The sequence below is a fragment of the Sphaerodactylus townsendi genome, linkage group LG03 (assembly GCF_021028975.2).
Source record: "Sphaerodactylus townsendi isolate TG3544 linkage group LG03, MPM_Stown_v2.3, whole genome shotgun sequence".
In the NCBI taxonomy this organism is placed as follows: Eukaryota; Metazoa; Chordata; class Lepidosauria; order Squamata; family Sphaerodactylidae; genus Sphaerodactylus; species Sphaerodactylus townsendi.
This window is the reverse complement of record NC_059427.1, coordinates 162,558,419-162,613,011: the sequence shown is the minus strand read 5'-3', so window position 1 is coordinate 162,613,011 and position 54,593 is coordinate 162,558,419. Positions and strand designations below refer to the sequence as shown.

The 54,593-nt window shown below is 48.3% G+C and overlaps 2 protein-coding genes across 3 annotated transcripts in view; one reads left to right on the top strand and one right to left on the bottom strand.

Moving 5' to 3' along the window:
• LOC125429554 (complement factor properdin) overlaps positions 1 to 13,270 on the top strand; it is a 28,859-nt gene extending 15,589 nt beyond the window's left edge. Inside the window, exons 4-10 of the mRNA XM_048490764.1 lie at positions 1,264 to 1,434; positions 6,343 to 6,540; positions 7,411 to 7,584; positions 8,288 to 8,482; positions 8,831 to 8,942; positions 12,479 to 12,624; positions 13,057 to 13,270. Coding sequence (XP_048346721.1) covers positions 1,264 to 1,434; positions 6,343 to 6,540; positions 7,411 to 7,584; positions 8,288 to 8,482; positions 8,831 to 8,942; positions 12,479 to 12,624; positions 13,057 to 13,061 — 1,001 coding nt within the window. The 3' untranslated portion in view covers positions 13,062 to 13,270. The remainder of the gene's footprint in view (positions 1 to 1,263; positions 1,435 to 6,342; positions 6,541 to 7,410; positions 7,585 to 8,287; positions 8,483 to 8,830; positions 8,943 to 12,478; positions 12,625 to 13,056) is intronic.
• A 7,162-nt stretch (positions 13,271 to 20,432) lies between these two features.
• Positions 20,433 to 51,300, bottom strand: LOC125429654. Of its 2 annotated transcripts, none has more exons than XM_048490955.1 (5): positions 50,971 to 51,300; positions 44,140 to 44,284; positions 35,994 to 36,180; positions 34,795 to 34,866; positions 20,433 to 21,141 (listed from the first exon to the last, which is right to left on the bottom strand). In XM_048490955.1, the coding sequence occupies exons 1-5, from the start codon at positions 51,035 to 51,037 to the stop codon at positions 20,968 to 20,970; spliced, it is 645 nt and encodes a 214-aa protein (XP_048346912.1). In that variant the 5' UTR covers positions 51,038 to 51,300; the 3' UTR covers positions 20,433 to 20,967. The 2 variants fall into 2 exon arrangements, with proteins under 2 accessions (XP_048346912.1, XP_048346913.1); XM_048490956.1 differs by having other exon boundaries at positions 20,433 to 21,138.
• Positions 51,301 to 54,593: the final 3,293 nt, after the last annotated feature.

The following is a 54,593-nucleotide window of genomic DNA, read 5'->3' as shown; positions in this document are numbered from 1 at the left end:
CAAGCCCCTTTTAAAGCTATCCAGGTTAGTGGCCATCACCACCTCCTGTGGCAGCATATTCCAAACACCAATCACACGTTGTGTGAAGAAGTGTTTCCTTTTATTAGTCCTAATTCTTCCCCCCATATGATGTCATATGGGCTGCACCACAGTTTTGGCAGGTGTAAGTTTGCACTGGCAAAAGTGGATGTTCCCACTTTTGGGCTCAAGGAGCTGGCAAACATTGGTCCTGCCCCTAGGCTTGTCCCCTTTGATGGTGGCCCAGGCCGCTGCACTGAGGCTGCACAAGCACCCCTCTGTCGTGCTCCCACATTGCTCCATGGCACCACTGTAAGTGCCCATGCGTTGGCGTGAATGCCCCTTATGCTGGCACACGCGGCATTTGCACCCTGGGGTTATGACACCTTCGGAGACGTTTTGGCACCCCATTCAGAACTGCGCTGTCAAAGTTTCACAGGATGTGAAAAAGAGAGGAGGACTAGCAGTGCCTAATATTAAATTGTATTATCAAGCAGCTGGCCTTGTTTGGATTGTGAACCCACCTACCTTACAAGGTGTCTGTTGGGAGGAGAGGAAGGGAAGGGAGTTCATAAGCCAGTGATGGCGAACCTTTTCGAGACCAAGTGCCCAAATTGCAACCCAAAACCCACTTATTTATTACGAAGTGCCAACATGGCAGTTTAACCTGAATACTGAGGTTTTAGTTTAGAAAAAAAGGTTGGCTCCGAGGCGTGTGTTACTCGGGAGTAAGTTTGATGGTAGTTGGTGGCTTTGCTTTGAAGCAACCGTGCAACTCTTCCAATGGGTGAATCACAACCCTAGAAGCGTTTACTCAGAACAAGCCCCATTGCCAGCAACCGAGCTTACTCCCAGGTAAAGGATCATGCTTTAGTTCTTTGCATGCAAATCAGTGGGGTTTAACAGCACTTAACAGGGTTACCTACACTGCCTCCCCAAAACTAGGTCTTAGGTTTAATGCTAATAATTGAGCCCAGCAGTTCCAGGCCAGCCTAGATGTGTGTCTGGGGGGTGGGGGCGACTCTGTTTGCCCGTGCCCACAGAGAGGGCTCTGAGTGCCACCTCTGGCACTCATGCCATAGGTTCGCCACCACTGTCATAAGCCATCTTGAATCTCCTGACAGGAGCAGGTTATACATCCAAACTCTTCTTCTTCTTCTTCTGACGGGATGGAGAATAGTTCATCCCACAGCCATGGGTAGCTTCCCAGCTTGTTCCTTGACGTAAGCTTTTTTCCCCATGCAGTGATGGGTGGCTGGTCCGACTGGGGGGCTTGGAGCCCTTGCTCGGTGACCTGTCTCAAAGGCGTCCAGACCAGGCAGAGGACCTGCACCAATCCTGCCCCTGAGTGTGGAGGCACGTGCCCAGGAAACAACATCGAGACACGTTCTTGTGACACCAGGCAGATCTGTCCAAGTAAGTTTTGGCAACAGGAGAAACGAAGAGAGACTGAAGGGCGGTAGGGTGGGGATGTGGATGGAACCAGAGCCGTAGCGAGGGGGAACTGCACTCGGGGCACTTGTGTGCCCTGCACCCCGCCACGCCCCTGTCCACCCCACCACACCCTGGAATGCCCCTGCCCTGGCGCTATGCCACTGGATGGAACAGATTGGGGGAACAATTCATAGAAATCTGAGGAGAGGGCAGAGGAGGGGAACTGGATTACCAGAGTTCACTAGAAGATCCATCAATTTTAGTTAGTTGATCCTCTGAAGTCCTATTTTGACCAATTAAGGGCTCCCTTATTTGTATCTGGGATTGTATTTTGCACCTGGCATGTTAGTGTTTAGTTTCTTTTCTTAGCTTATTTATGCAGGGTTTTTTTTAGCCAGGATACAATAAATGATTAAAAAAACCCCTGCAGTAATCATACAAAAGAAACACTAAAAATTATACACGTTAAATATTGGTTGGAAATTTTGTATTAAATGGTTAATATCTGAAACATTTAACATTTAAAAACTGATTTACGTATGTAACTGTATATCGCTGCCTGCGTTAAAATGTTGACGTACTTTGGTCACATAGTTGCAAATCTTCACAGTCTGTATAGAAATATGAATCTCACCATTGGCATGTTAGTGTGATAAAGGATGGATGAAGAAGAAACTATAGAACATAAATGACAAGCCATAGCTTTTGTTTGTTTGTTAATAATCGGTCTGTTTGCGCACTCCTTTCCCCACTGCAACCCAGTAGAAGCACTCCAATTGGGAGCTGATTAGAGGCTGTATAAAAACCTAAAAAATAAATATAAATATAAATAATAATAAATATAAATAAATAAATAAATAATAAATATAAATCAGTATATAAATATAAATCAGTATATATACTCCACTTGCTTTCCATTCCTACCATCAGATCCTCTGAAGATGCCAGCCACAGATGCAGGCGAAACGTCAGGAGAGAATGCTGCTAGAACACGGCCATACAGCCCGGAAACCACACAGCACCCCAGTGATTCCGGCCGTGAAAGCCATCAACAATACATTAAATATAAATAAATAATGTATCATCGCAGGCTTTCACGGCTGGCAGCACTGGGGTGTTGTGTGGTTTCCGGGCTGTATGGCTGTGTTCTAGTAGCATTTTCTCCTGAGGTTTTGCCTGCATCTGTGGCTGGCATCTTCAGAGGATCTTCAGAGGATCATTCTGCCCATGCAGAACAATGCACTTTCAATCCACTTTCCCAATTGTTTGCAAGTGGATTTTGCTATTTTGCACAGTAAAATCCAGCTGCAAAGAGCATTGAAAGTGGATTGAAAGTGCATTATTCTGGATGTGCGGATGGGACCTGCGTTCAAACCTTTAACATTCAATGATCCTCTGAATGATCCTTTCACACATGACTAGATAATGCGTTGTCACGTCACTGTAGCAACTGTTTGCAACTGGGTTTTCCTGTGTGGGGCAATGGGTGTGGAAGCAACCAATCCCCCACCATACCCCCGACCACTGCCCAAAGTGGATCAGCTTGTTGATTTATTTATTTAATTTATATCCCGTCCTATCCCTACAAGGCTCAGATCCTTGTCAAGATCCTCCAGGAATTTACATTAACAAGGGATTTCTCAGGGATTTCTTCTGTGTTGCTGTTGCCACATTCTTTACATTCGAGAATCTTGGCCCATCTTTCGAGCTAACTGGTTTCATTTCAGCTATGCCCGCTCCTGGTTTCTGTTGTTTGACTCTTCCCCACTGATGCTTAGCCATACTCTCCATAATCTAAAGTGGTGGCTGGAGATCTCCAGGGTTTACAACTGTTGTCCAGGTGACAGATCAGTGAATCTGGTAGAAATGGCCACTTGAGAAAGTGGACTCTATGGCATTATCCCTCACCGAAGTTTCTCCTCTCCTTAAACGCTGCCCATCTCAGACTCTGCCCCCCGCCCCCAATCTCCAGGTTGGGAATTCTTATCCAAGATAATGGGCAATTACCCATCGGTGCTCTGGTGCTCAGTGGGACCGGAAGTATGATGCGGCTGGCCTCCACAAGGGCCAGGGCCTTTACGGCTCTGGCCCTGGCCTGGTGGAACGCTCTCCCACCAGCCGTCCGGGCCCTGCGGGATCTTGGTGAGTTCCGCAGGGCCTGCAAGACGGAGTTGTTCTGCCGGGCCTTTGGAGGGACCAGCCGCTGATGGTGCCCCCCCTTTTGGCTCCTACACCTGGGCCTTGTATCAGCTGATGGGACCTGCCGTCCCTCCCTTGGGGAAAGGATTTAATATTAGGTTACCGGGCACCACCTATACCTATACTTATACTTATAAGTATTAATGCTATAGTTAGTTTTTCGCTGCTTTTATAGGTTTTAGCTAATTTATGATGGTTTTATCATTGTATTTTATTATATGCTGTACACCGCCCGGAGCCCTTTGGGTACGGGGCTGTATAAAAGCCTAAAGTATAAATAAATAAGTGAGTGAGTGAGTAAGTAAGTAAGTGTGTTGGGGGAAGAAATCTTGTCCTGACGCGCTTCCTCTTTGTGGCATTCTGAGAGAGGAAGCACAACAGGGCAAGATTTCTAGTCCCAACATGCTTCCTCTTGCCCCGTGTGTGCTTCTCACTTTCTACGGGGAAAGCGAGAGCATTTCTGGTGTGACTTTTTGCACCAGAGCGAGGCGAGAGCAGGGGACAGCCTGCAGAAGGTAATTGGCCAATGTCACCTCTAGAGAGGGACCCCTTTGTTCTTTCAGACCATCCCACAGTTGTCCATCTTTGAATCCACCTCCCCTCATGCTCCCAAGCCCCCAAACAAGAGTCTGTCCTAATCTATAACTGTCTAAAACCTGGTTATAGCAATTCCAGTAACTTTGGAATTCCAGTTCAGCTATTATTTATGTCGTAATAAGTCAGTCAGATTTTGAGGCACCATAACATGTGTATAAAGAAGGAGAGCGATTGTAACGCTCCACTGGAAACACATTGCAACACGTAGCCTGTGAGCCTTTGCAATGAATTAAGAAGAAGTATGTTTTCAATGTTTCAAACATATTAAAAATAAAAGAAAGCGCTATCCCAGGAAACAGCATGTTATTTCCCGTGAATCCATTTTGCGCTGCTCAGAAATTAATAGGGCCAAGGGGACCGAAATGGATAAATAGCATTATATTATCTCTTTTGCAAGAGGCTGCCTTCATCTCTTTGGTATAAAATGAATACAAGGATGACGAACGGAATAATGATGGGACTATAAAGAGAAAAACAGTGAGTCAATGAATTGATGGGAAAATGGATGGAGGAAGAAAGGCATGAGAGGGGGCAAGAGACGGAAAAAGGAAACCGATCAATAGGGTCGCCAACCTCCAGGTGGTGGCTGGAGATTTCCCGCCATTACAGCTGACCTCCAGGCAATAGAGATCCATTCATCTGGAGACAATGGTGGCTATGGAAGGTGGACTCTGTGGCATTATACTCTGTTAAAGCCCCTCCCCTTCCTAAACCCTGCCCATCTCAGGCTCCGCCCCCAAAATCTCCACGTATTTGCCAAGTCAGAGTTGGCAACTCTACTGATCAAGAATGCATTGAAAGAAGTATGCTCAATGGAAGGGATGCTTTCTTCTCATACCTGTAAGGAACCTCAAAGGACTCGAAACAAAGGAACTGAGTTCAGTACGTTTATTTCATAAACTTCAACGGTCGCAATACACGGGATGCGGATTCTGACTTTCCCGGGCTTCAGGCATCGCTTTTACGGATCCTTCAGCCACCTCCCCCAAACGTCCCAGCAGTTTTCCCACGACAGAACAGAAACAAGCTTCAAACACACAAGCTAATCACAGCAAGGTTAAGGCCATAACCACCCTGGGCATGAAGCCCAGAATGAGGAATGCGCCAAGGCCAGGCAGAAAGAGCAGAAACTAACCCCCACCCTTACAATACCTTTGTAACGGTGGGCCGCTAGCTTCTGTTGTAGGAACCTTCCTATTAATTAATATGTTTTTCGCTGCCACCAATCTGTTTCGCTGCCACCAATCTGTACTATAGCCCATAAACTGATAAATGGACACCACACTCTCTAGGAACACACACAGACAAAAATAGACTGGAGTGGCTGTAACTTAAACAAACTGGAAAAAGTTTATTACTGGCTTAGATGTAGGCTTCTCAGGTAACCTGAGAGGATTTTAAAGCTTGTTGGTTTCAAAAGCTTATTGGTTTCAGAGATGTTGTTGGCACTTCAGTTTCAAACATTCACAGACACACGCAGGTGTCACTTCAGAAAAGATGTTACTTCAGAAAAAGGTTTGACTTTAGAGTTTCACACTCCCTTTTCTGTCAGACACTAGTCCCTCTGTACCTAACCACACTAAAACAACACACCCCAGTCTATGCCCTGTGGGATTCTGGCACACAAGCCTCCCTCTCCCACCATCCAAACTGGCCACACTGCCACTGGACTGGGCCTCCTAAGACTGGTGTTGTACTGTGTAGGACAGGCTTTAGTCTGGACAGAGGTTTTCTGTCAAAACACCTGAGTGGCGGGTCACTCTCCACCAAACTCAGGGCTTCCTGATGTCTCTGGTAAGCTTCCTCAGCTTACAGAGTACACTGTCTGACTCCTGTCAGACCAACAGCAGTGATAGATCTCTGCTTGATCTGCTCACTCTGCCAAAACGTACCAAAAGGCACAAAGAACCAAACAAGAACCAAAAGAACCCTCAGCACTCTGGCTGACTCTTTTTATATTCTCCCCATTTCCCTCTAGCCAATCAGGGCTGGCCAGGGCTTAACCCCTTCAGGGCAGACTCTCACCCTGGAAACTGAATGCCTTATAAGGGCATTCGTCACACCTTCCTAATTCTCTGCCATCTTCTTTTGCAGCCCATGGGAGCTGGGGGAATTGGGAGCCCTGGGGTGCCTGCTCTGCCACTTGCGCCCATGAAGGTTCAGCCCTGAAGCCCACACAACAGCGGCACCATCGGTGCAACAACCCTGCACCTTCCAACAGCCCTCCTGGAGACCCTTGTCCAGGAAACAGCCAAGAGTCACGGACGTGTGATGGACTGCCCTTTTGTCCACGTAAGAGGAAAAATGCCCCCTAATCCACACCTCACTGTCAAATTCTATGTGATGATATTGTCTACCTTTTTTTGAGGATATGTGGGGGAGGGATATTTCACTTGCCCCATTGACTGCTTTGTCTTCCTTCTCCCCTCATTGTTGCCCTTTTCAGTGTTTTTTCTAGGCCAAAAGCCTCCCTTTCTGCTGGGGTTGCTAAGCAACCACACAATGCCAACCGCAATCTCATGAGATTTTTTTTCATATCTTTAGTTGAATTTTCTGTCTTGTGGCAGAATTTAAAACCCCTATTTTTTTTTTAAAAAAAGATATTTCTGGATTTTTCTCCAAATCTAGGGTTTTCCAAGGTTTGTAGAAATGTTTTCCCTTATCTGTGCTTACTCAATGTGTAGATTTTTTGATCTGCACACTAGCTGAGAGGGTAAGAATTGTATGCACGGATGATCCTAGTTTCCATGCCATGCTCATAATCGGTAAGATGGTGATTTACGGAACAAACGGTCCAGCAGCAACGTGCTACTGATGTCCTGTGTCACTTAGTTTCAGAGTGATTTTATCTGGTATCCTCCAAGCACATTAGTTCCATATCGTATAGGGCCGTGGTGGCGAACCTTTGGCACTCCAGATGTTATGGACTACAATTCCCATCAGCCCCTGCCAGCACCCATGCTGGCAGGGGCTGATGGGGATTGTAGTCCATAACATCTGGAGTGCCAAAGGTTCGCCACCACTGGTATAGGGAATGGCACATTTTTAGAGGCGTGGAAAGTCTAGATGTGATTCTGTGATGCCCTTGCTCGTGCCAGTCACTCTTAGGGGCCTTTGTAGTTTCACCAGTGTAATGTCATCTCTGTCTGCATTGCCCCTCAGAGGATGGCAACTGGGGCAGCTGGACACCTTCTGGAGTCTGCTCTGTGACCTGTGCAGTTGGCCGGCAACTGGAGACACGTCAGTGTGACAGCCCTGAGCCGAAGTACGGCGGGAGAAACTGCCCTGGGCCACACGTTCGCAGTCATGCCTGCAATACCCAGGTGCCTTGTCCAGGTAAAGAGGAATCAGCTGGAAGGGAGAAGGGAGCTCATCATGAGTGGGGGCCAAGTGTCGAGGGTCCAGAGGGTCTTGCTTGGGTCAGCTCCTCCAGCCACTGCCGCAACCCGAATCGTTCCCAGAAAGAGAGCTAGTTTCTATTACCAGTTCTGCGCTTCCTTCCAGGGCTAACATTGCCCCTTGTTCTAGCGCAGTGATGGCGAACCTTTTAGAGACCGCGTGCCAGGGGCAGAGCGAAGGGAAACTGTGCCCAGGGCACACGTGCGCCCTGAGCCCCTGCCACGCCCCCGTCCACCCCCGCCGTGCCCTGGAACACCCTTGGAACTAACCCTGAAATACCCCTGCCACACACCCCGGAATGCCCTGGCCCACCACAGGGGCACATGTCCAGTGCATCATGCACCCCTCGCCCCCTTGATGCTATGCCACTGCCAAGTGTCAAACTGGGGTGACGGCACGCGTGCCCACAAAGAGGGCTCTGAGTGCCACCTCTGGCACGCCTGCCATAGGTTCACCACCACTGTTCTAGCGGGTTTTTGAACACCTTTGTGATCATTTACATGTAGGTTCTGATTGATTCACATACTACTGCCTCCTTCCAAAGGGATCTGTCCATTGAGCTTTTCCGTAGACCTGACCACCGTTGTCCTTCGGCGTCCCAGTCATTGAATCTGATCCTCGTTTTTTGCACTCTGAACAGTGGACGGACATTGGGCCGAGTGGAGCGACTGGGCCCCCTGCACCAGGCACACCTTCACTGGGAGGATCGAGTGCCGTGAGATCCTTGGGTATCAAAAGAGGACCAGACGATGTGTTGGACGAGCCCATGAGGGGAACCGCTGCCCAGGGCACTATGCTGAAAGTAGAAACTGCTACAGTGTAAATTTTTGCACCTGTGAGTGTTGGGAGCGGGTGTGTGTGTGTGTGTGTGTGTGAGTGAAAAAATAAAAAGGCCAGGGTATGAAAACAGTGTTTTAGCCCTGAAGCATGTTTGGAAAACAGAACTTCCCAAAGGGCTTTAAGCGAGACGTCTTTGCCCTACGGGTAGTGATGGGATTCAGCCTATTTGCACCAGTTCGGTAGAACCGGTAGCTAATTTTTTGTCTGGTTCAGATAACTGGTTGAAATCCCACCACAAAGTCATTTCGGAACCAGTTGTTAAATAATTTGAATCCCGCCACTGGCGGGTCATCAAGGCAAGGAATATATGAATAATTGATCTAATGTGTCTGGCTTCTTTCAGTGCCAGGGGTCTGGTCAGATTGGAGTCCCTGGGGTCTGTGTGAGCCAGCTTGTGGGGAGAACCCGATGAGGTCTCGCAAAAGGGAGTGCAAGGCCACCTATCCGAATTACCCGTAAGTCTGAAGGGACGTGGGAACGGGGGTGGGGACTGGAGTCCAAGAAGGGCTGCCAACTCTGGGTAGGAAAACACCTGGATCTTTGGGAGGGATGGATTTCAGTGGAGTATAATAAAATAGAATCCACCTTCCGAAGAGGCCATTTTCTTCAGGTGAGCTGACCTTTGCCCCCTGGAGATCAACTGTAATCCCAGAAGAGGTCATGGAGGTCGTGGCTGAGTGGGGCTTAAGGTACTCCAGACAGATTGTCTTGGGGGACTTCAGTGTCGAAGCCGAGTTGGCCTCATCCTCAGTAGCTGCGGAGCTAGTGTCATCCATGGCGATGCTAGGCCTCTCTCTTATGAACACTGGAGATCCCACACATCAAGGTGGCCACACTCTGGATCTGATATTTGGGATGGGTGTGAACGTGGTCCTATCCTCAGTTGTTCGAGTGCCATGGTCTGACCACTTCATCCTTAAGGCCCGGATCAAAGTGATTAGGCGACGGGCAGATTTGGGCCTGCCCACAGAGGCTTATGGACCCACTTCAGTTCCAGAATATCCAGCGGGAGTCTCCACCTACCGGCAACTCTCTCTAGGAACTGATAGGGATCTGGGAAACCAAGCTCTCTGAAGCGATCAAGATTGTTGCACCAAGATGCCCTCTATGTCCACACTCCATATCAGCTCCTTGGTACATGGAAGAGCTGAGGAGGATGAAATGGGAACTGCGACGGCTTGAGCGAATGTGGCGGCTGAGTTGTGACGAAGAGATGAGACACGGATGTTTATGAACGCCTACGAGAGAGCAGTGAAGGACGCTAAGAAGGAATTCTACGCTGCCTCCATTGCTTCTTCAAGCTCACGCCTGGCACAATTGTTTAGGGCAGTGATAGTGAACCTTTTCGAGACCGAGTGCCCAAATTGCAACCCAAAACCCACTTATTTATTGCTAAGTGCCAACACGGCAATTTAACCTGAATACTGAGGTTTTAGTTTAGAAAAAATGGTTGGCTCCGAGGCGTGCATTACTCAGGAGTAAGCTTGGTGTTAGTCTGTTGCTTTGCTTTGAAGCAACTGTGCAACTCTTCCAACGGGTGAATCACAACCCTAGTAGGGTTTACTCAGAATCAAGCCCCATTGCGAGCAACCGAGCTTACTCCCAGGTAAAGAATAGCGCTTTAGTTCTTCGCATGAAAATCAGTGGGGCTTAACAGCGCTTAACAGGGTTACCTACACTGCTTCCCCAAAACCAGGTCTTAGGTGTAATGCTAATAATTGAGCCCAGCAGCCCAGGCCAGCCTAGATGTGTATGTGTGTGAGGGGGGGCAACTCTATTTGTGCGTGCCCACAGAGAGGGCTCTGAGTGCCACCTCTGGCACCCGTGCCATAGGTTCTCCACCACTGGTTTTGGGTAATTTGGATACTTACGACCTCTTCTATAGGTCCTAAAACACAGAAATCGGTTTTAAGCTGAGAGGCTTTTGCAAGCTATTTCGCAGATAAGATCTCATTTCTCCGCCATGACCTGCCTGCTACCATTGATACAGTAAGTGAACTAGAGTCCCCTTGTCCGTCTTCTGGTCCTTGTTTGAACCATTTCAACCTGCTTGATCCCACTGAACTTGACAGGATACTGGCTGCTACTTGAGCTATCACTTGTCCTCTTGACTCGTGGTTGCGATGTGCCCATCTGCTTTTATATTTTAATGTCCTTACATAGTTTCTATGTTATTTATTGTAACTTGTTTTTAATATTTTACTGAATATATTTGTATATATTTATTGTGCTGTATTGTTTTATTCATTTTATTGTAAGCCGCCCTGAGTCCTCTAGGACAGCGGTTCTCAACCTGTGGATCGCGAGCCCTTTGGGGGTTGAACGACCCTTTCACAGGGGTCGTCTAAGACCACTGGAAAACACATATTTCCGATGGTTTTAGGAACCGAGACACAAATAACTTTATCGTTGGGGGTCGCCACAACATGAGGAACTGTATCAAAGGGTCTCGGCATTAGGAAGGTTGAGAACCACTGCTCTAGGAGATTTGGTGGGGTAAAAATGTAACAAACAAACAAACCAATAAGATCTCCAGCCATCATCTGGAGGTTGACAACTCACATTTTAGGGGCAACTCTGCATTATCCCTTGCATCCAGGTTTCTGCTTGCTTGTTGGCTAGCTGCTGAACTCTTGCTGGCTGCTGCACATTGCAGCAATGGCTGATCTGAGGAGAAGGTCTCTGCCCCTCCCTTGCATGTGAGGAAATGAGCATTCAGAGTTGGGAAGGGGACAGAGACCCTTTGTGCATAAATCACCTAAAATGTTTCTAAAATGTTTTCAATCCCCACCACTTAGAAGAAGAAGAAGAAGAAGAAGAGTTGGATTTATATCCCCCCCTTTCTCTTATAGGAGACTCAAAGGGGCTTACAAACTCCTTTCCCTTCCCCCCTCACAACAAACACCCTGAGAGGTAGGTGGGGCTGAGAGAGCTCAGAAGAACTGTGACTAGCCCAAGGTCACCCAGTTGGCATGTGTGGGAGTGCACAGGCTAATCTGAATTCCCCAGATAAGCCTCCACAGCTCAAGCAGCAGAGCGGGGAATCAAACCTGGTTCCTCCAGATTAGAGTGCACCAACTATTAACCACTCTGCCACTGCTGCTCCTATGATGTATGACTTACCACCATATGATGATTGAGGCTGAGATCAAGCTTGGGAGAGCCACACTTATCTCACCCCAATCACGGGTTCTTTTCCTTCCAATGACTCCAGGCCAGCTGAGTTCTCTAAGATTTATTGAAAAACAGAAATAAAAGAAATAAAACATAAATGCAGTTTCAGAGATTGCTCATCTGAGTACATTCTTACGGTTCTATTGGGACCTCCCACCAAGAGGTGCTTCTCTTAGCTTAGCCCATGATAGAGTGACCTGGTCTTTTTTCTTTTAGTCTCCAAGAACATTCCTATTTCTGCCATGCGGTTGCCCAAAGCCTTTGAAGTGCCTTATTTGGGCATCTTTCTGTCCTGGGTAAATTTCCATGGCCTTTTGGTTTCCCCATCCGGCTATCAAAGACCCTTTTAACATGTAGGTGTGATGCTGCTAGATTTACCGTACAATTCCATCACAAGCCCGTTGAAACCATCCGAGGCCCAGACCTCATATTAAGCATGGTAAGATCCTGCCACCTCCCCTTTCTCAGCAGTGGGGGCAGGGGAGACCTGACAACCCACTTGAGGTTACAGCTGCCCACATCGTTTACATGCCCCTTTCCTGATGCTTGTGGGCGATGGATGCAGCTGTTAGCGCCTCTGCCACAGCCATCAGTCCTGGTGCCAACAGCTGCACAGAATGTCTGCAGCGGCCTAGAGTGGGGAAGAGGAAGGAGGTCTTTTTCCTGGTCCTCGGGGGTGGGTGGGCGGGTGTTTTCATAATTAAGCAGCGATTGCGGGTGGGCAGATGAAAACTGACTGGGTTTGTTAAGGCTGGGGAGAGAAGTGTGTCCTGAGTCAGCCAGACCCATGCTTTTGTCATATCTCCCTGGGCTGCAGGATGGACGTTCAAGCTGCAGAAGGCGTTGGGAAGATGGCCAACACCAGCTTCTGGGGGAAAGTGTTACCCATGTGTCAACCCCTGGAAAAGCAGAGGCTGGAACTGGTGGAAAAGGCACCGTGTCAAAACGTGATACCTTGTGCAGGTCAGGTGAAAGGGGTGCGGTGTGATTTGGGAAACTTTGTACGTGTGTTTATTTGTTGGGAATGGGGCAGGGCAGGGCACTCTTTCTGGAGCCTCCGGCGATCTATGTCAGTCCCAGGTAGGCCAACCAGGCATCCTAGAAGACCTCTTTATATTTGGCTTTGAAGTGGCGACTGGCGGGGATCTTGCCTGCAGGCATTCATCTGTCTGTGAGATCCGAGTCCAGCAGCTCCTTAAACAGCAACAAGACTTCCAAGGCTTAAGTTTTGGAGCATCAGACGTCTGTATCAGCACCTGGCATCTGGGGCATGTTTCCAGATGTGTGATTCGTTTGCCAGTTTTCACAGCCTGGGGAGTACCTTCTGTCAGCCCTCGAGCACTTTCCTGTGCAAAACCCCTTGACTTATATGCTCTTCCTCCTTTTTTCCCCCAGACTGATTCTGCTGGAGCAAATGCTGTGGATTTCAGCGCCGGAGGCTGCAACTGTGCGGGGTGCAGGAAGCTAAGGGGGTCACACCGCAACTATTTTTGCCTCTTGTGGCGTTTGCAGATCCCCTGTAACTTCCTTCCTCTTACTGAAAAGGCCACTCTGGGACACTTCCTCTTCTTCCGAATCATCAGTATATTACATTTTTTTTTATAATGTACCAAATCAGTGTGTCTCTTTGGTGGGAGAGGTCTCGCCTCTAACAGCTTGTTGGATTCTTGAAAGGCAGGATGAGGTTTTGTGAACCCAACTTTCCAGCTCTTGAAACCCTCCCCCAATACTTTTCTCTTTCTATTATGCCAGTGATGGCGAATTTTTTCGAGACCGAGTGCCCAAATTGCAAACCGAAACCCATTAATTTATCACAAAGTGCCGACACGGCAATTTAACCTGAATACTGAGGTTTTAGTTTAGAAAACAAAGTGGTTGGCAGTGGTAGTTGGTGGCTTTGCTTTGAAGCAACCGTGCAACTCTTCCAACGGGTGAATTACGACCCTAGGAGGGTTTACCCAGAAGCAAGCCCCATTGCCAGCAACCGAGCTTACTCCCAGGCAAAGGATTGCACTTTAGTTCTTTGCATGAAAATCAGTGGGGTTTAACAGTGCTTAACTGGGTTACCTACACTGCTTCCCCAAAACTAGGTCTAAGGTTTAATGCTAATAATCGAGCCCAGTGGCCCAGGCCAGCCAAGATATGGGGGGGGGGGGAGCCACTCCGCGTTTGCCCACAGAGAGGGCTCTGAGTGCCACCTCTGGCACCCGTGCCATAGGTTCGCCACCACTGTATTATGCTGTTCATGTTTGAGGCTAGAGTAGGGTTCCCATTTGCCCGGTATTTGTGGCCAATTGCCTGCCAGTTGACCGGACTGTCTGCTGACCCTCAGCTAGATGGCGGGCAGAAACAAGCCAGCTGAAGGGGGGGACGACCAATCCACACACTCAGCATGATGACGTTACTTCTGGGTTTACCAGGAAGTGACGGGGATGCCCTACCACTCTCCCCACTCCCCCCACAATGATGCTTTGGGCCCTCTTTTAGGGGAAAATCCTAAATATCAAAATAAATATGCCACAACAGGAGAGGGGGAATTCTGTTTCACAAAGCCTCAACAGATTATAGCAGGTTGGGGGATATGCAGGGCTCGCCTGACTGCAAAGCAAACCTAAGTGATTACTCAGGGCATCAACTCTTGAGGGGCACCAAACAGTTGAGTGCAGTGGTGGGACCCAAAAATTTTAATAACAGGTTCCGATGGTGGTGGGATTCAAACAGTGGCGCTGCCGCACACATGCACCTCCAGACCCTATTGGGCAGGGAGGTTGCTTTAGTAACCCCTTCTCGGCACTCAGAAAAAATTAGTAACCACTTCTAGAGAAGTGGTGAGAACTGGTTGGATCCCACCTCTGGTTGGCCCTTTCCCTGCTTACCGTTTTCTACGCGCTACTCTCCCCAAATAGCGCGGGGTCCAGCGGTGCTCCCCATGAGTCTGGGCGGTGACAACGCAGCCGCCCTGACTCTGCTGCTCTCACGTTCCCTCAGCGCGCACCATTTCTGGCGCTGAAGAAACGGCACCTTCTGACTGCCCCACTGGCCCACGCAGAGCGCTAGAAAGAGCATGGGGCAGTGGGGAACACAACCCCCCACAGAGCATGGGGCAGTGGGGAACACAACCCTGCAGCAGAAATCACGCGCGCTGAGAGTAGCGCGCCGCAACCGGTAAGTGGGGAAAGGGCCATTGAGTGGCTTGAAGGGAAGCCTGGTGTCTATTGCCTTTGAGAATCTCCATGTCTGTGTTGGAAAAGTTTGTCTACTTTATTTTTTGCATTATTAATTTTAAATGCCTTGGCAGTAAAACATTTGTTGCAGCCTCGCTTGTCTTTCAGTTGAAGGGTGGGGGGGGGGCGGGCAGGGGCAAAGTCATCATTCGTCGTGGGCCAGTGCGGAGGGATATGTACCTTGCCACATATTCCTGTGCAGCCCAGGGCAGAAAAGGTTACCGAAAACCAAATCAAACCAAAAGCTTTGGCTGATTAGGCACTGCTGTTCTGCCCCGCAGTGAAGGAATGTTTCCTTCGTGGCAGACCTTTCCTTGCAGAAGGTTGCTCAGTTCCTGGAAGCTCCCTGGTTGGCGAGAATAGGAAAACCCCAATGTTATCCCTCGCTTTGGGGGTTCAGCCCCTTCTGGTCTCTTCCCCCCCCCCACTCCCTGCTCTGTGAGGGAGGGACAGAGAGAGAACTGTCAGAGAGAAAGAGACGAAGGAGAGACGGCTGCAACAGCTGCGAGAGAAGAGCCGGGCAGTGCTGAGAAGACCCGCTGTGCTCCAACATCAGCAGAGTATGCCAGGCTGCCACTTTCCCCGCTGGAGAAAGCGGATAGGAGCATCCCATCGGGGTGCACAGCACTCCTCCGAGGCCAACTGGATCTGGGTCTTTTGTTTAAAAAACGCAGCAATATCGGTATAACAACAATGGGATATAACAGCGATATCGATATAACAGCCATTTAAAGCGCTTTGCTCCAAACCGACGATCTAACGACTGCTGGAAGCCCGACCTGGAGCGTGGGGCAGGCAAAGTCACCTGGGAGGCTGTGGAAGCCTCTTACAGCTTTAAACTTTACTGCGCAACGAAGAGCACCAAAGAAAGCGTTCCATGCATACTGGGCCTCTACCTTCTGAGTAGCTTCCAGCTCTGCTAGCTGTAGACAAGTGTCAGGCAATAGTTCTCTGACCCTAGACTGTTGGATTTTGGGGAGAGGTGAACAGGAAGTTTGTCATTTGGTTCCCAAGCTTACAGTGGCGTACCTAGGCAAAATGGAGCCCTGGGCAAAACCTGAGTTTGATGCCCCCCCCATGGGCAGCCACCGATGGGCAGCCACCGTGACCAAACAAAGATTTTTTCCACCAGGTCATTTCAAAGTCACTATCACATTATAGAACATCCCCCAACTCATAAATCTGAACACAGCAGAAATATTTTTTGAAAACATTTTCAAAATGCTTTCAAAATGTTTTATTACTGCTATGAAAACATTTTATGGTGTTGTATCCAGTCCCCCAATTGGGGGAAAAAGCATCACTTTCAATGTTATTTAAACTGGGGACCCCAGATTCTCCCTTTAAGGTGGATTTAAAAGGAGAATCTGGGCTCCCTAGTTTGAACAAGTGAATCTGGAATCCACCCCCAAACAGCATTATTTTCAATGGTGTTTAAAGTAGGGAGCCCAGATTCTCCTTTTAAATCCACCTTAAAGGGAGAATCTGGGGTCCCCAGTTTAAACAACATTGAAAAGAAAGTGATCACTGTTTTAAAGAATGGATTATCTCCCACCCTGAAACAGCATCACTTTCAATGTTTAAACTGGGAACCTCAGATTCTCCCTTTAAATCCATGCCGAAGGAGGAGGAGGAGGATGATGATGATGATGATGATGATGATGATGATTAATAATAATAATAATAATAATAATAATAATAATAATAATAATAATAATAATAATAATAATAATAATAACCTTTATTAGGCATTGAGAGAATAAAAGAAAGAAAGAAAACAAGCATTGGCAGGAAGAGGATGGATTTAAAAGGAAAATCTGGGGAAATGCCTGCTGTCAGGGTGCAATTATTAAGATAGCAGCACCAAAATTTCAGAGTATCTTCATGAGACCCTACTGATGATCCCACCCAGGTTTGGTGAAGTTTGGTTCAGGGGGTCCAAAGTTATGGACCCTCAAAGTGTAGCCCCATCTCCTATTAGCTCCCATTGGAAACAATGGGGGATGGGGGCACTCCCTTTGGGAGTCCATAACTTTGGACTCCCTGAACCAAACCTCACCAATCCAGGGAGATATCATCAGGACAGTCTCCTGCAAAATCCCTTAAATTTTGGTGCTGCTAGCCTAAAAACTGCACCCTCTGCAGGCCAAAAACAGAAAAACACTGAACATATAAAAAATCCCACAAACGAACCTGCAGTTTTTGCGCCCCCCACAAGGTGGCGCCCAGGGCAACTGCCCACTTTGCCCAATGGGAGGAACACCTCTGCAAGCTTAGCAGTGTTGTTCTATTGTGGTATTGGGGTGCAATTGGGGAGGGGGTGTCCTTCCCATTCCTCATGGACTTTCCGATTGAGCAGCATAATAGCTTCCTTAGCAAAGGAATATTTTCAGGTGTTGTCAGAGAATGATGAATAAGCACGGAGCAGGCAGCTTCCAGTTTGGGGCAAAAAAAAAAAGTTACAAGAACTTGCAGAGCCGTCAAAACCCTGAAAAGTTTTTTAGGCTGCTGCCATTCTGCTATTGGCTGAACTGCTGTGATGTCATAGAATGTTCCCAAAAGCATTGTCTGGGCGGTCACTACGGAGAGACAGAAGATGGGGTAAAAACAGATCGTAGTTGCAGTTATTTGCTAAGAGAAGGGGTTTACCTTGGCAGAGGGTTATTTGTCATAGGGGTGGCCTGTCTCCTTTTCCTGTATCTTCAGGGCAAGCACACAACGTCTGCAGAAACTTTAAAGCTAGCATCTTGCTTGTTTTTCTTCACACCCTGCTTTGGAGGGAACAAGGTGAGCATCTGTGCCTTTTAGCCCTGATTTGCTTTTTGAGCATGTAAGCACATTAAAGTTGGGTATGGATCGATGGGTAGTGAACCAAGGACGAATTAACATGTCAAATGGGCCTAACAACCCACCTACTCCAATGCAGGCAGAGACTGGCATCAGTTTAGAACAGTGATGGCGAACCTTTTCAAGACCGAGTGCCCAAATTGCAACTCAAAGCCCACTTATTTGTCGCAAAGTGCCAACACGGCAATTTAACCCGAATACTGAGGTTTTAGTTTGGAAAAAACGATTGGCTCCGAAGCGTGCGTTACTCAGGAGTAAGCTTGGTGGTAGTTGGTGGCTTTGCTTTGAAGCAACCGTGCAACTTCCAACAGGTGAATCACGACCCTAGGAGGGTTTACTCAGAAGCAAGCCCCATTGCCAGCAACCAAGCTTACTCCCAGGTAAAGGATTGTGCTTTAGTTCCTCACATGAAAATCAGTGGGGTTTAACAGCGCTTAACAGCATAACCTACACTGCTTCCCCAAAACTAGGTCTTAGGCTTAATGCTAATAATCGAGCCCAGCGGGCCAGGCCAGCCTAGATGAGGGGGCGATTCCCCCCCACATGACAAACTCTATTTGTGCATGCCCACAGAGAGGGCTCTGAGTGCCACCTCTGGCACCCGTGCCATAGGTTCGCCATCACTGGTTTAGAATTAAAACCTGAAAGGGACTCAGACCAGGTTACCCACCATAACCACCTGATGCCGCTTTTGAGGCAAAAAAGAGACAGCGGCAGGCGCAAAGCAGACTGCACAAACACACAGTTCAATGCTACTTTGTTGACACTCTTGAGCTAAACACATACAAAACAATATGAAATTCCCGCTCCTTCAGTTTCAAGACTGAGCGAGCGAGCCACACTGAGAAAAAAGACATGTTTTTGCCTGCCGGCCGAAAAGGTCACTTCCATCTCTTCCTCTGTCAATTGACTCATTTGGTTCAACGGCCTCTAGGTCAGCCGCAGTTTCCCCTTTCCTGCATCTTGTTGGGAAGTTACGTCCACCCTGGCAGCAGTAAAATCAGAACTGAAACTGCCTCAGCCTTTTCCCTCTTGCTCTCTGCAAACCCTCTATTCTTGGGGGATTTCTGCTTTTCAGTAGTGAGAGGCTGTTTGGGGGAGTCACCTGCAGGATAAACCACGTGTTCCAAATGTTTTCTGGGATTCACAGACATCTTAGCATGGCCAAGATTTGCAAGACCCACATAGCCCTTTTTATTCAAAGCCCCTTTATATCTCTTTGCATCTTCCTTGAGCTACTTAAGCCACAACTGAGCACTGTGCATGTGATAGAGAGACATTCACAATGCAAATAAACATTCTGGCCAGTATAGGTTTTCCACTCACATCACACATCCAATTGCAGCGAGAACTCTTGAAATTATGAGCAAACACGTCTGTCTCTAGAAAGTGGTCATACTGGATGCTGAAAATGCTTTTGCGTTGATTATTGTTAATGGGAAAGAGACAGTGGGACATTTGTAATACAAATTAGCATCCTGGCTTGTTCAGATTACAAACTGATTCTGTGTGAAAGCATTCACAGTCTGTGGTTTAGGATCTTTAAAGACTGCAAGTATCATAGCTACCCAATGCTGATATCTGCAGTGAAAATCTATGGAGTGGTAATGGAAGTCAGGCCCCTTCTGCACATGCAGAATAATGGACTTTAAATCCACTTTCAATGCACTTTTCAGTTGGATTTCACTGTGCAGAATAGCAAAATCCGCTTGCAAACTATTGTGGAAGTGGATTGAAAATGCTTTATTCTGCATGTGCGGAAGGGGCCTCAGAGAGGCCTTGCAATAGATATGCTCACAAGACCAGGTACCTGGCTATCTAGATTTTTTAACCTTTTGTGACCTTTCTTTCTTTCTTTCTTTCTTTCTTTCTTTCTTTCTTTCTTTCTTTCTTTCTTTCTTTCTTTCTTTCTTTCTTTCTTTCTTTCTTTCTTTCTTTCTTTCTTTCTTTCTTTCTTTCTTTCTTTCTTTCTTTCTTTCTTTCTTTCTTTCTTTCCGCCAAGTCACATTTGACTTAAGGCGCCCCCCTACTTGCATTTTCAAAGAAAGAGATGTCCAGAGGTAGTTTGCCATTGCCTGCCTCCACATCATGACTTTGCCATTCCTTGGAGATCTCCTGTCCAAATACTGCCCAGCGTCGACCCTGCCTGGCTTCTGAGATCTGAGCAGATCAGTGTAGCCTGGGCTATCCAGGTCAGGCTCTGTTGCTATACAAGATTTATAATAACAACTATTAAAATCTCTCTATAAATCACCTCCTCCGTCTCTGGGCATGAGAGACATAAGCAGCCATCGAAGCATCTCTGGAGAATTTCCCTCCAGAACGGCTGCAGGAAATTGGTGCTCTTTGCAGTTATCCCAAAAATCTATATAAATGAATGGGAAAGCACCTGGCTGAGAACTTTGGGGATGCATGGTGGACTCTGCATCTTGGCCAATTGACCATGCTGGCAGGGGCTGATGGGAATTGTCGTCCATGAACATCTGGAGAGCCGCAGGTTGCAGACCCCTGGGCTAAACTCAGGGGTGGCCGACCTATGGTGCTCCAGATGTTCATGGACAACAATTCCCAGCAGCCCCTGCCAGCATGGCCAATTGACCATGCTGGAAGGGGCTGATGGGAATTGTCATCCATGAACATCTGGAGAGCCGCAGGTTGCAGACCCCTGGGCTAGACTCAGGGGTGGCTGACCTATGGTGCTCCAGATGTTCATGGATGACAATTCCCATCAGCAACTGCCAGCATGGCCCAGAGTGAAGGCCCAGAGACATCCTAACATCCATCGCTGGAGACAAAATAGTAACCTTTGGAACTGATGTATCTGAGTTTAAGACAGAATTATGGCTGCCATTTACAGAGGGAGGGACCTTGGCTTAGTGGTGGAACATCTGCCTTGCATATAGAAAGTCCTGGGTTCAATTCCAGGCACCTCCAGTTAAAAAAAGGACCAGGTAGTGGGTGATGTGAAAGACCTCTGCCTGAGTCCCTATAGAGCCATGGCAAGTTGGAGTAGACAACAGTCATCTTAATAGACTAAGGGTCTGCTACAGTAGAAGGCAGTTTCATGTGCACCCGGCTGCGAGAGGAAACTGAAGGCGGGCACTGAGTAAGGAGCAGGAAGTGGGGAGGCACCTACAACAGGAAAGGTCTGGCAGGTGGAATTCTGGGGTCCGGATACAGGAAAGAAAGGCTACAAGGATGCAAAAGGGCTCTCCCTGGTCAAGAGCGCAGATCTTCAGTTGTTGTGGTAGGGATTCTGATCTTCCACTTCCTGGCAGCTTCGCCGGGGAGATGCTTCTCCACTGGATTGTGCTGAAGGCCCTGCGGAGTTGGGGGTCCATGCGCCAAACCTCAGTGAGTGGGAAGAACAGGGAGCCTCCCCATTCCTCTGCTTTGGTGGGGAAATCTGCTGGAAGAGGGAGACAGTGTTGGTTAGCAAAGCCTCGGAGAAGTTTCTGAAAGTAGCCTCGAGTGCATACTCTTGCACGCTGGGTTACACAATCTGTGCCCCGACCTGGATAGCCCAAGCTAGCCTGAACTTGTCAAATCTTGGAAGCTAAGCGGAGTCGAGCCTGGCAAATATTCGAATGGGAGAACTCCAAGGATAGCAATGGCAAACCACCTCTGAATGCCTCTTGCCTTAAAACACCCACAAGGTCTTTTTGGCCTTTAGATCGGGCGCCTGTTTTTAACCAACTTTTGTTAAAACAACTTTTGTCGTTTGATTTATATTTGTTGTAACGGCTGCTTAAGTTTTTAATAGGTTTAATGGGTTTAAGTTTTATGTTGTTTTGATTTGCTGTTTTGGAGAACAGCCATACTGTGAGCCGCCTCAAGCCCTTCGGGGAAGAGGCGGCCTATAAGTTTAAATAATTAATAAACAAACAAACAAACAAACAAACAAACAAGGGGTCACCATAAGTCAGCTCTGACTTGATGGAAAACACAGGTCAATCTGCAGCAATGACACAAACAGTAGATCACACGGAGAAGTTTCCTGAGTTACTGAAACCCACATGGAGAAGATGCGAGTTATTGCTTGAAGGCACCCCCCCTATTTTAAAAGTGTCCCCTCACATAAAAAGCTAGCATGTTCTGAAGAAATAGTAGCCACACTCTGTTATCCTGACAGTTTTTTACAGGCAGGAATGTTGTTTTCCTGGGAGAACAATCCAACACAGGAATCTCATCCTTGCGGTATGAAGGCCAAGATAGGTTTTGCCATATAATTTCCCGGCTGCAAAGAAGACAAACCCCAAGAGTCCTAATTCCCCAGATACTCTTAAACAGCAGATATTCACTCCAATAGGAGGATATTTTTCTTCAGCATTCACCATTCTGCTAACTCCCTATTAATCTGGACCCATTCAGGGGTTTAAAAGGAAAATATGTTATTGCTGAAGTTAAGGCTGGATTAAACTCTGGGTGCTTAAGAATGATCGGGACCAAAGTACTCCAAGAGAAGCAGGAGGGGGAGGGGGAGAAGGAAGGTATTGTCAAGATGTAGAAGGGATGGATTCTGATGCTTCAGGACAGCATGGCTCTGATCAGGATAACCCAGTCTTGGCAGATCTCAAAAGCTAAGCAATGTCAGCCCCAGTTAGCATTCGGATGGGAAACTGTAAGGAATTCCATAGAAGCAGAAATAAAAGGCTTTTTGGGTGTAAAAGACCGTTTATTAAGACATCTTAGAAAGCTCACGTACACGCAGTGGCAGGAATGGCATTTCCCGCCAGAAGCACAGGTTATAACTCTATCCATCCCATCCCCCACCCGGCTTCCCATGGGAACGGAGGTCTCATCTCCCTCGCAGAGATAAGGTCTCCGCCGTAGGAGCTGGCCCGTCGCCCGGGCTGTGGAATGTAGTCAAGGCCAAGCAGCCGACCCGCTCATCAACACCACTGAATCCTTTACACTCTGCCTCCCTTAAAAAAGACTCCCCCCCCGGGTTTGTGCGGAAAGGCGCGATGGAAAGCAGAAATGAGGGCGGGGGCGTCAATATTTTCGGAATAGACCCATTGATTATACCCAGAGGAATACCCCACCCACGAGACCAAATATTGTAAGCGTTTGCGATTAAAGCGAGAGTCCAGGATGGCATCAATTTCGTAATGCTTGTGGCCATCAATAATTGTCGGTGGGGGTCTCTCCGGCGGGTCGTGCCAGGCATCGGAAACGGGAGCCTCCTTGAGTAAACTGGAATGGAAGACAGGATGGATGTTACTAAGAGAATTAGGCAAGTCCAATCGGGCAGTGACATCATTAATTACTTTGGTAATCTGAAAAGGTCCCACAAATCTTTTGCCCAATTTTGAAAATTTATGCACGTCTCTGAGATTCTTGGTAGACAAATACACCCAGGCGCCCACACGCAGAGGGAAATCCGAGTGGTGCTTATCTGCTTGAAGCTTTTGGGAGTCCTTGGCCTGCTGTAAAGCAGTCTGGACCATTTTCCACCCCTCGGCCAGAGATGAAATCCATTGCTGAAACTCCGGTGGGTCCAATGCTTCCGCAGGTAGTTGCGGCAACGGAGGGAAGGAGCGACCAGACACAATTTCGAAGGGGGTCTTTTTTGTACTGCTGTGAACCGCATTGTTATAGGCGTATTCTGCAAACGGGATCAGCTCGCACCAATTGTCTTGGTGGTAATTGGTGTAACAACGTAAATACTGCTCCAGGGTTCTGTTCGTTCTCTCTGACTCACCGTCACTTTGCACGTGGTAGGGGGCGGCTAACGCCGGGGCGGCCCCCAATAACCCTAGAAAAGCTTTCCAGAACTTAGAAATGAATTGGGGCCCGCGGTCGGAGACCACCTTAACGGGGGCGGAGTGTAGACGATAAACATGCTGAATGAATAGACGCGCTAACTTAGGAGCGGAGGGGATGGAAGTACAAGGGATGAAATGGGCTTGTTTAGAAAATAAGTCCACCACCACCCATTGAAGCATCTTGCTGCGCTTTACCTCTTGGCAAATCTGTAATAAAATCCATGGAGATGACTTCCCAAGGGCGGGAGGCCACCGGGAGAGGTTTCAATAGGCTATGGGGTTTTCCTGGAACGGTCTTGGCTTCCCGCGACAAACAGAGCAACCTTTTATTATATGTCTCAATGTCCTTTATGCTATTGCGCGCCACCAAAATTGACGGCAATAAATGTAGAGTTTTGAGAGAGTTTCAAAATGTCCAGCTTGAGCTGGGCATCATGACAGCCCTTTAGAACCTGCTTACGGAGGGGAGCAATGCACTTACCAACATTCCCCCGTCGCCAAACACCATTCTCCCAAACGCACTTGGGAGTCACCTTCCTCCGCCGGTGGCTCGTTCAGCCGGGCCTCCTCGAGTTCCCCGGGGAGGGAAAGGAGAGACCAGGCTGGGAATAGGCGGAGGAGGAGGGGTGGACGCCTTGAGATCGGGTGACAGCCAGCCCCAATTGGGAGGGGAGGTAAATAGTGCGTGGAATGTCCCCAGTAAGGCAGCTCCACCCCCCTCCCCGGGCAGGCGCGAGCCGCATCAGCCAGTTTATTGGTAAGCCCGGGGAAAAAATGTACCGCGGAAAGAGAAACAAGAAAAGAAATCGCCCCAACCAAGTTGCTTCAATGACATCTTGAGGGGGGTGGAGAGGGCGGCCAAGTTCTTGTGATCCGACTCCAAACTTCAGCGGGGTGTTTAGCCCCTTCCAGCCAGTGGCGCCAAGTGGAGAGTGCGCGCTACTTTGATGGTCAGAAAGTCTCTTTATCCCCTACAGTCCAGTTGAGCTCAGCACCGGAGAATTTCTTTTGATAAATGTGGGTTACCACGGAACCAGCCTACCATCTTTATTTTTCTGCAACAGGGCTGCCCTAAGCGCTTTGTCCTGAGGGGCATCCACGCGAACCACAAATGGGAGATCCGGATCAGGGTGCTTCAGGATAGGTTCGGTGGTAAAAGCTGATTTTAATAGCTGAAAGGCTGTCTGACATTCTTTAGACCAGGAAAGGGGGGCCCCGGGTTTGCGCAGTCAATGGATCTTTACCCTTAGCGCGTAAGAGGTCTGGTAAGTGGGAGAGTCAGTTCAGCTAATTGTGGTATAAAGTCATATAGAAACAGGCAAAAAAACCCAGAAAAAGATTGGAGCTCCTTTCGGTTGGTAGGGGCAGGCCACTGGAGGACTGCACTGAACTTTAGCAGGATCCATCTTGAGGCCCTCGGCTTTAGATCCGGTAACCCAAATAGTCATTAGAGGGCTTGGTGTCAGCGGTTTCGAAAGTTTGGCCATGCAGGAGTTGTTGAGCAAGCGCTTCAATACTTCCCGAACGCAAATGCTTCATGCTCTTCCATGGTTTGTGAATAAATCAAACCGCCATCTAAGTACACTCACTACTCCCTCGTGTAATAAATCATGGAGATCAATTTAACCCGAACGGCATTACGGCGCATTCAAACTGTCCAAACTTCGTGTTAAATGCAGTCAAGTGTTCATAGCCTCCAGCAATTCTGGACTCCTGTAGTAAGTTTCTCTCAAGTCCAACTTAGTAAAGATGCCAGCCCTTGGCTCAACGCGCCTTAAAAGGTCCTTGATCAAAGGCAAAGGGTATTTATTGGACAGGGAGACTGTACGAGACCTCGGTAATCTGTGGTCAGAGCCGTAAAGACCCATCTTCTTTTTTTACAAACAATACAGGAGCAGCATGTGCGTGTTTGGTAGCCCGCCGTGATGAACTCCGCTGAAATGCGAGGTTCTTGTCTAAGAAGGCACGAAGTTCCTTCTTCCTCCTCATTGGGACTCCATACGGTAGATTCTACCCTTTTTGGGCAGTTGCTCCCCTGGCTGCATTAATGCATTTTGGCAAAGTCAGTGTCTCTATGGGGTGGCAACTGATCGCATTCTTGCTCCTGAAATACTCTGGCTAGATCTTGGCACGCCGGTGGGATGCCGGGTAGGAACGGGATAATCGCTGATGAAGCCAGGGGGGGGGGTGTGTCAGGAGAAGTCGAGTTTTCCCCACAATTCATGTGTTCCCCGCGAGAGGGAGGGTCAGTGAATTCCAAGATCCTTTCTTTCCAAAGGAATTTTGGTTCATGTAATAAACAACCATGGCATTCCAGAAGAACTATGGAGTGTTTGGCCATTACCGGCTTCAGAATAAAATCCACTTTCTCCTAATGGTCACGCTATACGGAGGAGAACCGGTTGCGTTTTGAACTGGGCCGGTCCTTCGTCTCAGGTGATGACTGTCAGCCCATTTGGGGTGGAATGGTATGGGCTTAGCTAGGGGGACTTGGTCTAGACCTGTTCCTCCGCCTACCCAAGGCCTTATTAAGCAATGGGAGCAGCCAGAATCTACAAGGGCTGAGGCTATAATACGAAAGTATGCTTAGCGGGGTTGGCCAGAAATGCTTTGATTGTGATGGGGGCGCTGCCTCTACTCACCGCTGCCTGGGAGTCGAACCCATGTCCATGGGGGCTGAGAAAGGCACACAGCTGCTTCCCCCACCTCTGGGTCGCCTTCAATAACTGCCTTGAACGCGTCTGCTGGGGGCACCCGGATTTGCGCGGTGGTTTCATGCAGATGGGGTGCGCGCAGCCGGAGTTTTACGTGTTGGCTTCTGTTTTTTCGGGCAGTTGGCGGGCCAGATGACCTGGTCCTCCGGCAGTAAAGACACAACCGCAGCCGGCGACGACGCCTCGAGAGGTGGTCTCGCAGGGGCTGCCAGCTTTGGCTTGGTGGTCGCGAGAAAATGGTCGTAGTGGCGGGTTTTCAGCGTAATGCCCCCGGCATCGAAATAAAGATTCCAGACGAGACTTCACTTGGGGATCCCCACCAGATCCAATCAGCAATAGTGCGGGGGATCCGAATTAAAAACACCATTTCACGCAACTTGCCGCCGACAGCATCCGAGAAGTATTCGTGATTTCACGCGCTCAGGCCACTCTAGAGGGAGTCGAGCAGCCGCCGCACTAAATCTAATGGGCAATCTCTGCAAAACGAGCGGTTGCCTTGCTGGATAGATTTGATGGTGCGGATAGCTTCATCTTCAGCACTGGATCTTGGAAGCCGAGCCCTTAAGCGCCTTTGGAGGAACGCGGGCACCGCGCGTAGCATCCTCATCTTGCAGGTTCAAAAGAGTCACAAAAACCAGTCGTATGTCACTTAATCCAGGACTGAGCCGATGTCCCGGTGATTTTTTCGTGCTCAGACCGGCATAAATCATTATAGTCCTCCATGTGCGCATCGAAGTTGCAAGATGAAGCAGGGCCGGGGAAGCCGTCCCATCGAAACGGGCAGGTATTGAGGGCCTGTAGTATCCCCTCTCCATCGCCTTTGGCTTCAAAGGGCGTGTGGTTACAAAGAGTTGAGGCAGCGGTTATGTACAGGGGGGGCTGGAATCGGTGGAGGGCGGAGGTACCAACGCCGCAAGACAGCTTTACGCTCTGCGGGAGCCGGTCCTTGGAAGGTGGTGTAGGACGAAGCAGTGAAAATGGCTTTTCGGGCGCCGGCTTCGCCAGTGACAGCGCACTTCAACTTGGGTTGTCCTATTCTGCTGCTTCTTCAGTTCCCTCTTCAAGTGTTGCCAGCTCTCTCCCCTTTAAGCGAGTCAATGTAATCCTGGTCCCTTGGTGTTTTCACGCCTTTGCTGCAGCGCCGTTCTCGTTCCTCTTCCCATAGCTGCCGCTCATCGGCCCATGCTTCTTGGGCATCTCGCAGTCGGCCCACTTCCTCATCCCAGCTCCCTTTCGATGGGAGAGGGAATAGATCCGGAAGGGAGGGTAGGCTCTCTCCGGACTCCTCTTCCTCTGAACGCGCAGGACGCCGTGCTCCACCGGTGGCTCCATCGGGGCACCGGTATCCAGCTGTTAATCCCGGGATCTGGGGGCCACGGTGGATTCTTGGGAGCATCACCAGTCAATACGAGTCCAGGAACCGCTCATCGGACTCTGGCGTTGCCGCGATGAAAAGGTGGTCAGACCCGGCTCCTCCGCGGACAGGCTGCACCTGAGGCTTGTAATCCACATGGAAACGGGCAGATATCCGATCCACAGGCGCTCGATCCATAGATAGCGCCCCAAATCCACTCATGTAAGTCCACATGATCGCTTCCTCGTCCCGCCGTGCCAACGGAGTAAGGGAAGACTCATGTACGATACGAGGACGGGAAAGAGTTACCAGCGAGACCTGCTTCTCCCGCTTCGGTTCCTCCAGAATCCAGGAAGGGAAAGCTTCGAGACTCCTCTTTGAGGGGCTACCGCACCTTCCAGCATATGAATATTCAACCACTCCATGCCGGAACACCAGAGGTCCACTGCACGTACCAGAATATAGATGAACTAGGTTTCCTGCCACAATGTAAGGAATTCCATAGAAGCAGAAATAAAAGGCTTTTGGGTGTAAAAGAACCGTTTATTAAGACATCTTAGAAAGCTCAATTTTGCATTACCGCGAGTGGCAGGAATGGCATTTCCCGCCAGAAGCACAGGTTATAACTCTATCCATCCCATCCCCCACCCGGCTTCCCATGGGAACGGAGGTCTCATCTCCCTCGCAGAGATAAGGTCTCCGCCGTAGGAGCTGGCCCGTCGCCCGGGCTGTGGAATGTAGTCAAGGCCAAGCAGCCGACCCGCTCATCAACACCACTGAATCCTTTACAGAAACCACCAAGGAAGCCACTATGCAGAAGAAAGCAATGCCAAACTACCTCTGTTGAGTCTCTTGACTTGACCCGCATGGTCTTGGCTAGCCAGAGCTCATCGGATCTCAGACACTTAGCCAGAGGTGGGATCCAGCAGGTTCTCACAGGTTCCCGAGAGTAGGTTACTCATTATTTGTGTGTGCCGAGAGGGGGTTACTAATTGGTGATATTGCCACGTGATTTTTGCCTTAGTTACGCCCCTCCTTCACTCCTCAGCAGTAGCGTGCAGAACTTGAAGCAGTCTAGCAGGAGGTGCATCGGCGTGCATGGCAGCCTGCGCCTGCGTGCATTCGTTTCCCGCCCAAGGACTGGCATCGCATGCTATCTAATGCTGCAAGAAAAGGCTGGCGGTACTTGCGTAGGAATGCATGGCTACAGCATAGCAGCATAGAAATCGCATGCTATCTAATGCTGCAAGAAAAGGCTGGCGGTACTTGCGTAGGAATGCATGGCTACAGCATAGCAGCATAGAAATCGAATGCTATCTAATGCTGCAAGAAAAGGCTGGCGGTACTTGCGTAGGAATGCATGGCTACAACGTAGCAACGCCGTCGCGTGCTATCTAATGCTGCAAAGAAAAGGCTGGTGATTACTAGCGTGAGGAATGCATGGCTACAGCATAGCGGCATAGAAATCGAGATGCTATCTAATGCTGCTGCAAGAGAAAGGCTGGCGGTACTTATTGGGAATGCGTAATGGCTGCAACATGGCAACTATAGAAATCATATGCTATCTAATGCTGCAAAGAAGAGGGCTGGCCGGTACTAGCGTGGTAATGCATGGCTACAGCATAGCAGCCATAAGTTGGCTGTGGTAATCGAATGCTGCTCTAATGCTGCAAGAGGGCTGTGATTACTGAAGTAGTAATGCATGGCTTCACAACTATAGCAGCATAGAAATCGAGATGCTATCTAATGCTGCAAGAAAGGTATTTGTTACTAGCATTGGTATTACGTAACTGCAGCATGGCAGCATAGAAATCGAATGTTATCTAATGCTGCAAGAAGAGGCTGTGATTGCTTAGCGTAGGAATGCATGGCTACAGCATAGCAGCATAGAAATCGCATGCTATCTAATGCTGCAAGAAAAGGCTGGCGGTACTTGCGTAGTAATGCATGGCTACAGCATAGCAGCATAGAAATCGCATGCTATCTGATGCTGCAAGAAAAGGCTGGCGGTACTTGCGTAGTAATGCCTAGTAATGCGTAGTAATGGTCTTTGATATAGTGGGCATTACAGAGACATGGTGGAATGAGGAGAACCAGTGGGATGCTGTTATACCAGGCTACAGGCTCTATAGGAAGGATAGGACAGGGCGCATTGGGGGTGGAGTTGCCCTTTACATCAAAGAGAGCATAGTATCACATAAAATAGACAATGCAAGGGGAGCTGGTTCCCCTACAGAATCACTGTAGATATCAATACCAGGTGTGAAGGACAGTTTAATATTAGGAATATATTATCGTCCCCCTGACCAAAGTGCACAAGAGGATTCTGAGATGGAAAAAGAAATTAGAGAGGCCAACAAAAACAAAAATGTAGTGGTAATGGGTGATTTTAACTATCCCCATATAAACTGGAAAAATGCATGTTCAGTTCATAGTAAGGAGAGAGCATTCCTGGATATGCTAAATGACTGTGGCTTAGAGCAGATGGTTGTGGAACCAACCAGGGGAGAGGTGATCCTAGATCTAATTCTATGTGGGACCCAGGACCTGGTGCAGGAAGTCAGTGTTGTTGAGCCGATAGGGAACAGCGACCACAATGCTGTCAGATTCAGTATCTCAGCATGCGAACAAGTGGCAACTACTAATGTAGTTACATTCGCCTTCAGAAAGGGAAATTTCTCAAAGATGAGGGGGATAGTGCGCAGGAAGCTGAAAGGGAAAATCAAGAGAGTCAAAACTGTCCAGGATGCTTGGAGGTTATTTAAAAACACAGTAATAAAAGCTCAGCTGGAATGTGTTCCACAGGTTAGAAAAGGCAGCACCCAGTCCAAAAGAAAGCCACCATGGTTAACAAGAGAGGTTGAGGAAATTATCAGAAAAAAGAAAATGTCTTTTAGAAAATGGAAGTCCAGTTTGGCTGATGAAGAATATGAGAGGGAACACAAATGGTGGCAAAAGAGAAGCAAGTTAGCTGTAAGGGAGGCAAAAAAGGATTATGAGGAACGCATGGCTATGAACATCAAGACCAGCAACAAACAGTTCTTCAAGTACATCAAAAGCAGGAAGCCAGCAAGGGAAGCGGTAGGCCCGTTAGATGACAAAGGAACAAAGGGTGTGCTAAAAGATGGCAGGGAGATTGCAGAGAAGCTGAATGAATTCTTTGCATCTGTCTTCACCCAAGAGGAGGTGAGGAACATTCCTGCACCTGAACCAAGCTTCTTAGGAGGCGAATCCGAGGAACTAGCGAAGATAGTGGTAGACAAGGAAGAAGTTCTGGCAGCCATTGATAAACTAAATGTTACCAAATCCCCTGGCCCAGATTGCATTCACCCAAGAGTTCTTAAAGAGCTCAAGCATGAAATTGCTGATCTTCTCACTTTAATATGCAACTTATCCCTGAAATCTGCCTCCATCCCTGAAGACTGGAAGATGGCCAATGTCACACTAATCTTTAAGAAAGGATCTAGGGGGGACCCGGGAAATTACAGGCCAGTCAGTTTGATATCTGTTCCTGGTAAATTAGTAGAATCTATCATTAAAGATAAAATTATAAAACATGTAGAAAAGCAAGACCTGCTGAGAAAGAGTCAGCATGGCTTTTGCAGAGGCAAATCCTGTCTTACAAACTTACTAGAGTTCTTTGAGGGTGTAAACAGGCATGTGGACAGGGGTGAACCGGTGGACATTGTCTACTTGGATTTCCAAAAGGCTTTTGACAAAGTTCCTCACCAGAGACTGTTGAGAAAACTCAGCAATGAAGGAATAAGAGGGGAAGTCCTCCTATGGATTAAAAACTGGTTGAGAAACAGGAAACAAAGAGTGGGTGTAAATGGGAAGTTCTCACAATGGAGAGATGTCGTGAGTGGTGTCCCCCAAGGATCCGTTTTGGGACCAGTGCTCTTTAACCTATTCATAAATGACCTGGAAGTAGGGGTGGGTAGCGTGGTGGCCAAGTTTGCAGATGATACCAAATTATGTAGGGTGGTGAGAACCACAAAGGATTGCGAAGAGCTCCAAGCGGACCTTGATAAATTAGGTGAGTGGGCTCAGAAATGGCAAATGCAGTTCAATGTAGCAAAATGTAAAGTGATGCACATAGGGGCAAAAAAATCCAAACTTCACATACACGCTACAGGGGTCAGTGCTATCAGTCACAGACCAGGAAAGGGATTTAGGCGTCTTAGTTGATAGTTCCACGGGAATGTCAACTCAATGCATGGCAGCTGTGAAAAAGGCAAACTCTATGCTGGGGATCATTAGAAAAGGAATTGATAATAAAACTGCAAAGATTGTCATGCCCTTATATAAAGCAGTGGTGCGACCGCACTTGGAGTACTGTGTCCAGTTCTGGTCGCCGCATCTCAAAAAGGATATTGAGGAGATAGAAAAAGTGCAGAGAAGGGCAACAAGGATGATTGAGGGACTGGAGCACCTTCCCTATGAGGAGAGGCTGCAGCGTTTGGGACTCTTTAGTTTGGAGAGGAGGCGGCTGAGGGGGGATATGATTGAAGTCTACAAAATTATGCATGGGGTAGAAAATGTTGACAGAGAGAAATTTTTCTCTCTTTCTCACAATACTAGAACCAGGGGGCATTCATTGAAAATGCTGGGGAGAAGAATTAGGACTAATAAAAGGAAACACTTCTTCACGCAACGTGTGATTGGTGTTTGGAATATGCTGCCACAGGAGGTGGTGATGGCCACTAACCTGGAGAGCTTTAAAAGGGGCTTGGACAGATTTATGGAGGAGAAGTCGATTTATGGCTACCAATCTTGATCCTCTTTGATCTGAGATTGCAAATGCCTTAACAGACCAGGTGATCGGGAGCAACAGCCGCAGAAGGCCATTGCGTTCACATCCTACCTGTGAGGTCCCAAAGGCACCTGGTGGGCCACTGCGAGTAGCAGAGAGCTGGACTAGATGGACTTTGGTCTGATCCAGCTGGCTTGTTCTTATGTTCTTATGTTCTTAATGCATGGCTACAACATAACAGCATAGAAATCGCATGCTATCTAATGCTGCAAGAAAAGGCTGGCGGTACTTGCGTAGTAATGCATGGCTACAGCATAGCAGCATAGAAATCGAATGCTATCTAATGCTGCAAGAAAAGGCTGGCGGTACTTGCGTAGGAATGCATGGCTACAGCATAGCAGCATAGAAATCGAATGCTATCTAATGCTGCAAGAAAAGGCTGGCGGTACTTGCGTAGGAATGCATGGCTACAGCATAGCAGCATAGAAATCGCATGCTATCTAATGCTGCAAGAAAAGGCTGGCGGTTCAGTTACAGCCTTCTGCTACTGAGCCGTCCTGCAGCCAAGGAAACAGAAGATGGCATGGTGCTCATCTGAGGAACTCGGTTTTGTAATGCTTGTATCCCCAGCGATGGCAGGCAGAGGACAGAACAAAGCAGGGCATCTTCTTTGCAGGGAGCTTGCCTGATGCCTCCTGCCGCAGCCACTGTGAGGTGGCAGATGGACACTAAGGGCTTCCTTCCCCCACAGAAGGAGGAATTTGCAACATGGACACATCAAGATGCTTCATATAAGCCCTGGGCACATGATCCATCCATGCGTTGGTTCACTGGGCGGGGATGGAGAGTGGGCACGAGCACACTGATCTCATCATCCACCTCTGCACAATTGCTGAGTTGTCAGCACGGTGCAAACGCATGGAGGAAGTGGTCACACATGCACCCCATCACTGTGGATAGTGTGTATGTACATGGGTGTGCTCCATGTTCTCCATGTGCTCACACCATGCAGAGGACTCAACAATCATGCAGAGGAAGGGGAAGAGCCAGTATGCTCATGCTCGCTCGCGATCCCGACACAGTGAATTAGTGCATGGGCAAGTAATGCACACCGAGCTCTGAGTCACATCCTGGATCTATTGAGGTCACTACTGGTGCCCCTCACTGCCAGAGGGTCTCCTGGATCTCAAAATCTTTCTCATCACCTGCAAACCAATTCTGTTAACTGGAGATGCCGGGATTGAGCCACCATGGTATAGTGCAGTGATGGCGAACCTATGGCACAGGTGCCAGAGGTGGCACTCAGAGCCCTCTCTGTGGGCACGCGCAAACAGAGTGCCCCCTCCACACATCTAGGCTGGCCGGGGCCGCTGGCCTCAATTATTAGCATTAAACCTAAGACCTAGTTTTGGGGAAGTAGTGTAGGTAACCCTGTTAAGCGCTGTTAAACTAAAGCGCAATCCTTTATTTGGGAGTAAGCTTGGTTGTGGCTTGCTTCTGAGTAAACCCTCCTAGGGTCGTGATTCACCCATTGGAAGAGTTGCACAAATAGAGTCCCCCCCCCCCCCACACACACACATACACATCTAGGCTGGCCTGGGCTGCTGGGCTCGATTATTAGCATTACACCTGGTTTTGGGGAAGCAGTGTAGGTAACCCTGTTAAGCGCTGTTAAGCCTCACTGATTTTCATGCAAAGAACTAAAGCGCTATTCTTTACCTGGGAGTAAGCTCGGTTGCTCGCAATGGGGCTTGCCTCTGAGTAAACCCTCCTAGGATCGTGATTCACTCGTTGGAAGAGTTGCATGGTTGCTTCAAAGCAAAGCCATCAACTACCACCAAGCTCACTCCTGAGTAACACATGCCTCGGAGCCTACCATTTTTTCTAAACAAAAACCTCAATATTCAGGTTTAATTACCCTGTTGGCACTTTGCAATGAATAAGTGGGTTTTGGGTTGCAATTTGGGCATTTGGTCTCGAAAAGGTTCGCCATCACTGGTATAGTGGTTAAGAGCAGCTGGACTCTAATCTGGAGAACTGGGTTTGATTCCCCACTCCAACATTCCTGCTGGGTGACTGTTGGAAAAGTCACAGTTCCTTCAGAGCTCTCTCAGCCTCACCTACCTCGCAAGGTGCCTGTCATGGGGAGAGGAAGGGAAATGCGCTTGTAAGCCGTACTGAGTCTTCTTACAAAAGAGAAAGGGAGGGGGGTATAAATCCAAACTCGTCCTCTTCTTCTACATACAAAGCAGATGCTCTGCATCTGAACGGCAGCCCCTGTAGCCAAGTGGCCAGCCAGCGGCTACAATACATACCGGCACCAGATTCATTGACATGCTGCAATTGCCCATATGGTTCAAGAACAAGACAATACCGAGAGTCTGTTTAAGCACCCTGAAACCTGCCTCCAATGGCAACAGCTGTGAGTCTGCACTGAGCCCAGGAAGTTATTTAGGAGGAGGTAAAGACTTACTGAGTGGCTGATGCCAGTAGATGTCTTCGAGCAACTCCGGCGAGGGGCACAAGTGATGACTGAAGGACGCATCTATGAGAGAGGAGACAAGTGGAAGAGACCAGAGGCAATGGGGGGGGGATGGCGCCTGGGGCAAAATGGCGGCCGCCCCCCGCACGTGCCCCCCCCCACTTACCTTAGTTTAAATCAGCCTGGTGGGAACTACACTTCCTGGTGTAGAAAAAGTGGCCTGGTGGGAACTACACTTATTTATTTATTTTATTTATTTATTATGTAAACTTCTATACTGCCCCATCCCCGAGGGGCTCCGGGCGGTGTACAACATAAAATCTCAATACAGTGCATATATACAGTTATAAATATAGTTACTAAAACCTTTAAAAACAGCAGTAAAAAATAATGAGAGGCGTCCAACAACCCCAATTTTAAATCCTCCCCACGAGGGAGGGGACGGCGAGTCCCATTAGAAGAAAGAGGGCCCAGATGTTAAGAGCCAGAAAAGTGGGGGGCACACATATCAGCGGCTGGTCCCTCCAAAGGCCCGGCGGAACAACTCCGTCTTACAGGCCCTGCGGAACTCGCCAAGGTCCCGCAGGGCCCAGACAGCTGGAGGAAGAGTGTTCCACCAGGCCGGGGCCAGAGCTGTAAAGGCCCTGGCCCGCGTAGAGGCCAGCCGCATCATTGAGGGGCCGGGGACCACCAGTAGATTGGCCTCAACCGAACGGAGAGGCCGTGTAGGGACATATGGTGTGATGCGGTCTCGAAGATACGAGGGTCCCAGGCCATGTAAGGCCTTAAAGGTCAACACCAACACCTTGAAGATGATTCGGAACTCTACTGGAAGCCAATGCAACTTCACAGGAGACATTGTGAGCCCCCATCCTCCTGGGAAGTGTAGTTTCCACCAGACCACTTTTTCTGCACCAGGAAGTGTAGTTCCCACCAGGCTGCTTTAAACTAGGGTAGAGGGAGGGGGGGGGGAGATTTCCCAGAATTACAGCTGATCTCCAGGCAAGAGAGATCACTTCCCTTGGAGAAATATCTGTTTTGGAGGGTGGGCTCCATGGCATGATATCCCACTGAGATCCCCCTGCCAACTCTGCCCTCCATAAGCTCTACTCCGACGTCTCCAGGAATTTCCCAACCCGGAGTTGGCAACCTGAGGGCCAGAGAAGGTGATAAGTTTAGCTCAGACTGACCTGTTGCAACTGGGACACTGTAAGGGTGGCATCCAGTAGGGGTTTCCTCAAGGGGCATCTATGCGGGCAGGACGGGTGAAGCGCTGGAGAGTCTCTGCAGGGCTCTGGTCTGGATGAGGTGACACAGGACACAGCAGCCGGGCTTTCCGAAATCTGGCCGGCAGGATGTGCTGTCGACTCCAGGGAGCTGAAGGGTGAGAGGGAGAAACCATCAATTATAGGCATGGGGCAGAATTCATACAATCATAGAATAGAATCATAGAGATGGAAGAGACCACAAGAACCATCCCATCCAACCACCTGCCATGCAGGAACACACCATCAAAGCATTCACTGCTATGCAAAACCACATTTCGGCATGAGGCCACAACCAGGCTGGGTGCAACGGTATGATTATGTACAAGTTCTCTTTGTTTGTAGCTGGTCTCAACCTAAGAATGTTACCACCAGGAAAATAAACAAAATATTTTCCTGAGTCAGGTTGCCTGGCTACACTGGCTCCATGCCCGGACGCGGAGACTTGTGTGGTTTAGAAGCCTCCATAAGGCTCATAGAGAATGCTTATGTATGTTTGTGCCAATGATATATGATTTCCCTCTTGTTTATGCCATTCTAGGATGTACTAAAAGCCCCTTCAGGGTTGAATTTTTGATTTTCTTACTGTTTAGGATTTTAGTTTGACTAGGTTCTCCAGTTAGTTTAAGTTCCTGTTATTGTTAGGTTTAGGAAAGTCTTGCCTATAAGTATATGTGTTTATCCCTTTAAGGTTTCCCTAACGTTTAAGTTTAGAAATGTTATTTCTGAAATTTGTGTCCGATGGCCAAAGCAGTGGCCTGAAAGGTTTGATATTAAGGGACAAGAAATGGAATGCAGCTTAGGCCAACATCCAGCCGACTCCTTAACGAGGACAAAGACCCTCTTTGGACTTGCAAATCGAATCTGTTGCCAGCACCCAAAGGTCCCCAGCTGTTGGAAGACGTGCAGGGACTATCATTGGACGGTTTGAACTTTTCTTTGTTACAGCGATGTGAGGCGGGAGCCTCAGGGTATTACAAAAAGAAATAGCTGGGTGCGGCAGCGAGCCCACCTGGATTTCGTGAATGGACCTTATCTATGCAGTGGCATAGGAGGTTAAGAGCTCGTGTATCTAATCTGGAGGAACCGGGTTTGATTCCCAGCTCTGCCGCCTGAGCTGTGGAGGCTTATCTGGGGAATTCAGATTAGCCTGTGCACTCCCACACATGCCAGCTGGGTGACCTTGGGCTAGTCACAGCTTTTCAGAGCTCTCTCAGCCCCACCCACCTCACCTCACAGGGTGTTTGTTGTGAGGGGGGAAGGGCAAGGAGGGCAAACACCTCACAGGGCAAACACCTCACAGGGTGTTTGTTGTGAGGGGGGAAGGGCAAGGAGACTGTAAGCCCCTTTGAGTCTCCTATAGGAGAGAAAGGGGGGACATAAATCCAAACTCTTCTTCTTCTTCTCCATTCAGCACCATTGCGAGATCTCGTGGAAAGACGGCTGACAGCAGGATTTGGTAATCCCATTCAGAAAGTGTAACTGTATCTTGCTTTTGAGTTTTTTGTTTTCCTATTGGTGTTTGGTGAGGGACTTGCCCCCTCACCTCCGATTTCCCTGCCCCTTTGCCCCCTTTGCCCCTCCAGGCAGCCGGCCAACAGTAGTTTTAGGCGCTTACAGGAGTGGGAACCAAGGTCAAAAACACACAGCACACAGCTACACATCAGGCACTTGACAAAAGGACTTCACTTCCAAGAAGGCTTGCTGGCCATTCCTTCTTCAGAACAGAACCCTTCTCTGCAAATGTGGAATACCGGCCAACAGGCTAGATCTCTTTAAAATTCTCAGTAGCTCAGATTTCTGAAATGGTAGGGGCATTTCCATGGAACTTCCCATTTCAAGGGACGCGCCGATTATGTCAAGAGTGCTGTATGGTCTTGTGCCAGCTCTATCTCTCAGTTGTTCCGCCGGGCTTTTGGAGTGTCCAGCCGCTGAAAGTGCCCCCCCCTCCATTTTTATGGAATTAGGGTCCATTACCATCTGTTGGACCCACCCTTTCTTTTCCTCTCTCCGGAGGGTTTAAGAGGGATATTGCGGGCATTGTTATGTTATGTATTAATTGCTGCATTTTAATTTATATTATTTAGAGATTAACTTATGATTTTATGTTTATCTGTATTTGAATGTTATGTTGTTCACCGCCCAGAGCCCTTCGGGGGTTGGGCGGTATATAAGTTGAAATAAATAAATAAATAAATAAATAAATAAATAAATAAATAAATAAATAAATAAATAAATAAATAAATAAATAAAAATATCCAAGCTCATAGGGTGTAAAGATAAAAAGCATGCCTCCAAGTGGGGCCGAGAGACCACTTCCCCTGAAGACACAACTCATTTGTAGGACAGATTCTATGGAATTATTGTCAGAAAAGATCCCTGCTCTTCCAAAATTCTTTTTTCCCCTGGCCCGGCCCTCAAATCTCCTTGAATTGACAACCCTATAGGACCATGGTGGAGAACCTTTGGCACTCCGGATGTTATGGACTACAATTCCCATCAGCCTCTGCCAGCATGGCACTCCATAACATCTGGAGTGCCAAAGGTTCGCCACCACTGCTATAGGACATGCTTGTGTTCACTCATTAAATTCCTAGAAACATGAGGGTGGTGGGGAGTGAGATCAGCAGCCATGGGACGTCATAGAGTCCACCCGGCCATTGTCTCCAGGGGAGCTGAGCTCTGGAGTCTGATGATCAACTGTAATTCTAAGATAAGTCCGGCCGCACCCGGAAATGGGAACCCCCTATTTGGAATGAGAGCGCCATCAGAGGACAAGACGAATTATGGCTGAAAGAAATACATGCACATCAAGTTTGGTGGCGATCTCTGTATTCCAGTGGTCAGAGGGCAAACTATTAATATGGAGACTGTCCACTTTCTACAAACCATTCTGTAATTTTAGAGACATTTTCTGAAATGGCACAGATTTCTGTGCATTTTGTGGCGGTGGAAATAGACCGTCACACAGCTCTTAACTACCTACTCTTATGAATGCTTTATATCTGTTGAATATATGTAGACGCTTGTAAGAAGTTTTGCTTTTTCCCCCCAAATGAGATACTGTGTAAATCTTGTATAAATGTAATGAGGGTGATGACAGATGTACAGCTTTTATTGTGTTTCGACTGAACAAGATTTAAATATATATATATTGAAATTTCTTCTGCCTTGAGAAGAAGAGTTGGATTTATATCCCCCCTTTCTCTCCTATTGGAGTCTCAAGGGGGCTTACAATCTCCTTGTCCTTCCCCCCTCACAACACACACCCTGTGAGGTGGGTGGGGCTGAGAGAGCTCCGAGAAGCTGTGACTAGCCCAAGGTCACCCAGCTGGCGTGTGTGGGAGTGCACAGGCTAATCTGAATTCCCCAGATAAGCTTCCACAGCTCAGGCGGCAGAGCGGGGAATCAAATCCGGTTCCTCCAGATTAGAACACACCTGCTCTTAACCACTATACCACTGTTGCTCCTTAAGCAAGGATAACAAACATTTTGTACTGTGCAATTTGGTTTTTAAGTTAATAGGCTTCCTAACGCATGATACATTTGCAATCGATATTTTTTAAAAATAACATGGAGGGTATCTTCACCACACTAACTACCCCTTAAGTCAGAGCCATTAACAGAGTTTTCTTGGGTAGGTACAGTGTCTGTACCTGATCTCACCCCTACAGGAAAAAAATAGTAGCCCACGGATAGAAATGGTGTATATAAGCCTTCGACAATATAATGGTGTATATAATTCATTCATTTTTTTCTACAGACAGAAAACTAAATTGGAGGGATTAGTGAATTGCTCGTAGCTATTCCATTCCATTTAAAATTTAGAAGAAAAAAGGGAGGAGCTGTAGCAGTAGGATTAGGAGTTTGGATTTATACCCTGCCTTTCTATCCTGTAAGGAGACTCAAGGGGCTTACAAATTTCTTTCCCTTCCTCTCCCCACAACAGATACCTTGTGTAGGGCTGAAAGAGTTCCGAACATACTATGGCTCATTCTGCACATGCAGAATAATGCACTTTCAAACTGCTTTCAGTACTCTTTGAAGCTGTGCGGAATAGCAAAATCCACTTGCAAACAGTTGTGAAAGTGGTTTGAAAATGCATTATTTTGCATGTGCGGAAGGGGCCTATGACTAGTTCAACGTCACCTAGCAGGAATGTAGGAGTGTGGAAACAAACCCAGTTCATCAGACAAGAATCTGCCACTCATTTGGAGGAGTGGAGTATTAAACCCCCTTCTCCAGATTAGAGTCCATCTTCTCTTAACCACTAAACCACACCGACTCTCAATTTACCTCATGCCATCTGAACAGAAATGCTTTTAACAGGAAAAAAATGGCTTCCAAGTCATTGCTTGGGACATGCTGCTGCAATACGGACCAGGGTTGGCAACTCCAAGTTGGGAAATTTCTGGAAATTTGGAGGTGGACCTTGAAAAAGGTGGAGTTAGGGGACGGGAAGGACCTCCACAAGGGTGTGATGATGAAGAAGAAGAGTTGGATTTATATCCCCCCTTTCTCTCCTGCAGGAGACTCAAAGGGGCTTACAATCTCCTTTCCCATCCCCCCTCACAACAAACACCCTGTGAGGTGGGTGGGGCTGAGAGAGCTCTGAAGAACTGTGACCAGACCAAGGCAGTGGCATAGTGCCCACGGGGCGTGCGGATGCCTCGGGCATGTCCTGGTGTGGGAGTGTGGCCGGGGTAAGGGTGGGGTGAAGGCGGTGGCGGTGGCGGTGGTGGGGCGGAAGGGGCGCAGGGCCTGCGCTCGCCCCATTCTGCCCCTGGCCCAAGGTCACCCAGCTGGCATGTGTTGGAGTACACAGGCTAATCTGAATTCCCCAGATAAGCCTCCACAGCTCAAATAGCAGCGGGGAATCAAACCTGGTTTGATTAGAGTACACCTGCTCTTAACCACTATGCCACTGCTGCACTGTTGACATAGGGTCCACCCTCTGAAGTTGCCATTTTGTCAGGTTCTGTTGACCTCCCTGTGATAATCAGCCTCTTGTGGGCAGACATCAGTGTATCAAACAGGATCACAGCATATAGCCAGCAGCAACTCTTTGCTGGAACTAAGTTTCATACAACATTTCTGGGTTAATAACTTATCCCCTCTAGCCCCCTCCCTTAGCATCCCAGCAGGATGAAGTAACTTGCAGCATCCTCAAGCAAAGCGAAGTCTCCAAGGTCACACGAGAGATTAGTCCAGCATGGTTTGGCTAGAGGGTGAGACTAGAATAAAAGAAAAACAAGCCAGAGGTTTCCCGGTGTGGCGTTGTAGTTAAGAGCAGTGGACTCTAAACTGGAGGAGTGCGTTTGATTCCCCACTCCTCCATCTGAGTGGTGGACTCTAAGCTGATGAAATGTATTTGTTCCCCTCTCCTACAGATGAAGCCTGCTGGGTGATCTTGGGCTAGTTACAGTTCTCTCAGAATTCTCTCAGCCCCACCTACCTCACAAGATGTCTATTGTGTGGAGAGGAAGGGAAACTGTAACCAGCCCAAGATCACCCAGCAGGCTTCATCTGTAGGAGAAAGAATTACGCTCCCCATCGGCCTAGAAACAAAATAAGCCTTTTGGGGGCCCATGAAATTGAACCCCCAGAAGCAAAGTTGACCAAGCCTGGATGCTATTACCAGGAGGGCCTTCTGGAGCCACCTTGAAAGTCTGGTGCCTCTATCTTAAAAAATGTGCAGCCTGCTTACATGCTTAGAAATTTCCCATTGGCTACAAAGGAACCAAGCCGCTGCAGAACAGAGAATCCTGGGCAAATTTCTTGGGGTTACTGTCAGGGGTGCATTTTTAAAGCTAAAGAAACTTTACCAAAAAAATGTCAAGGGGTATCCACTTGCCAGATGCTGTTCTAGGTATTTACACCAAGTTTGGTGAAGTTAGGTTCAAGGGGACCAAAGTTATGGACCCTCAAATAGGTAGCCCCCAACTGCTGTTAGCTCCCATTGGAAACAATGGGGGATGGGGTACCACCTTTGTGGGTCTATAACTTAGCCCCCCAAACAAAACTTCATGAAACTTGGAGGACATCATCAGGACAGTCCACGGATGATAATCTGAAATTTTGGTGCCACTAGCTGTAAAAATGGCCCCCCTGCAGGCCACAATGTAAAAAAACACCCCAAAACTGCAAAAAAAAAAATTCAAATGGACCTGAAATTTTCGGATTTATCCGAAAATTCGGACACATCTGAAAATGTCATGTGTCTAATTCGAGCATACAGATAATTTTATGCCCAAAATCTGAATCCAAATTTTAACGAATTTTTAGGGTATTTACCAACCCTAGCAATAATCCAAACTCTTCTTCTTGTTCTACCTTCTCCCGCCACCCTCCCAGAGATTCATGGCAAGAGCCAGGGAAGATCTGACATGCTGATGGATTTTCACAGGATTGTGTCACATTTCCTCTCATTGAATTGATCAATGTGGTCTGGAGTTAAGTTGCAAGTTTGGAAGAAGTCCATGCCCGGTATGGGGCTTGGCAATCCACTGTCTCTCCCTGGCCTGAAAGCTGAATTTTCTTTTGTCACCCCCAAAGCTACCTTCTTCCTTCAGCTGCATGGGTAGCCCTGGGGAGCACTGGAATAAAATCATTTCACAACAGGTAAGGGCCTGTGGCGTAGTGGTTAAGTTCTTGCACTGCCACTCACACGGTCAGGAGTTTGAGCCCCCTGTGGGTCAGATATCCTGGCAGCTGGCTCATGGCCAACTCAGTCATCCATCCATTCCTTGGTTGGTAAATGAGTACCTAGCACATAGCTAGGGGGTAAAGAACAGCTGGGGAAAGCAATGGCAAACTACCCCACAAAAACGGCATGCCTATGAAATCACTGCTTGCAGTGGTATCCCAGGGTCGAACACGACTGAAGGGGAAACTATACCTTTAAGGGCTGTTGAGTAGATGTGACCACTAGGATGCACTGCCATTTCCTTTTGTTATGCAAGAAGGACCAAGCTGTGGTGATCAGAGACCAAACGAGAGCAGGTTGCAGCAATACTGTCCGGCAGTCACAAAACTGGATATCTTATTAAAGCCTAGAAATACTTTACTATTATATACTTTACGACTGTCTACAAAACAAATCTCTGAAGTTTCAGCGCAGTGTACAGTTGTGTGGGACTTATTCTTCACTCTCTGATATGCCACTTAATTAGTATCAATACAGTATACAAGAATATGGGACTTGTCTCCATTGATACTTAAGTAGCATCAATACAACATACAAAAACATGGGACTTGTCTCTCAGCCTCCACAAAGACACTTTGTTGTATCGGAACTGATACTGCAGCCTACACCTAAGGAGCAGCAGTCGCGTAGGAGGTTAAGAGCTCGTGTATCTGATCTGGAGGAACCGGGTTTGATTCCCCGCTCTGCCGCCTGAGCTGTGGAGGCTTATCTGGGGAGCTGGGTGACCTTGGGCTAATCACAGCTTCTTGGAGCTCTCTCAGCCCACCCACCTCTGGGGTGTTGTTTGTTATGAGGGGAAGAGACAGGAGGATTGTAAGCCCCTTTGGAGTCTCCTACAGGAGAGAAAGGGGGATATAAATCCAAACTCTTCTTCTTTTTCTAACCCACACATTTATGGTGTGCTGCAGATTCTCAAGTTTGAAATAGATAATATGGAGCTAGTCGGCTCCCAGGTGTTGCCTGACCTCGCCATATCTTCACTGGCTCGAAATATTATTAGTGCTCCCAGAGCTCTCACATGTAACCATTTTGCAGTATTCTGCTTGGACAGGGTTCAATTGCAGACTCCCAGAGACCAAGCATATAGGACGAACCCATCCCCACATTCCAGTACCCTGTTTGCTGAATATCCCAGTTTGCTGCTGCACAACTGTATTTCTTTGTGCTATGCTGTACTTCTTTGTGCTACGCTGCATTTCTTTGTGCTACACTGTATTTCTTTGTGCTACGCTGTATTTCTTTGTGCTACGCTGTATTTCTTTGTGCTACGCTGTATTTCTTTGTGCTACACTGTATTTCATTGTGCTACACTGCCCCCTAGTATGGCCTGGGGTTACTTATGCTTCTTTAGGCCTGTACACTGACCGCCTGACTTTAGATGCCTTCTGTCCCTCGAAGGTTCGGTCAGGGCTTCTCACATCTGCCCCGAGCTTGCGTTTGATTGAGTAGACTGGAAACCGGTGGGCTGGAAGGCGTTGGAATTTCTGTTCATTCTCAAAAGAAGGCTGGCCTGGAAAGAAAAGAGCCAATGACATCTCTTAGCGGCTGTGGTTTTGTGTTCATGATCCAGAAGACCAGGTCATGTTTGGCAATGCTGTGTTTCTGAGATCAAGCACTGGAGCTAAAATGGACCTCGGTTAAAATTCTGAAGAAAGTTCTCCTGGATTTTTGAGGGTACAGAGTGCAAAAATATCCTCACTTGGGCCCCTTCTGCACATGCAAAATAATGCATTTTCAAACCACTTTCACAACTGTTTGCAAGTGGATTTTGCTATTCCGCACAGCTTCAAAGAGCACACTGAAAGCAGTTTAAAAGTACATTATTCTGTATGTGCGGAATGAGCCTATGTGTCTGGATCCCAAGAGGAACAGATTGGTAAATTTCATATGTTATTTACCTTACCATTCATCAAGAATTAAGATTTGTGTGCAATTGTCCTCTACAAACAGATTTCCAAAGGAAATGGAAAAATATTCCGAATGCGAATACTACAATTGAATTCCAAATCTCCTCTCCCAGATTTTAAATGTATACGATGTTTCATTTCGGCTATGCCAAGATCACGCTAGATCAGTGATGGCGAACCTTTTCGAGACCGAGTGCCCAAACTGCAACCCAAAACCCACTTATTTATCACAAAGTGCCAACATGACAATGTAACCTGATTCCTGAGGTTTTAGTTTAGAAAAAGCGGTTGGCGGCTCCGAAGGCGTTAGATTGCACAAGGGGTAAGCGAGTGGTAGTCGGTGGCTTTGCTTTGGAAACAACCGTGCAACTCTTCAATGGGTTGAATCCGCGACCCTAGGAGGGTTTACTCCAGAAGCGAGCCCCATTGCCCGCAACAACTGGAGCTTACTCCCAGGTAAAGAGGATTGCGCACTTTAGTTCTTCGCATGAAAATCAGTGGGGTTTAACAGCGCTTAACAGGGTTACCTACACTGCTTCCCCAAAACTAGGTTTAATGCTAATAATCGAGCCCAGCGGCCCAGGCCAGCCTAGATGTGTGGGGTGGGTGGGCGCGACTCTGTGCGTGCCCACAGAGAGGGCTCTGAGTGCCACCTCTGGCACCCGTGCCATAGGTTCGCCACCACTGCGCTAGATTATCTGCTGCCTTCCTCACTTCCTGATTAATTGCTTTTCCGAGCTGTACCTTTTGGAAAAGCTTCACAAATCTGTTATTAGAGTGAGATATTAGAATGTTAATTCTTTTTATTTTATTTTTATTTTTGTTAAATTGGTTACCCCACTGTTCCCAGCCAAAGGCCGGGCTCAGCAAGGCTTACACACATTATTAAAATATATAATAATGAAATTCAACATAAAAATAACCACCAACAATCCCAGTTAAAATTAATCATATATCCAGTGGTGGTGACAATATAAAATGTCCATGGGCTCCAATATGAAGATGAAAGTTCCCTCCTCACCTTTTCTGGATAAAGATACACTAGAAAGAGGTAATTCTCCTACAATAGGCAATCAACAGCTGAAAAAATTCCCTTGCTAACAGCAACCTCCCTTGCCCCAGTGTAAACTAGTTTTCAATTTTACCACACTGTGGGAGAAAGGGGGGGACACAGATTTTAGGAAGTCATCAAGTCGGACAACCCTGTAGATGCCTCAACCAAAGGACCAGTGGAACCAGTGGTGGGATTCAGCAGGTTCTCACAGGTTCCTGAGAGTAGGTTACTAATTATTTAGGTATTGTGCGAGAGGGACCTTGACTAGTGGTAGTTTTTTGCATGGGGCACGTGATTTTTTGCCTTAGTTACGCCCCTCCTCTCAGCAGTAGCGCACAGAACTTGAGGCAGTCTAGCAGGAGGTGCACCGGCGTGTGTGGCAGGAATGCCCCTTGGAATGCCTGTACGCCTTGTCGTCTTGTAGCCCCACCAAAACTGCTTGCGGTGCTACACCACAGTTTGAATCCCACCACCATGGGAACCTGTTACTAAAATTTTTGGATCCCACCACTGGGTGGAACATCTCTTTCTTGCAATGCCTTGTGGAATGGGAGTAAATCCCACAGGGCCCTGGTCTCAGGGGATGGAGTCTTTGGCATCAGGCCAAAACCAGGTCTGAAAAACCTGAGTTTCGTTGAAGCCAGCCAGACCTTCTTGGGACCCAGGAGTCTATCGGAAGGATTGTGCGGTCCTGCATGAAGCGCCCTCTAGGGGGGCAATATGGGCGATGTGGTCCATAGATACGGTGGCCTGCAGGCAGTTGCAGAGCCAATCTCTGAGTAGACATTGGTTTGTCATACAAGGAGAGAAGGAATATTCCTACATTTCTGTCCTTCTGCAAACTTTGTAAAACAGAATTGTTCAGGGGGACATTTTAATAAAAGGAATAGGGTTGTAGTCTATGCCACCGTGTATGCTATATCAATATCGCTAAACCTCAACCTGGCCAAATCTGCAGATGCTTAGATCCAGAGATTGGAGACAGGGTTGGTTGCTCTGAACAATTGCTCCTAAAAATATCTTGGCTCTACTGTAGGAAAAAAAATAGTACTCAAGTTACTGGAGGATAGGAGTAGAAACGGATACCTTTTAAAGAAGACTTAGGAGGCATGATTTGGTCATGGTTAATTAAGCCTTTCCCCTTTGTATTTCATTGGCATCACTTCATGATGCAGAAAATCCCATTCTGAATCCCCTCCCCAATGTCTTAAGCTCCCTACCTGCCAAAAGTTAGCATGTCAGGGGACAAGATTCAAGCTAGCTTTCTATAAACAGGGAGGGCCTATTGTTTTTGGAAGGGAAAATATCAAGAGGTGAAAGTGAAATGGTGGGGTGTAGTGTTTAGAGTATTGGAGGAGGGTCTGAGGAACCCCAGTTTTGAATTCTCACTCCACTGTGGAAGTTTGCTAGGCACACAGTCTCAGCCTAGCCTACCTCACAGGGCTGTGAAGAGGATGAGTGGTTAGTACCTGTCACCCACATTACTGGATTGCCATAAATTGACCGTGATTTAATGGCACACACACAAGTTGGTACCGGTGGAGGCAGTGCACCAGTAAGAAAGTGGCACTCCCATCTTCCAGCAGACAGCACCAGTATAAAAATGTAAGCAGCCTTTTGCCACTGGCAAACAATTCCTCTGTGGCTTTCCAAGGTGGTGGTGTTGCAGTACAGTTCTGAACAGAGATCAGTTCTTAGGAAAATGTCTGCGCCAAACATTCCCCATTTCCCTGCCCTCCCTGTGGGTGGAATTATAGCACTGATTCACCGTTCCTGTTCTAACAGGTATGGTGCGGCACATCACGCCGCTTGGCTATGAGTTACCCATCTGGACCTGTACCTGGTGCTTTTCCTTCCCGGTTTAGCTAATGAGGCTTGAACTTTGTCTCTGACAAATTTCCAGCTCTGAAAAATTTCATGACTGCAGGGTCAGACTTGTTTACTGTGGCACACTCCAGAGAGAGAGAGAGAGAGAGAGAGAGAGAGAGAGAGAGAGAGGTGTCTTTTAGTGTTCATAGGAAAGGAAAGGAAAGGAAAACTTCATACACCCAGTGAAGCAGCTTGGGTCTTCATTTATCTGCCGTAAGACTCTGACTTTCTTCAGCAAGGTTACCAACCTACAGGTGGGGCCTGGAGCAGTGGTGGGATCCAAAAATTATAGTAACAGGTTCCCATGGTGGTGGGATTCAAACTGTGGCATAGCGCCAATGGGGCTGGGTGCAGAGGCATTCGGGGGGGCATGGCTGGGCATTCGAGGGGGCAAGGGCATTCCTGGGCGGGGCTGTAGCAAGGACACAGCTGCTGCATGGAGGTCCATGGGCGGGGAAAGCGAATTACCCTGCTGGCGCGAGGCTGCCCGCCGCATGGTGCACCTCCTGCTAGACTGCCTCAAGTTCTGTGCGCTACTGCTGAGGAGAGGGGCGTAACTAAGGCAAAAATTACGTGGCAAAATCACCAGTTAGTAATTCCCTCTCAGCACACACAAATAATTAGCAACCTACTCTCGGGAACCTGTGAGAACCTGCTGGATCCCACCTCTGGCCTGGAGGTATCCTGGAATTACAATGTATCCCCAGGCCAGGGGCGGAGCAGAGAGAACTGCACACCGGGGCACGTGCGCGCCCTGCGCCCCTGCCGCAGCACTGCCTGCCCCACCCCAGAAGCCTACACCAGGACTACCCTAGGTGCCCCAGCCCTTTTGGCGGCATGCCGAGGGTGTTGCACCCCCTCATCCCATCAGCACTACATCACTGCCCCAGGCTACAAAGATCAGCTTTGGAAGGTGGACTCTATTGCATTATACCCCACAGAGTTCCCTGCCTTCCTTGCCAGGTTCCACCCGCAACTCATCAGGAATTTCCCAACCCAGAGCTGTAACCCTGCTTCACTGGCAGATTATTCACTTGCTGGGATTCCTTTACGGACGCCCCCGCTGTTCTTGTTCTCTGTGCTGAAAAGCAGGGATCTTATCTCGTCCCTTCTAGAAATGCAGAGGGTGTGAAAAGAAAAACCAGAAACACTGTGGATTTAGGCTATAAACAACTGTTACTATGTACTGTCGAAGGCTTTCATGGCCGGACTCAATTGGTTCTGGTGGGTTTTCTGGGCTGTGTGGCATTTCCTTCTCTCTGGGCACAGTGTGTGACAGACTCCCCTCTGTGATACACCCCTGAAGATGCCAGCCACAGATGCAGGTGAAATGTTAGGAACAAGATCCACCAGACCACAGCCACACAGCCCGGAAAACCCACCAGAATCAATTGTTACTATCAGTGGTGAGATTCAAATAATTTATCAACTGGTTATGGTGGTGGGATTCAAATAATTCAACAACTGATTGTGTACAAGCAGCATTTTAACAACCGGTTCGACCGAAGTGGTGCGAACCTGCCGAATCCCACCACTGGTTGCTATCTTCAGGAACAAAATCACTATGAATTTACATGGAACTAACAAACTCTCAATCATGGTAAGTGATACACATACTGAGCTCAGCCCAGGTGGAAAGTTTGGGGTTAACGTTTCCTGCGCAGCAGGCTTCTCGGTTGATTTTCATGCCCTGGGGATATTTCTAAATCCACCTATGGCCAAATTCCTACTCAAAATTTAATCTAGATACAACCAAGTTTCAAAAGAAGAAGAAGAAGAAGAGGAGGAGCTTGGATTTCTATCCCCCCTTTCTCTCCTGCAGGAGACTCAAAGGGGCTTACAATCTCCTTGCCCTTCCCCCCTCACAACAAACACCCTGTGAGGTAGGTGGGGCCGAGAGAGCTCCGAGAAGCTGTGACTAGCCCAAGGTCACCCAGCTGGCGTGTGTGGGAGTGTACAGGCTAATGTGAATTCCCCAGATAAGCCTCCACAGCTCAGGCGGCAGAGCTGGGAATCAAACCCGGTTCCTCCAGATTAGATACATGAGCTCTTAATCTCCTACGCCACTGCTGCTCCTTTTGGCACCTTTTCACCCAGGTTCCAACATCCTCACTGCAGCATGTTTCTAATGAAGACGTCTAGGCCTGCCCCTTGGGGAGGGGGGGGGTGCCTGCTGCCAGGTGTGCAATTGTTAAGCTAGCAGCACCAAAATTTCAGAGTATATTTAGGAGACCCTCCTGATGATACCACCCAGGTTTGGTGAAGTTTGGTTCATGGGGGTCAAAGTTATGGACCCTCAAATGTGTAGCCCCCATCTTCTATTAGCTCCCATTAGAAACAATGGGGGATGGGGGGCACCCCAACAAGAGTCCATAGCTTTGGACCCCCATTGACAAGCTTCACAAAGCCTAGGTGGTGATAATAGAAACTCTTCTAGATGATATTACCCAGGTTTGGTGAAATTTGGTTTACGGGGGCAAAAGTTATGTGTAGCCCCCATCTCCTATTAGCTCCCATTGGAGTGTTTCCCCCCCCAAAAAGGTGCATATACAAGCAGGTCCAGGAAAATCCCATGATAAGGACGGGGTGGGGGGGGGGGGGGAGTGCCAGAAACAGGACTGATCTGTGTTCCGCTGTTCGGCAGTGGGGAGATCGTGAGGAAACCTGGATATTTTGGGTGACTATCCCAGGAATAATAGCCAGCGGGAAATCACTCTACATGTCTTGCGGCAGGAGCAGCAGCTGCAAAAACAGGGAATGTCTCAAATTGGCCTTTCCAGAGTGGCTCTACTCAGATGGCGCTTGTCCAGCTTCCGCTATCTCAGGGGTCTGCAACCTGCGGCTCTCCAGATGTTCATGAACTACAATTCCCATCAGTTCTTAAATCTCCTTTAAGTAAAGGAGCAGCGGTGGCGTAGTGATAAAGAGCGGGTGTGCTCTAATCTGGAGGAACCGGGTTTGATTCTCAATTGGCCATGGTGGCAGGGGCTGATGGGAATAGTAGTTCATGAACCTCTGGAGAGCCGCAGGTTGCAGACCCCTGCACTATCTCCTACTGCCCCTCGAATCCCAAAGAAGGGGGGGGGAGGTTTGCTGTCAAGTCCCAACTGACTCATGGTGACCCCATGGGCAGGAGACTTTCAGGAGCCTTTGCCGTGTTCCTGGGACGTCTCCCATCCAAATACTAGCCAGGCTGACCCTGCTTTTATCTTCTGAGATGTGCCGAGATCAGGGTAGCCTGCAAATTCTGGCTGCTCTTGTATCAGAACCTGCAAACTGCAAGCATGGCAACCTGTGAAAGATACCAGTTACCACCCTTGGTCAGACTCCAACATCTCGTAAGCTGCCCGAGTTGCTTGGGCTTACCTTCCAAGATGTAGACCTTGAACCCGCTGCTTATGCCGGTGGTGTAGTGGAAATCCGCCAGAGCCATCTCAGCTGGAAAGTCCAAACAGGAGCTGGAGCCGGCTGCTTGGAAGGAAGATTAAATTTGCTGCAAATTTTGGGGTGCCCACCAAGCACCCTGAATCTCAGTGCTGGTGATGGGAACCACTTGGGATTCTTTCCCTGTGCTTGTGGGGGGTCTACGTGCCCCAAATCCTTCCTTAGACTCCCAATACAGAATGAGAAAACAAATTAGCTCCCTGGTCAAAAGAGGCTGTTTCTTGCAACATTTACTTCTCTGGCACGCAGCATCCTTTCTTGAACTTTTGAGATCGTTCCTCTAGGGGTGGGGTTATAATTGGCCAGTCTTGACAGGCCCGGCACCCTCCTCTGCTCTCCCCTCCTGTTTGGACCCCTCGGGGCAGGTGTCTGTGCCTGCACGCACAGTGTCACACCCTTGGGGGGGGGGGTGAGTGGAGGGTGTGGCGCCTCCAGACAAACCGTGGAGCAGATGGCAAAAGGGTGCAAAAGATGCAATCGGGGGAAAGGGAGGTTGCCAGCCCCTAGGTAGGAAGAGGAGCACAACTTGTGAGCTGCTAATTATAATGAAGTTGTGCAAGAAAGGCACCTGAATCGAATTGTCTTATAAATCATCTTTCTGTATGTATGTTTTGGGTCCTGGGAGTCTACGCCAAGACAACTTGAGAAATGAAAAGCCAGCATTTAAAGATATATCTGCCTGCTTGTAGAATATTGATTAGAGACTATATGCATATAGGGCAACAAGGATGATAGAGGGACTGGAGCACCTTCCCTATGAGGAGAGGCTGCAGCGTTTGGGACTCTTTAGTTTGGAGAGGAGACGTCTGAGGGGGGATATGATTGAAGTCTATAAAATTATGCATGGGGTAGAAAATGTTGACAGAGAGAAATTTTTCTCTCTTTCTCACAATACTAGAACCAGGGGGCATTCATTGAAAATGCTGGGGGGAAGAATTAGGACTAATACAAGGAAACACTTCTTCAGGCAACGTGCGATTGGTGTTTGGAATATGCTGCCACAGGAGGTAGTGATGGCCACTAACCTGGATAGCTTTAAAAGGGGCTTGGACAGATTTATGGAGGAGAAGTCGATTTATGGCTACCCATCTTGATCCACTTTGATCTGAGATTGCAAATGCCTTAACAGACCAGGTGCTCAGGAGCAGGAGCAGCAGAAGGCCATTGCTTTCACATCCTGCATGGGAGCTCCCAAAGGCACCTGGTGGGCCATCGCGAATAGCAGAGAGCTGGACTAGATGGATTCTGGTCTGATACAGCAGGCTTGTTCTTATGTTCTTATGTTCTTATGCATATACTTGGGTTTAGTTACATGAAAATTATCAAGACACAAAACACACATGCCTAAAAGTGGTTTGTTTTCAAACGTTTTAATTTTCTCACTTGTCAAACAGGCAAATAAAACGTACAAACATGAAACAACCCACCCACTGCATATCATATATTGACGTCCAGCCATCTCATCTTCGATTGAAAGTTATCTCTAGGGCAGTGATGGCGAACCTTTTTGAGACCGAGTGCCCAAACTGCAACCCAAACCCCACTTATTTATCGCAAAGTGCCAACCCGGCAATTTAACCTGAATGCTGAGGTTTTAGTTTAGAAAAAAACGGTTGGCTCCCTCTTCCTCCACCCCACTCGCTTGAGCAGGGGCCAGCCTGCTCTAGCCTCCAGAATGTTCCGTGCGCACCACTCTGTGCCTCTCTAGCATCTCTGCCTCCTCTGTGCCCCCCCCCTCAGGCAGCAACCACCCAGAGCACAGGCACCAGGCCCGCCAGCTGAGTCCTCCCTGCTCACCGCAGTGTGCGCACATCGTACTCAGTGGCCCAGTCTAGATGTGTGTGCATGTGTGGGGGGTGATTTTCTGTCCCCCACATGACGAACTCTGTGTGTGCGTGCCCACAGAGCGGGCTCGGAGTGCCACCTCTGGCACCCGTGCCATAGGTTCGCCATCACTGCTCTAGGGTCACGCATATTAGGTAAAGACATTAATTCAACAGTTCTTTCTTAAGTGTATTCTAGTGGTTCCAATCTATGGTTTTCTCTAGTTTTTTCAACCCCTGCCACTAAGTGAGCTGAGGCTGTCAGCGTGTTGTTAGCCTAAGTTGACCCAGGACGTTTTCATGGTGCCAAATTTAGAGTCACATTGTGATTTGGGGCTTGGTCTTTTTAAGCCACCCCCCCCCCCAGCTGTTTTGAAAAACAAAATTGTAGCCAGAGAACTGACTTAGGGGATGGCAGTCACTTTAATCGTATGATTTTATGTCCTCTGGCGTTGGATCCTTTTGTGTATATCCCTGAGCGGGAGGGATTTTCAGCTGTAGAAGAAGAGTTTGGATTTATATCCCCCCTTTCTCTCCTGCAGGAGACTCAAAAGGGTTTATAATCTCCTTGCCCTTCCCTCCTCACAACAAACACCCTGTGAGGTGGGTGGGGCTGAGAGAGCTCCGAAAATCTGTGACTATCCCAAGGTCACACAGCTGGCGTGTGTGGGAGTGCACAGGCTAATCTTAATTTTCCAGATAAGCCTCCACAGCTCAAGCGGCAGAGCTGGGAATCAAACCCGGTTCCTCCAGACTAGATACACGAGCTCTTAACCTCCTACGCCACTGCTGCTCCTCGGGTTGCCCACCACAAGGCGGGGCCTGGAGATCTTTCAGAACCAGAACTAATCTCCACACATCAGATATCAGTTCCGCTGAAGAAAATGCCTGCTTTGGAGGGTGGACTTTAGGGCATTATATTCTGCTGAAATCCCTCCCCGTCTCAAACTCCACCCTCTCCATGCTTCATACCCCAAATCTCCAGGAATTTCTCAGCTCGGAGTTGGCAACCCTACGCGAGCCCCAAGGAATCAGGAAAGGACCCAGGAACGGATAGGGTTAAAGGCAGCGGCCCGACCCAGTCCTGGCATGAGGGGAGCCACGCGCCAAGTGGCTGGGGGCGCGTGTCAGGGCTGGCTCCCCCCACACCCTGAGAAGCAGTCGAGCTGCATTCCGGAGCCTTCCCCACCCAAACTCCCCGAGGGAGGGAAGATTTCTGACAGGTGAGAAGCTGGCAGGTCTGGGACGGACCCATAGGCCTGCCTCTCCCAGCGCCTGACACGCCTCATCCTGCCCCAGAGGACCCACAGGCCTGCCTCTCCCAGTGCCTGGCACGCCCTGTCCTGCCCCAGAGGCAGCTGTTTTTTAAAAAAGTAGCGGAGTCTTGTGGTTGAGGAGTCTGGGAGTCTGGACTTCAGAGTGGACTGAGAACAGGACCTGGCATGTTAAAGCACAGACCGAGGCTGGGAGGCAAGTTTCCCAAACTTGCCCAAGTCTGCTCAAAGGCAAACATTCCTAGATTTTTTTCTTAATCTGGTTTCCTTTCATGTGCATCAGAAAGTTCCTGCTTGGAACAAAACTTCCCTCCAACCATGTACAAAGAGCATCCAGCAAGATTTATGGAGGAGCGTGCACACGGAAACACGAATGGCCTACAGGACGTCAATTAAGCGCACCTGCTCATTCCTGCAGAGCTGAATTGCCTTAAAAAACAACAACTGG

Bases quoted from the DNA above. Each gene is read 5' to 3' on its own strand.
- LOC125429654 (XM_048490955.1), bottom strand. From the start codon at position 51,037: ATGGCTCTGGCGGATTTCCACTACACCACCGGCATAAGCAGCGGGTTC. The intron at 36,181-44,139 runs GTCAGTGTACAG...CTCACCCTTCAG, and splicing joins AAGGCATCTAAAGTCAGGCG to CTCCCTGGAGTCGACAGCAC. The intron at 21,142-34,794 runs GTAAGTCTTTAC...TCCCTCTTCCAG, and splicing joins CTACTGGCATCAGCCACTCA to CAGATTTCCCCACCAAAGCA.